The sequence below is a fragment of the Parasteatoda tepidariorum genome, chromosome X1 (genome assembly GCF_043381705.1).
Source record: "Parasteatoda tepidariorum isolate YZ-2023 chromosome X1, CAS_Ptep_4.0, whole genome shotgun sequence".
Taxonomy (NCBI): domain Eukaryota; kingdom Metazoa; phylum Arthropoda; class Arachnida; order Araneae; family Theridiidae; genus Parasteatoda; species Parasteatoda tepidariorum.
The window spans coordinates 50864820-50934870 of record NC_092214.1 but is presented as its reverse complement, the minus strand read 5'-3'; the positions used below and the strand labels follow the sequence as shown (position 1 = coordinate 50934870).

Below are 70051 nucleotides of genomic sequence, written 5' to 3'. Positions count from 1 at the left end.
TAGCAGTCTAAAAGCCATTTTATATATATATATATATATATATATATATATACAGACACATTTAAGATTTTACTAATTTCAATAATATTTCACTTTTTAAGTACATTTTAATAATTTTTAAATTTATTCCATACTTTACATTTAATATCCCAAGACAAGGTGCACATAAATTATAACAGTACAGTTATAGTTAATACATGTTTAAAATACGTTTAATTATCATTGGCTTAATGTAGTTCAGCGTTCGTTTACGTATAGCTCTTAAAGATATCCTCTTTCTTTTTAACCGTTCATGGGAAAATTGGTAAGTGTGGTCCATTCAGTCTGTATTAATATTTGTTGAGAAATAACTGTGATTTCGTTCTAAACATAAAGTATTTGCTAACAGAAGAAAATGCTCCCTTCTTCTAAACATGGTTTAAAATAAATGCACAACCACTTTTAAGACATTGGTAATATCTTGCCAACTTTTTCAATCCAGAAGTTTTTTACAACACACACTCCTGTTTGGTATTTTTTTTTAATTAACAAAACATGATTTTTTACCTTTTTTTTTTAATTCAGGTTGCAAATTTTAAAAGAATAGAAAGCTTCAATTGTAATTAAGACCAACTACAGTCAAGAGAAAAATCTCCAAAAAATTAGAGCGATTCGTTAATGACTGATGGATTGTGAATTAGTTACTCGTATGTCTTAAAAGTTCGGTCTTACGGAGTTAGATCCCTAAAAACTGATTCTTTGACATTTAAAACTATATAAATATAGGGCAAACATATTTTTCTACATTTCCACAAGTTTATGTTTCGTTTAATCCAATTTCTTTACCAACCAGTTAAACTCTATACCATCTATCAAGTCGGGATTCTTGGTATAATTTCCTTTATTTTTTTGAATAAAGATATGTAAATCATTTGTTTTCTTAAAATATCATTATATTTTTAAACATATGGAATTAAAATGTGTTCATAGAAACAATTGCAGTTCTTTTAATTAACTATTTAGTACTTTAAAAACATATTTTAAATTAGGTATTCCGTTCTGTCTTGTCTTTCTCTAAATGTATAAGCTCAAACCTTTTGCATTTCTAAGATATTACTGTTATTGACTCGTTAAAATGAACTTAAAGTGAAAAATTCAATCAGTTACTTTCAGATACATTGTTAAGAAAAGCGACATGGTTTCTGTATTTTTTTAAAGAAAAATTGGCCCCTTTTTAAATGTTTATTGCATTCAGTACTGTAAACCTTTTTTTCCTTTGATATTTTATCCTCATCTGTGTAAAAATAAGTTTCTTTTCTCAAAATCATCTTAAAGATTAATTTGGAACAAAGTAGGTGAGGTTATAATTCTTTTATAAAGATTTTATTTCTAAAATTCTTTTAAATTTTTATCGTTACTTAAATCACATTTTTATTGCATTTTCGTAATATTATATTAAAATTTATTTTTCTCGTTATTTTTATTCTTACTACTTACAGTTTGTCAGTTTCTCTAACAAGCACGATGAAAAGCCTCAATGCCCCGGTAACAAAGTGCACCATTCATTACAGTTATTTATTTCGCTGTTAAAGAATCATATTACCTTTCATTAAAATGAGATGTTACTTCCGAAGGCCTGTTATATAACCCTGGGTAGAAGTTTTAATCCATAACTTCTACCCAGGCCAAATATACCAAAATAAGCGTCAAAAGAAGCTTTGCTTTTGTCACTTTTTACTATTTGTTTTGTTCAATGCCTTTTTTGTACAAATCAATGTTCAGTTTGAGCATTTTGAAAGTGGTACTAAAAGGTGCATTAACTTTGTATTTCAACAATAAGTCCCTGATATTAAATAAATAATCCCGAGAAATTGAAGTGAAAATATACACCGAAGAGCCATTACATTATGACCACCCTGCTAATAACATGTAGGACCACCTTTAGCCCTCAAAACTGCTAGCACCTGCCGTGGCATTGATTCCACAAGGTGCTGATAGGCAATCTGAGGTATCTGGTACCAAGCGCTCACCAACTGGTCCTGCAATTCCCTCACATTGCGAGGGGGTAGCGTGGCAGCACGAATTTGGTTTTCCAAGTAGGACCACAAATGCTCTATTGGATTAAGGTCAGGTGAATTTGGGGGCCAAGACATGACTTGAAAGTCACTGGAATGTTCCTCGAACCAATCCATGACGATTCGACCCTTATGACATGGTGCATTATCCTGTTGGTAAACACCATCCCCCGCAGGAAAAACTGTTGCCATGAATGGGTGAACCTGGTCTGCAATTATGTTCAAATAGCTTATAGACGTCAGGGATTGTTCTATGAGGATTATGGGTCCTAATGTGCCCCATGAAAACATTGTTCCTAAGCGAGAAACCATGAAAGCTTGGGCGAGCCCGTTGTTATAGATGGAGGGTGGTTATAATATAATGGCTCTTCGGTGTATAACTTCATTGCTTTAAAAATGTGTGAAGATGATAGCAAAATTCGTCATGTTTCAAACGCTCAAAAGTGATTTGAAACATAAAACGTGAAATTACGAACGGAAAAGGGGAAAAATAAAGGTGAAAAACAAAACAAGAAAAACGGTAGTAACCGAAAGAGAAACAGAAAAATAGACTAGAATGAAAGAACAAAACAATGCCAGAAAGCTCCTCTTCTTCTAATACTTACAGTGAATTTGTTACTGTACTGTTTTTCTCTTCCGTTTGCAATAATATTGCTAACATTCTATCCCGTTTTAGTTCTAAAGCCATTTTCAAGCTTGGTAACAAAATTAAATTTAAGTCACTTAAAGTTCCTATCAGCACTGAAAATCGTTGGGGCTTTTATCACATACTTCGACTGTGTGACTTTGGGTACATCGAACAACCCAGACGAGCTTTAAAATTTATACTAAAGTAACACGATAGATATGTTCGTTATCAAGAATGCGATAAATCATCAATTGTTGGAATTTTGGCCATAAATTTAATTTCCACAATGTCAAAATTATTTCCATCCCTGTCACATCAGCTCATTTTGAGGCCCTAGAGTTTAGTTTCATTCATACGAATTCCGATTCCTTTGCTTATGACATGAGTTCCATGCCACCTCTTCATAGCTAGTGGGAATGCATTTTGCCCTGATTTGCGTACCTGTCTCGACTACCGCGGTTTTTTATCTTTTTTTTTCACTTTTATTTCCATTTTCCATTAACAAACTTACACTTTCTGTTTAAAATCCCATTTGTGTTCTAAAGCACCATCGTTATATTTTTTGAATCCATTGGAGTTTTTAATCAAGCCTGATTCTGCTTATTGGATCAACCCAGGCCAGTATGTAACAGTCTAATATTGGAACGGTTCAAAATAGTATGCATAACAACCTAGTATACGTCAACGTTGGTAGTAGATCTGTTCCAAGATTATTTGATTCTTGGCAAAAGTATCTGCTATAGTTTTTAAGAGTTCGAATAATACGAAAGAGCATTTGTCAATTCACGCGAGTAATATGCAGGGTGATTCTATAATCATGTGCAAAACTTGAAGGGGATGTTGGGCCCACCATAAGGTTTAAGAATTGCGTAGGAACCCTTGTCCGAAAATGTCATTGTACACCGCTAGAGGTGCTTCCCTACCATGAACTGTTTCTATATGTACTTTTGAACCGGTAATTTATCTATCTAAATTATCTTAATTTACTTAATCTAAATTAATGAAAATTGTATTCCAATAAACGCAGAAATAACTTTTATATAGTAGTTTGACTGTTCAAATCATTAAAATACGATTGAATATCTAATAACGAACCAACTTAAATGCAATTTTCGACAATAATTGTTAGAAAACATAAAATTGAAATAAAATTAGGATAATTTTGATAAATAAAAGTACCTATTCAAAGGCTCATCTAGAAACAGTTCATAACAAAAGAAGCGCCCCCTAGCGGCGTGTAATGATATTTCCAGAATCCTATGCAGCTCTTAATTTTTATGATGTGCCCTACCTCCAGTCCAATATTGTCACACGATTGCAGAATCACCTTGTATAAATGTTTTTTTAGTGTTACGGAGATGCTGATATCAAGAGGAAATATCTAGAACTATATAAGCCTGATACTGTTTAACTATGGAAAATATATTTGCTTGGTGTCCCTGAGCTTTTTTGCAAGTAATTTTTGCTTGTGATTTATTGCTTCTTGTATTGCAACTTTTCGATATTTTTAAACCAACGTAAATGGTTTATACATACTTATTAACATTATAGACATGGTTAAGTACATGCTTAGAGTAAGTTTAAAATTTCTTTAGTTTCGCGTAATTAAACATTTGTTGAGACTTATTTCACATGTCACTTTATTTCTCTTACCTGAATAATTTCTCTTGGGCAGATTGGGGAAGTACCTCATTCAATCAATATTTATATTTGTAATGAAGCAGCAGTGTGACCCTGTGAGAGTCAGTTCCGGCTTTTTACGAAATTTTAATTGCACCGGCATCAAAAAATCGGTTTAACCTATGGTATTCAATGGGAGAGTGGTGCGTAGCAGGGAAATTTCGGTACAATTTCACCCAGGTGCTCAACTGTTGGAGGGTTAAAATGATTGCTGAAAGAAAGGAAATGTTCACATAGTTTAAACACAGTTTCAAATAAATGCACTTGATCTTAAAGAATCACTGTCGAGAAACTGCGAGGAACTATTCTAACTTTAAAAAATTTAACCGTAACTGTGGCGTGAAGAATTCTTTAGAGGGACGGAAAATCAATTTAAGTCTCTAGACATTATAAAGGATAATGATGGTCTCCTAAGGGTTAAAACCAAAGTTTTCATGAGAATAGATGAAGAAGATTTTAGACTTCCACTACTTTTACCATCAAATCATCATGTGGTAGAAAGTCTAAAGCACCAAGAGTTAGGACATGCAGGAGTACCATTTTTAATGACTGCGTTAAGAGAAAATTATTGAATTTTAAAGAGTAGACGAACCATAAAGAAAGCCATAAAGATGAGTGTTGTATGCCAATGGTTCAATTCAAGACCAGCGAGTATTCCTGAGGGATCATTACCGGAAGACCAAGTGAGGGAAGCATCTGTATTTGAGATAATTGGTTTAAATGTGGCTGGTCCTTTGTATCTTAAAGACAAAAGGTGTGGATACTTCGAATAACATGTGTTATCTACTGAGCAGTTCATTTAGAGCTCTTGACTGCTATATCAACTGACAATTTCTTATTGCCTCTAAGAAGGTTCATTTCACGACGCCGAAGACCTTCGAAGGTCTACTCGGATAATGGGACTAACTTCGTCGGATTTGAAAAACAGCTGAGAAATATTGATCTTGAGAGACTGAAAGTTGAAATAGCTCCCATTACTTGGAAATTTATACCACCTTCAGCTCCATAGTGGAGTGATTTCTGGGAACGTTTAGTAGGTCTTATGAAGCAGATTTTGAGAAAAGTTCTGGGAAGAACTTCACTAAATTATGAAGAAATATCTACTGTTTTGTGTGAATGTGAGTGTCTCCTCAATTCAAGACCGCTTACCTATGTTTCTGATGATGTAAATGACTTGAATCCCATTACACCAGCAATGTTTTTGTAAGAAAACAAAAGTAATGATGTTGCTGATCTTGACCAATTTAGCCAAACAGATGGAAAAAGTTTAAATAAACGTTTGGCTTACCGATTAAGAATTTTAAAAGATATACGTTCGAGATTTCGAGTCGAATCACTAGGACAATTACGAGAAAATTACAAAAAGAAAGATGACGTCCGTGTTCCTAAAGAAGGTGATACTATAGTACTTGTATGGAGTGATAGCATCAAGAGAATTAACTGGCCGATGGCAAGAATTTTAGAAACTTATCCCAGTCAAGATTGACTTGTTCGTTTATCAAAACTAAAGACAAAATCTGGTGACTTTATTCACCCTGCCCAAAAACTATGTCCTATGGATCTGAATGGTAGTGATGTTATTGCAAATAATGCTACTCCAAATGATTGTGTCAATCCTAACCCTGAAGGAAAAAACTTAACTGTTCATTCAGTGACTGATGATAACTACAGGAAAACTGATTCTGTGACCACTCGAGCTGGTAGGGTTGTGAGACTGTCTCAACGTTTTGGACAACGATATGTGTTAAGTTTCAGTTAAACTCAAGAGGGGAGTGTCGAGAAACTGTGAGGAACTATTCTAACTATTCTAACTTAACCGTGACTGTGGCGTGACCGCAGTTTTTAATCAGAAGGGGAATGATCGCCTCAGAGTGAAGAGGTTTGAATGTTATGTTCATTTTTAAAAAGTTTGATGTTTCGTTTTAATTATGTTTGTTGTTACGTTTTTTCTTAAGTATTAAATGTTTTCAAAAAATTGTTAGTTCCTTTAATGGCAGACCATGTTATTTTTATCATTGACATCCTTTTATTTTTGCAAGAGTAGCGATCATTTAAAAGCGAAAGAAAAGCTGTCCGTCGTCTCCCCGAGAAATAGAAAGTTGAAGAAAAGTCAACAGAAATTACAGGTAAGATAATTTTACCTTTAATTAAGAAGTATTATTGAATTATTTGAGAACATTTAAAAATTTCTACAATCACCTTTATAGTCAACTGAACTCTAGATAAATATAGAGCTTATTTTTTCTCCATTTTTATTAATTTTAGTGGTATTTACCACACCGTTTTGCATCATATGCGGGGCAGAATGGAGTAATTTGCATAGTTTTCAGTTGTTTTTTAAATCCTTATATTATGATAATACTATATTCTTATTTACATGAAAGTATAATTTGTTTGTAAAAATATTTGCATCTTTTTTAATTGACAATTTAGTATTTTTGAAGCAAACTTTAAACTAGGTACGCTATTCTGTCCCGATTTCAAATTTGTTTCAATCAATCAATGTTTAATGCAAAAGTCTGATTCGTTACATAGTCAATCGCATAATATTAACTGCCTCGCTATCATTTCCTTTTCTTATTTTAATGATGTAATTATTTCTATTCTAATGACATAATTATTTTTATTTTAAAGACGTAATTATTTTTATTTTCATAATATAATAATTTTTTATTTGAATGATATATTTATTTTTATTTTCATCACACATTTACTATGTATTTATTTATTATTATTTTTTTGTTAAAATATAACTCAGGTATGTTCTCAGATTGTAAAAACATATAAACATCCTCCGCTGGAAAAAAAATCCTATTAACACACTTTGTTTTTGTTTTAGAAAAATGAAAATTTCAGAAAATGCCCATATGCATAGTTATATATTATTATATATTTTTCAGAAAATTACATTTAATCGATCGACGCAGGATGAAAATAAGATATTTGTGATAATTTTTACATGATACCTTAGAGCATGGCATGAAAACCATTTATTCGGTTAAATTTACTTTTCAGTTTTGTAATTTTTTATTAAATGTGTGGAAATAAGATCTACAATTTCAAAAACCAACATTTCCGGTAAATCGTACCCATGGGAACGAAAAAATAAACAAATGAATGATATAAATACTGTATAACTTGGTTTCATTAATCAAAATTTATGTTGTTTTTTTATTTACCAGAAATACCATTACCATAGAGTTCGGTAATTTTACCAGAATTTTTTCTCAGCGCACTATTAAATAATTTCAGAAAATATTATGCCGCGAGAAATTTTATGTGAAACCATTTTAATTTGAAAGAGAAGGTGTCACATTTTTTACAAATGTTAGCTACGATTCAACTCATTAAGAAAATAATGGAAATTTCATGTTTATAACACTAAGTTGGTGACTATGTCATGTTGATCTCTTAAATAATCAAGTAGACATTTCAATGATTTATTTTAAGAGGTTTACAACGAGTAATTTTAGTTGCTGTCCTACCTTAGTTATGTACTTGCATGCTAATCACTTGTCAGAGCTGAAGGTTTTTCAGTGATTTTTAGGTAGGTATCTGTACCCTATTTTATCACAGTCTGAGTCATTTTCCACTAAGTGTTCCTGTCTTTAATTTACTGAAAATTATTAACTTTGAAAGGGAAGACGTATAAATTTCTACACTGAGAAAAACATTGTGGTATAAGCCACCAGAATAGGGTAAAATTAACAGTGAAAGAAAGCTAAAAAGTTAGGCAGTTTTTACCGAAGCTCCTTGGTAATGATTTTGGTAAAATGAGCAATAAAATATAATTTTATAACCTGTGATAAATTTTGGTAAAATTTTGTAATTTTATTATACCTTAGAAATGGTTTGAATGGTTTTAGCATGGCATAAAACGAATGAATGGCTTTAGCATGGCATAAAAACCATTCATTCGATTAAATTTACTTTTCAACTTTGTATTTTTTTTAATTTTCACTACATGTATGGTAATAGGAACTGTAATTTTGAAAACCAGAATTACCGGCAAACAATTACCATATAAACGTAAAATGGCCAAATTAGTGGTTTAAATACCGTATAATTTGGGTTTTTTTTGGGCCAGGTTTTTTTTTTTTTCACCAGAAATGTAATTACTATTCAGTAAGGTAATTTCACCAGAATTTTTTCCTCCGTGTATGAACGTTAAGAAACAACATATTCAAATAAGCGAATAATTTATTCGTCCCCTTCCCCTGTTGTATGGGTATTCTGAAAAATTTCTGACTCGCCGCCGTGAAAGGTCACCCCCTCGAGGAGAGGCAAGTTTGCACCGACAGGTGACAGTCCAGCAGCCCGGCGAAGCATCAACATATTGAGATAAATGAAAATTTCCTGATCACTTTACGCAACTGGGGACTATTGTTATATTAAGCTCAAAACAAATCAAGTTGACATTTTAATAATGTCGTAATGTATTTTGCAGATCAATATTTTTCTGGAATCAGTTTTATCTGAAGCAGTTAGACATTTTAGGAGGGATTTCTATTTAATTACCTGAGAAAAAATAGACATGTTTTTGTAGTTACATTTTCTGTTCAAAATAAGCTACTGAAAACTATGATATATTTACACATTGAGTAGACTAATATCTTTTTCTTTTGTATCGTTTGTATCCCAAATATATTTAGGAACTTTGATATTCACTAAGCAAAAACAAATTACAGAATGAAAAATTTTCTGAATAAATTGTCCAACTTGTGATCATGTCGTATGAAGAAAGTAACTAATTAGTCAGACACTTTAATTACTTTTAAAGTATTTTTCAAAAGAAAATTATTGTTGTTAATCAGGCATTCAGGGCATTTTAACAAAAGTTTTAAAATTATAATAATTGATAGAAGACCAAGTAGAAATGATGGAAAATTATTTTTCAAAAAATGTTTTTTTGATTCTCCGCAAAATTTTCGGACAAAAATTCTTAAAATACTGTTTGATATAAAATACTTCAGTGAAAAGGGCCAGAAAAATTATTTAATTTGTCACAATTAATTTCCTGCCATGTTCGTATTTATTTTAAACAATTTATAGTTTTTGTAATTCAGCAAATTTTGTTATATTTTATTCCCATCTTTAAATTAGTTATTTAAATCAAATCAACTAACGTAAAATGAGTCAAGTAAAAACAATAAGCATATTGTACCTTAGATACATTTTATTTTTTATTTAGGCGACTTTTAATACACAAATAAATCAATCTAAAAAAAAAGAATAAAAACATTTATGTGAAACGTTTGCTTATGGGGATGTGATAGTATAAACAGAAAGGGAAATTATTACCTATTTTTATTTTAAGAAGATTATAGAATGTGGGAAATAAACAATTAAATAATAGGGTTATAACAATTTTAATGCGAACTAAATCACACAATGTTTGGAAAATAATCACATTTTTAAAAATTCCTTAAATAAAAAGAGCTTTTAACATTTTAATATGTAAGTAAAATAAAAAAATAATCTTTGCTTTATGTAATCCAGTAATTTTAAGTGAATTTTATTTTGCTAAATGTTTAGTTACACATCCCCTTCAATAAAAAGTAGACATAAATATAAACAAACATTGAAAATATTGTACATTATATGACAATATTTGAAAATATGAGGTAGTGCAATTTAAAAAAAAAGCATTTGCATTTTTATTTCTTACTTATTTTTGCCGTCAATTTGCTGCATGCCAAACCAGTATTACAAATTTGAATGAGATATATACCAAATAAAATAATATTTACTGAAATACTTTCTATTTTTCTCTAAAAAAATTACAGATTTCGGAATTATGAAGGACACTATGTTTTCAAGAAATTAGTTTAACTACAAACTTCTTTATAGCACTAACACTTTCTTGAAATGCAGCTGGTTTCATAATTGAGTTTTTTGCAATATTTTAAAAGCTAATTATTTAAAATGAATATGATAATATTGCACATCTATCTTTTTAATATCTTTTAAACATCGCGAATGCATAATTATGCCACATATATAATAAGCATAAGTGTTACATATGTACAGCAATGTACATTATACTTCAAATAAACAATAAAAATGATACAGGAAATTTCAATAAAACAAATGAGATGTCTTATTGACGCTTAAGAAATCGAAAATAAAGCTATTTTCCCCGTCTTCTGTTGTATTTAGCGTCATTCCTGAGTAATTGATGTAAGTGATGAATTGAGACATCGGCTTGTACTTATCATTTGATTTGGTTCTAGCTGCAACGTCTCGCCAAAGGCACAACGCTGCGTCAATTTCAAGATAAACTTAAAATGAATCATTTCTTTCATAAATATACTGTAAAAAATTCCGGGTCAAATTACAGTAAAAAGTTCTGGCACCCTCAATGCAACATCCGTAAAAGCCATTTTACCGTTAAGTCTATTTTTACCATAAAATTACAGTAATATTTATTTAGTTACAGTAATTCAGTGATTTTACCGTAAATAATACTGTAAAAATTACGATACATCAGATTTTCTGTTCCGTAAATTTTTACAGTAAAAATAAACTTTACGGTAAAAAATACTTGCACACTCAGTGCCCATATTTTTTACCGTAATTTGATCTAGAATTTTTTTTCAGTGTACTAGTTACCATACAATGCTCTGCTGTATAAACATTTTATACACACGTTTTCTGTCTTAGCAAGCAAGCGCAAACAATAGCAGTGTTTTTCACATCAACTGTCTGTGGCAAATGTTTAAACCATTATTAATTTGAAAACACTGAAAATTTCTAAAAATAGACTAATTTTGCTATATAAATTGTATACTATGAAACGCAAAGAACGAAAATTTAAATTGCTTTAAATATGAAAAACAAGTTTAATTTGTCAAGAAAAATGAATTTGATTTCATAGATTTTAATTAAATCGTTATTATTCGCACCTATTTTGATGAATTTTTTTGGTTCAAATGTTTAATTTTACATGACAATTGTAATTTGAAACAATAGAAACTGAATTTATAATCAATCACAATATTCATTCACTTTATATTCATTACATTTTTCACAAACTTTAAGTACTTTTTTCTGGTTGCTCGGAGATATTTGTGATACCCATGTGCACTAGCTCATTTCTAATTCCGGAAACAACTGCAATACTACTAAACCTTGAAACCAGTTTATAAGATTTCTAAGTTTTCAGAAGTTTATTTTAATTTGAGTTTACATTGAAAAAAAATTAAATAAGTTATTATTTTTCAATTTACATGAAGAAATGGAAAAATATTACTTGTAGATAATATAATGTGAGTTGAATGAATGAAAAAATTTGATCGAAATCGATTTCAGTCAAAGAATAATTTAGTTTGAAAAAAATTGAACAGAAAAATTACAACTCATTTACAAAAGTAATATAATTATAAAACTGAAACATAAGTTAACTTGAAAAAAAAAGTCATTTATAAAATTTTAACCCAACATTTCCTTATATTTCGAAACTGAATAAAACAATTTAAAAGTAAACAGTTTTAAAATTCTTGAATCAAATATATGATTATAGTTCAAAAAATTAAAATGTGAAATGAAATGTAAATAAATAATGTTAATTGACATAAGAGATTCTTTAAAATTCATATCGACTAAGTCTACAATGAGAGAAGATGACATAATGTTACTAGATTCTAACAGCCACATTTATACACAGAAGCAATTTTGATTACAATATTTACAATGGTCGAGATATGAAAATATTGGAGAAATCTTTGAACTTTTCTTTGACTTTAAAATGCTCATTTCATGAAGAGGTAATAAATTTCGAAAGTCATTTGGTAGGTAATAGCTGGTCAAGGATAACATTTCGAACCATGAAAAAAATATATGGCATAGTATGTAAAATCTTGCGCTAAAAATGCTTCTATTAATGACTGTACATATGAAGTCTGATCAGCAAACGTTACTTTAATTATTATGAAATGCATTTGACTTGCATTTAAGGGCTTCAAGTCTAACCTTATCACCCAAAAATAAAACACGTTATTTATCTTTAACGATGTTTCAATTTTAATTTCTAATGTCACGTAAGGGAGACTTTGCAGATGGTGTGTATTGCTGCACATGCATGAGAAAAAAATAGTGTAGGTGAACGGATTGCAGCAGAAGAGCACAGACTTGCTCATTAGTCATCGCTTTGAAAACCCTTATACGGATGTTACTGCACTCATTGCTTGTTCTCGGATTTTTCTTTCTCGTATTTCTTCTTGAATATTTATATCAGGTCGACAGAGGGCTTTCATCCGCTAAAAGAATAATTAATTATTATTAGAATTTTATTAAAATACAAGTTAAGCATAAAAAGTCAATTTCTCTCACAATGCAAAGATTCTATATGACTCTGTATGAAAGCTTGATATGTTAAAATGGATGCTATGTTAGAGATAAAAACCAAAGCAGCAATGGCCAACAATAATATGATAGCACACAGTCACCCCACACAGAGAAAAAAAATGGTAATACCAGAATATGGTAAAATTTACAGTGTTTCTGGCTATTGGGGAACAACATTAATATCGGTAATATTTACCGACGTACTTTTGGTAATGATTTTAGTAAGATTAACACTAGAATATGGTTTTAATCATCTGTGATAAAATTTGATAAAAGTGGTAATATTTGGTAATTTTATCAGGATACCCTAGACTCAGAGCATGACATAAAAATCATTTTTTCGGTAAAATTGGCTTTTCGGTTTTGTATTCTTTACTTAATGTGTGGTAATAGGAACAATAATTTTAAAAATCAAAACGGTATATTAACGGATATTAACATATTAACGAAACAATTACCTAACGAATGATTTAAATATCGTATATTTTGGTTTTATAGACTAGAATTATGGTTTACTTTTACCAGAAATGTCATTACCATACAGTGCGGTAATTTTATCAGAATTTTTTCTCTGTGTCTCTTCGAAATGAACTAACTGAAAAACATGCTTTTTTTCACTGTAGTCGAAAAATATAAAAACTTAATAAAGCAGAACTCAACGTATAATATCAAAAAATATAAAACTGTTTTTAAGAAAGACAACAAAATGGTATTCAATATGGCGTTATTTATTGTATTGTTATTCTGAATAAACGTGTATAATATGCAGTGATATAACATTTTATTACTGTATTTTTTGATGCAAAAAGTGACCTGTTAACAGAGTCCAATCTATCTAAGGCAGTACAGAAAGTTTCTATACAAGTGTTAAGCTACTGTATAAGTGTTGATGTAACAATGAAGCACATCATGCTCATTCAATGTAGTACACATTTTTTAAAGTGATAAAAGCATTTGTAAGAAATGTAAAGCTTTGACAACATACCGGGTTTTTTTACCAGGTAAGACAGAACTATAATTACAGTAGAATTATTTTGGGGAATCATATCCTTCTATTATGAAGTTTTAAATCTGTCTACGATAAAAAATATTAAGTTTCGATTTAATTTTACGTTTTTTGGGTAACGATAAGGCGTGTAAACTTATTTAGAAGTACTAAAGAGATAATTGTTAAAAATTTTGAACATAAATAAATAAAATTTCATGCAAATGTGATATACATATAATTCTAGAATTGATAAAAAATAACCACACGCTGAATGATAGGTGTAAACGCTTAAAATGCTTGATTTTAAAATATGTCTTGATCAGCTATACGAATAGAATATTAATTTTATCCAGTAAAGTTTTAAATAAAGTGGTTTTCAATGGGAAAAGGTATTTGACCTCTTTCATGCCAAGCATAAAATTTTATGAAATGTAGTATTATTTTCATTGAATTATGTTTAAATTACATTCATTAAAACACACAAAAAAATTTTGTGCATGAAAAATAATATTTTATGTTAGAAATAAAATGGTGCATACATGCACCATTAACCAAATCAATAGGCAAATCATTTAGCATATTTTAAGTTAAGGAGAACTATTAACTATTAAAGAGCAGTACTATTAAGGAGTATTTATTTAGTACTATTTTAAGTTAACTAACGCAATTAAAAAAGTTCTCAACAGAAAGTGTTTACTCTAATTGAATTACTAACATTTTATAGATGTTTTCGTAACGCTTGACAATAGCAGAAAAATAAAATTAGTGAAAAATATACGTCACAGCTTTAATAAAAATCATTTATTGCAATGGTGCGTTTACCCACATTTGGCCGAAAGTGGAGCTTACCGCTGTTGTTATATGTTCTATAGATCTTTCCAATTTTACAAAAAGGTCACCTTTTTGCCAACTTACCAATTACATATTAAATTTCAGATTTTAACTATATTTTAAATACTAAAATTTTAATTAAGTGCATACATAAAGAAATAGATGATTACCAACTTTTCAGCGACAGTAAAATAATTACCTCTCTGAATGTGCCAGTCACAGTACAGTACTTGTAAATAGCATAAGCAGGTATACATAGCATGGAAGATAATCCCAGCAACCATCCAATAGCTTCGCCCCACCATGGATATTCATAAGATATATACTTTAGAGGTTTGTACTGCACTATACTGAACAGAAATACTCCCTGTGAAATTAAACATTAATATTTAAATGCAAGCAAAATTTATTTTCTTGATTACTCTCACAATAAATTGAAATGCAATCCCAGGTTAAAAGTAAAGAATTATTAAGATTTTTAAAATGTCTTGAAGCAATGAAACTATTATTATAAGTTATAAATTTAACTTAAAAATTTACTTTAGTGCCAAGTTTTAAAGTTTTAATTTACTGACTAATTGTAAGTTTATTTTAATAGCTATCTGACTATATAATGTTTAACTTATTATATTTAAACTTATATGTATTTATTTATATGTAATCCCACAAAGTCTTTTATAAGCCTATTATTGGCTTGGCTTATTAAATTATGAAAATAAAAAGTGAGTTTTAAAATAAGTATTTGAGTATCTATAAGTAAACGCGCATTTCAAGCTATGATCATTTTTAGGCTAGCATTTTGACTCATTGTTTAAAATAAAAAACTTATGGAAAATCTTTTTTTTTCTTAGTTTTTATAAGCATTAAAAGCTCATCCTTTTACCAAAAAAAGAAAAAAGGAAAAAATTTCAATTAACGTCTTCTTTTAGCGTGGAAATTTTTTTTTTAAAATCTCGAATGCATCGACTTTAAATCTCCATAATATTAACAGAATTTAAAATAATGTATAAACTTACCCCACAGACGCAAGGTGTGAAAAACACCCAACACAGTTTCCACCAGAAGCAAGGATAATAGCCTAACATATCACGAAGATTATCATAATAACGGTTGACGCCTAAGAAAAAATATTATAATTTGTTTAAAAGACCAAAGCATATAACACTACACTATAAAAAAAATATCTGTTAAATTTGCAGAAAAAAAAAACTGTCTGTTTATGTGTCAGTATAAAACCATTTATTTCAGAGAAAATAAAGAGCTTTTTAAAAACGGAAGCTTCTTTTGTGAGCAGATTAGTACTGTTATTTCAAAAAACAGAAATCTGCTATTTTAACAAACAAACTTCGTTATTTTAGCAAACAAACTTTGTAATTTTAACAAACAAACTTTGTTATTTTAACACACAAACTTTGTTATTTTAACACACAAACTTTGTTATTTTAACAAACAAACTTTGCAATTTCAACTGTTATTTTTTTAAAAAAAAACTCGATGTAATAACTATGTCAAAATTGTGGTCCGTGCAAGCTCAGAGCAAAATTCTCATGACCACTCAACTCCAAGACTCGAGCTCGGGTCATCATGCGAGCACTCTGTCCCCTGAGCCACGTTTGCTCTAGTGCTTGATTATTTCATTTTAAGTCGTGGAACAGCCGACCCAATTTTTGGGTTTACGACTAATAATGTTCAACTCCGTGGCCTTGTAATTTTGAACGCAGTCCAGAAGATAAAGGAGCTCCTGGATCAAGTATCGAACGAATATCTCATTTGCCTTCGTGGAGGACTTTTCGATGGAACTAACCCGCATTTGCGTTACATATAGGGGGAAACCTCCCACTGTTAGCTTAACGTCAAGAGGACTCTAACTCATGATCCGTCTACCACTGAGGATATTTTACGTCAGCACTGTGGTCGGTGCGAGCCGGGGGCGGAATTCGTACCAGCTAGCCGTCGCTGGGATTCGAATCCGGTTCACCTCATTGAACGGCGAGTGCTCTATCCCCTGAGCCACCACGGCTCTTAGTGCTTGGTTATGAAGAAAAGTCTTAAACTGTCTTTATTTTAAAAGTCTTACTTATTGAAATTACTTTTACGTGTAAAAACGTTTAAAACTACATTGGCCCACCCTTATAAAAATGTCTGGCAATTTAAACCAAATTCAATTCCGGCAATTCAACCGAAAAGCTATATTTAAAAATAAATAATTATCAGGTAGAGTATCAATTCGGCAATGAAGTCGAATCAGAATTATATTTATATGATGTTCAGAACCATAGAATAATTTCCGAAAAAAAGTTAGATTAAGTATAGAAAATTTGAAGAATTTGAAAATTTAAATAGATTTGAAAAAAAGGTAAAGTTATCTTACGATAAGCAAAACTGCATGGCTTAAACAAGAATTTGAATTGAAAGTTTTAATCCGTTTATGATTAGGATGAAAAATTACATCCAAGTTTCAAATCGTATTTAGACATTTAACAAAATATAATTAAATTTGCATGCATTCCAAATTTACTTTTTAAGGGAATTTTCATGTCACCGATATAGCGACGTCCCGCTTTTTACGACGTTTTTGTCCTGTCTGACAAATGTTGTTAAATCGAGGCTCTATTGTATAATTTTTTATCCTATAATAAAATATTATATTATTTACCATATGACCAAGAGATGGAGGTTACTTCGAAAAATATTAAGAAAAGTAGTGAGATCCCGCTCGCAGCATAGTAATCAAATAACTGGAACACATACATTCCACCCTAAAATGATATAATTAAGGAAAAATTACTAAAAAGAACTAAAAATAAAAGAGAAATTTAAGATCACACTTACAAAGGAAGTACATCTGTGGTAAATCCTTACCCCATCTCAAGCTTTTGACCATGCTCTATAATTTAATTTCATTTCAATAGGATTTTTACAAATATGTACTTCCCTTGTTAGCGTATTTACATACACAGTTTGCTTCAAAATGACCTCCTTTAATGCTTATTTTTAGAAACCGTATTTCAAATAAAGTCCAAAAAAGTATACTCAATAGAAGTAACAAATTGATATTAAAAAGAGGAAAAAACAAATACGGTATCAAAATGTAGCAAAGCATTATTGAGGAAGACGGGATTGAAAAAATCTAGTTCAGCTTGGTTGTCAAAGAAATCAGAGAGCAAGTTGAAAGGCTATTGTTAGAAATACCTTCAACTTTCTTCCGACAATCAAACTGGTTTTAATTTTTTTCACCATGCGTGTTTCATTTGTTAATTTGGCAGGCATTGATGGCGTATTTGTTTCTTTATTAATTAAAAATTTGTTTGGTACCACAAATTGTGCGTAATGTATAGACAAGGATTTTAAAAACTCACTACAGTGATTACTAAACACCTTATGTCCACTAACTAGAGAATTCAAAATCACGAGTTAATTCTCATGCGCTACTACGAGTATTCTTACAACATAACTCAAATATTTCTAATTTACGAGGTTTCGATAACTTTTGCCAAATAGTTTGTAAACAATGAATATTGATTGGAACATAAGCTTCATACATTGCTGGCTGGAGTATTACTGGTTCAGCAGTAGCTATAATGAGCATAGTATTTTTCAAGAGCACATTCAATATTTATATCAGCAATGGGCGTTTTGTATGAGCAGTTTACTCTGAGCACAATCAATAATTGTAAAAGAGACTAAAATACTGAATAATTTTAAATCTTTTAATGATAAAATCCCATAGAATTACGCACATATTGTTTGAATCTTCTATCCGAATCCCTACGCAAGATATTTGTATTTTTGGATGCTTTTAAACTTGTTAAATGAATCAAACAACTTGAAATTTAAGTTATTAAACCTATCCCTTAAACGTATAAACACCAATAGTTTTAATGTGTTTAGTGTACGAAAAATTCAAAAAAAGTGCATAAAATTTATTTTTAAAAAAATATTTTCTATCTTTTTTAATTTATGCGTCTGAAATAGAAATATTTTTTCACATTTGAAAAAATGAGAATGAAGAATAGAAAGAATGAATATCTTTTTTTATTTCATTTACACATTCACTAGCTTATATTTTTTATGCATATATTAGTAGATATTATGTCAAACATTCTAAACGAAAATTTGAATTTTGAACAAAAATTGGCATTTTCATCACCATCTTTAAAATCTATACTTTTTTTAAAAAGAGATCTCTTTTTTATTTTATGAGTAATGTGTTTTAATAGTTCAAAAATAAATATTTAGTTCTACAATCCTATGAGAAACCTAGTGATTATAATTAGGCCCTTTTCTCTTTATACTTAGGAAGGCTTTTGCTTCTAATAGTATATTCTAAATGAATAAACAATGCGACTCCCCCCCCCCCCCAAAAAAANTTTTTTTTTTTTTTTTTTTTTTTTTTTTTTTTTTTTTTTTTTTTTTTTTTTTTTTTTTTTTTTTGAAATTTCAAAGTAAACTTAACCAGAAAAATTAGTTGGAAACATGTAAAATTAATTTAGCAAGATTTGTAACATCCATCTGGGAGTGAGAACATATTTAGTATAATATATCGCAATATTGTTGCAGGAATTTTTTGAAGTGCTCTAATAGTTATTTAAAATTTTTCAGTCCATAAAGGCAGAAAAAACTATTTCACTCCAGTTAACCATTTTAAAAATCGCGTCAAATACGAAGTAGAAAAAAAATCACATGTTAGAAATCTCAACTCAATATTTAAGCGAGGGAAAAATAAAAACTTTTCCGGAATCCAGGGAATCACTATGGAGAGAAGAGGGTTTAAATACTTGAAAATCTGTATAACAGGAAGAAAAAAGAGGAGTTAGAAGGTTGTTATTAAAAACATCTTAAAGTTTATTCCGTTAATCAAACTAGTTTTGATGTTCTTAATCTCACCTTCTTTAATAAACGACTCGTCAGATTTTGATATTGTCTTTTTATTCTCGCTTAAATATTAAATTGAAAATATAAGGGTACATAACTTTATATCAGGGATTTTAAAAATACATCCTAAATTTTATGCGTTATGGAGCATTCCGTTTATAACATTGGTTGATAAATAAAACCACAAAAGTAACAGTTCGAAATAATTTATATAATTCTTACTTGCGTAACAAAACAAAGTCCCATGATGTAGGATACAACGCAAACAAAAGCTATGAACAGTTCTTTATGAGGTCTTAATTGTCTTGGCCACTCATCAACAACTGCAGTAATAAAACCTTCCATCGTACAAAACTGCAATAAGAAAAAATTTTAGTCTAAATCTTTTCTTAAATAAAAGCATTGATTTGCTTTCCAAATCCAACTAAAAATAAAATATTTAGATTTTATGCTTCGTAGTCTTAAAAATATCAATTTATAAATGATTTATTAATTAGTTTATAGTTACATTAAAATTATATTTTTTGATCATTTTTTATAAAAGTTTTGTAGGAAAAAATCATATTTTTGACGTATAAAAAATTTTTATTTAAAGAAATAATTTTTTTAAATGCTTTTAAATTTTTTTCCAGTAAAGAAAATGAAGGATGCGTTTTCTTTTTAAATGAATTAAACTATTATTTCCTTTAATTAGTAAATTCCTATTTAATGTTAAAAATTATTTAATCTGAAGCCTTTTCTATGCATTAAAATTTATTATTTGAAAAAAAAATACATACCTTTTGAAAGACAATTTTCCCAGTGGTGTATGAGTCTGACTTACCTTTTTTTATCCAATGAATTATTTAATTAGAACATATACCAGCATGAAATACATAATCAATATCTTGAAATTAATTTTAAAAATGCTTGTTTTTTTATATTTTTTAATTTCAGAAAAAAAAGAAGAGGCCTTTCATAAACAATTTATCAAAACTAATAATTTATTGAACCTGAGCTTTAAAACTTATAAATGAACATTCGTTTTTGCAATTTATTCTAATCTTCAAGGATTTATTTAAATAAAATACTTTCCAAGGGCAGTTAATTTTTTATCTTTGAATAATATTCATTTTATTTCATTTATAAGAGTAGAAAAATAATCTTGTTTATACCTGACTGTCAAGACCCAGCATTAATATCATTAAGAAAAAGAGCACAGCCCATAATGGTGATATTGGTAATTTCAAAACAGCAGAAGGATATGCTAAGAATGCTAAACCAGGACCTAAGGAAAGAAAAATAGTTATAAAATTATGTCACTATTTCATAATTATTTGTCACTATTTGTATATTTCAACTAAGAAAAAAACCTCAGGAGACATTTTTATGAATTTAAATATTTTACAATTTGTCAGTTATATCTCAGAGGGGAAAAAATGAAGGAAAATGCATTTAGAGGCAGTAAAATACATCTGGTACGTTTGGGATGTACATCATTTTATGTTGCGTCAAAGCAGTACGTGTCTCCAAGCGTTTGGTCAAACTTTTGAGCATCTCCTGCTATAGTCTTGGTCATAAATGTGTAAAATCTGTGGAAATAAAGTAAAATTAAGATGAAATTGAGTGACGTTTGTTGATTGTCCTGGCTTTGAAATTCCCCATATTATACATCCACTGATAAATAGATCAAGTTCTGAATATCTAACCATTAACTTCTACGGAACCACAATTACGCGATTCTCCCTTCATGGCTCACGGTATGAGGTGAGCCTTTCTGACTCTAACAGCCCAAGATCATACGAACATGATCTCAATTCGGCACTCTTGTATCATATGTTGTATTAGTACTTATACGTGCTCTTTAGTACGTATAAACTCGGAGCGTGCGGAATTAGGAAAGTGATTCTTTCTCCTTATGTGGTCTTAAAACAGCTAAACTCTCTTATTTCCGAAAAGAAGAATCTGAAAACAAAATATCGGATGTAACTCACTAGTAATGTAACTCACTTTTGGAGTGATAAAGGTGTCAAATGGGCATCGATAAATGCCCTTATATTAGTAATTTTTATCCAAATAGTTTCTTGAAATTGTATCAATGATGTACCAAATTGGCACACCAAATAATTTGTTGCATAAATTACTCTGGGAGGTACTTGACAATTCACCTTATAGTTTCGATCTTGCTCTCCGTGATTTCCTCGTATTTCGGGGCATACCACTGTTTCAGTTTTGATATAAAAGTATTCTGTATCATATTTATGTAGTCATAAAAAATCTTAATTTTGGGAAAATATTAACAATTTCAAGTATCTATTTGAAATGAATATTCCATACAGAGAGGATTATTTGATCAACATTTCTTTGTTTTTTTTCCCAAATACAGTAGATTAAATTTAATAAAGTTGGCTCTCATAACTTCATCACTAAAGAAATTGTAAAAGTTGCATTTTTAGCAGTATAAAATTATTCCACACAATTTGAATATTTATCACGAATTTAAAGCTCATAATTTCAAAAAATAACTTCAAATAAATATTTATTTTATTATATTTCAATTTAACAACTATAAAGTCGAGCAGTAACCGGTAAATTGCTTAAATCATTAGCGGTAAATAACAATTGAAAAAAATATTTTATAGCAACTATTCTTCGAGAAAGCAGCAATCACAAAGAAACGGAATAAGAGATTGTTATAGGAAAATGTTAAAATTATAAAATTTAAAAAATAAAAATATACCAATATTTTAAATAATTCACAGACATTATATTCAGATTCTTTTCCTCCTTGGCTTATTTTAATATCATACACATATTAATGGATATCATTTATTTAACTGGATTTATTTTGAGAAAACTACTGGGCTTTCAGAGTAAAATATTTTTCAGTAATTTCTAGGAAAAGGAAAAATATTTGACTAAAGTTTTCGCTCTTAAAAGGAAAAAAATCCTTTTGACTTGCATTTAACCAAATGAAGCGTATATAATTTTTGTGTAATTTGTAAAGACTTGTTTTCAATATTTTATCATCATTTTGGGGAAAATGTGAATTCATGTTGTCTCTCGAGTTTTAAAGGAAATATTCTGATGTTCACTGTGGAATTAAGCAATATATTATTGCTGCGCTTTGTTACTTATGAATGCCAGTTATGTATTATTGCGTCTTATTTACCTGAAGCAGCTACCTCACTGACAGGTTTGTTTTGTTCGTGTGCCATGAATCCAACTACAGAGAAAATGACAAAACCAGCAAACATTGATGTACCACTGTTAATGCAGGATACTATCAAAGAATCCCTTTAAGACAAAACATGAATTATATTAATAAATTGATTTTAACAAAGAGCCGAATAAATAATTATATACAGGGTGTTCTGTAAAAACCCAACATAATATATAATTTTATAATTCTTATAAAAATAATAACATAATAGTATTTACTTTAAGGGTTACAAATTAACATATCGAGGAAAATAAAACCAAAAATATTTCATAGAAGTTTTTTACAGAAAAATTGTCCATTTCAAATAATATTTCGTTCAATGTAAATTAAAAATACAAATAAATGTATGTACAAAATATCCATTCATTTCTAATTTTTGGGATCATTTTTATCTTACGTGTTTGATGAGTGTTGATATCGAATTCAAAATAAACTATCTATCGGTAAACCCATTACAAATAGTTTGGCACTGCCATCTGGAGTGTATATTGAGAAATAAGCATGATTCTGGACAAAAGAAATAGATTGTCTTAATTTTCTTAGCGCTTTATTTTTGAACACTCTAGCCCAGAAATATCATGGGTACGAGGAATAACGGGTGAAACTTCACCCCGTCTTTATAGTGGGAGCGAGATAGGGTGTTAAATGGCTTATTTGAGTTAACGGATGGTGAATTATTTCTTTTCTTATTGTATTTCTCACTTATAACAAGTGGAAAATACACATGAATGATGATTTCTTATGTCTAATTCAAGTGCTTTATAGACTCAAATATATCAAACTGTGGTGACTCTTTTATCTTTCTTTTATGAAAGTAGAGGGATATATTTATTTATTTGCATACATATAAGGGTTTCTTTTTAAAAACGAAGAATGGTTTAAAAACTTTTCAATTCATAATTTTGAAAAAGATGGTAAATATGTACAGTGTACTTAAAAAAATAATTACATGAATATATTTATAATATTTTTAACATATTTATAATATTAAATGAAATATTAATGATACAAAAAAATTTGTTCTTTTCTTAAAAGCTGGGAAATATTGTTCATGATTAAGATAATGTTACACGAGGCAAAAAAGAGATTTTTAAAAAAAATGATGCATGCACAGTTCAATATCAGATTGAAATCCAAGCATATTTTATTGAAATACTAGAATTATTAATAGGTTTCAAAGTAAAATCACGAAATCCTAAATTAACATGGAAACTAAAAATGCCTCTCTGCATCATCTAGAATAAAAATTGTTTTTTTCAATTTACAATAAAAAGAAAGTTATTCATTGTATCAAAAATTCAAAAATGCTAAAAATTAAATTTATTCATAAAATTTTTAATCGGGAAAAAATATTGTGTGACATATACTGTCAACCGGGGTAACTTTAATCACTTTTTCGTGTTTTTACTTACATATTAATTAATGAAAAATTAATAAATGAACTTTCAACGTTCAAATTGAGTTTCAAACAGTTAATAAAACCTAAGGAAGTAAACTGTTCAATTTTTTTTTTAAAAAATAATTCCTTTATTTATATTTTTTACTATTTTTTGAAATTTTTTATCCAAAGTAACCTTTGTTCAAAGTTTCGTTTCTGACCACTCACTTTCAGAAATTGAGTACTATTCCCATCTTAGACCATTGCAACCCCTTGCGCAAGACTGCTAATCAAATGACGCGAAAAATTGACAAGAACTTAGTTTACAGATTTAAACATTAAAAAAAACTATGTTTGAAAAGCATGAGAAAATGCCTATTTTTATTCTTATGACTTTCACATGCTAAATTTTTCATTCTAACTCGTTATCAGCTATCTCAGGGCCCTTGAAGTATTCTCATCTCATTAACTTGAGGGTATTTTTCATTTTTTGAGGTCAGCCCACTCGTAAATAGGATTATCTTTTCAATGGGCTTGATTTTATAGGTTATATTAATGAAAACTTTAAAATGTTACGTCAAAGCAAAAAAATAAAGAAAAGCAATTATTGGTAACATTGATAACAGGTCACCAAAGGTAACATTTTATTGCCTTCCTTTTTTTTTATCCCGTAACTGGATTCGTCTGCAATGGAAAGTTTGAATATAAACAGTTTACTTATCAAAACAAATGCTTCACAATAACTAAAGTGTCACCAATGACAAAATTTTTAATTACCCAAAACTATTAAAATACTCTTGTATATAAGGTATCAACTGTTTTTAAGCCTAAAACTGCCCTTAGGTCTTATTTCATTTGTTCAGTACAAAAATTAACGCATTTTTTTTTGTTTCGGACCAAAGTTGCCGCGGTTGACGGTACTAAACAGTATGTAGTTTCTTATTCATATTCTTAAAAAAATATTCATCAAAATTCTGAAAAAATTAAAATTTTAATTTTAAAGTGAAAATTCACATGAAGAAGAACACCACTATGGATTTAAAGGAAATAAAAAATTTATTAAAATGATGCTATTAATTCGACTTCTATGGGAATATTTGAGATTATATTTCTAAAAAAGCTGAAACTCACAAACCAGAATGTTATGACGCCTTCTGGATAAGGATGGAACAGGATTTCGTAAACTTTATGAAATATTTTCTCTTAACAACTTTTTCGAGGTTAACTTATTCATTATATTATTAACGTATACATTGCTTAATAATTAAATTTAAAAACTTTTAATCACATACTAATGTTTTTTCCGTTTCATGCTGAACCATGCCGAGAACTCTTGAAGAAGATGAAATTAAAAATGATGGCGAAATTAAATTTGAAGGTATTTCTTATAACTCCAGTGTTACCAACTACAAAATTTTCAAATTACCCAAAACTATTAAAATACTCTTGTAGTTGAGGTCCTTGCACCTTTTTACGATATCCTCATGCACGGAGTTGAACATTGGCAGTGGTAAACTCAATATTAGGTCCACTGTTCAACGATGGTTATTAAATAAGACATAAAATATCCCAGTCAATCAAGCAATTTAGTTTTTAGTGTTTTAAATCTCGCTTTTCTTGTTGATATTGTTCCGTGTTTCAATAACGTTTTTGCTTTCACCTCGCTTAAATGTTAAACCTTCGGAGCTGAATGGTTAATATTTCTTACTTCATTTTTAAAATAATTCTAAAAATATATATTAAAGGCGATGATTAAGGTCCACCCTATATGTAGTTCAAATCAATGGACGATCGTGTAGCTGGCTTTACAAATTGATACTAATTTTAATTTTAAATATTTAAGTTTTTTCATACCATGATCCAACCAAGAACTGTTATTTAGGTGTCTACAGCATTTGAAATAAGTCTCATCTGATTTTAGTAGTTGCTCATTCTAAAATATATTCTTCGAGAACGTAATTTTACGCTAAAAGATACTATTTAATTTAAAATATAATTCAATATATCTTTAATATATGTTTAAAAATATTTCGTTAATGCGTATGACTTCAGGTGATAAGATTCTGCGATGCTTTTAAATATATTTTTTTCTCTTTTCCTTTACTTATTTAAACTAAAATTATTTCTGTTATCCTTTCAATTTAAAGTAAATTTTTATTTCGAAGTAAAGATTAAACTTATTTGACACTTCTTTAACTGAAGAAAAATTGTTGTATTAAGTTCCTTTTCAAATTAAATAACTCACGTCATGATAAAAATTACCTACTAATTATATTACTACTTATTAAAAATTTAAATAATTCTTAAGGGAATATGCATTTTTACTATCTTGAGAATTTACGTCTCCATCAAAAATACCATCTTAAAAAGTAGGACAATTTTAAAAGTAATTAGTTGAAGTAAACATTTACCTTTTCTCTAATTTAATTTTTACCTGTAAACGTTATTAGAATACTTATTGTAGCTGCCTAATGCAATTAGAGATCCCAATCCAAGACCATAAGAGAAGAAAATTTGTGTTGCTGCATCAATCCATACCTAAGATTAAAATAATAATGAAACTCCATTTTCTTTCTATATATAATAAAAAATAATAATTTCGTCCCAAAGAAAACTTTTGCTTATTGCTTTGTGTATAGCTTTTGCTCATAATTAATTCAAGTACTAAGAAATTTGATTAATTAAAAGCTAAAAATTTAATTGATTCGCCACTTTTAGATGATTTAAAAACCCTTTATCTTCTTTTCACCCAAACAAAAGTGGAAAAACATTACATATTTTGTTTGGGTCAAAAATAACGCAAAGAATATAGTATTTATTTATTTATTTATTTAGGAATTTTTCTTCTATTTTTTCCCATTTCCTTCTTTTTTTTTACCCCATTTAAAAAAAATTGATTTGGATAGAAAATGTTTCCTATTTTTGTTCATAAGTATAACAAAGCTGATCCAACCACAAAATTATAATATAAAAAAACCTACCTAACAGGAAACCTAAAATATGATTTGATTGAAAAACCAATTAAATGAAGTTATGCATAATATAGTTAAGTGACATAAAAAGTTTTTAATTTTATTTGTTAACTTTTAATAATGATATAACGATAAAAATTTGGCTATTTTGGCTGAAAAGAAATGAAACATTTATTTAGCTTAATTAAATTGATAATTTTTGAAGCCAAAATATATTAACGGATTATCAAAAATTTCTAAATGAAATACATAGAAAATATTTATGACCTGTTCTATTATATTTTTTTTCAAATAAGAACAGTAGTAAAAGTCAACCAAAAAGCATTATGTTTGTTTTTTTTTTAAAAGTTAACAAGGATCTTTTTTGAAAAGATAGTTAATGTAAATATACAAGAAATGATTTGTTATTTTACTCAAAAAATCTTATATTGTTTATGCTTCAGTTTTCATTTTTTATCAATTATGTGGATGGGTAGTTAGTAAAAATATCTATAGATGGCGCTAGTAACTATCATTAAACCAAATGACTTCAATATGATTTATAAAAGAAGATAGAGCTTTAATTACTGCGAGACTAATGTTACAACTACGGATGACTGATTGAATTATACTTAAATTGAGCACTTCCTCACATCGAGGTCATAACTCAATGAGTTGATCGAGACCAAGTATTACAGGCATGCAATTTTAAACTCAGAAAATAAGGTGTCGAGAATGGAATATATTACTATCGTTTAATTACTCAGCTATTAAAATAGAAACAAATTTAAATAAGTGTAAATATTTTTCTTATAAACGCTTATCTTATTTTTGAAATCACATCTTTTAAGTTAGATTCAATACTTCTTTAGAAATGATCAGCATCAATTACTCAATAAACTAGTGAAAATAAGGTAATTTATTTAAAATATATCAACTTAAATTCTTTATAAATTATATCTAGAACTTTATTTAAAGTTGAAATTATGAAATGCCAAGTTAGTTCAGAAATATTGAGTCACTAATTTTCCGAAATCTTAATGAGCAAAAAACAATAATATATTGAAATTTAACTAATTTTAAATTATCTTTAAGGATTTCATAATATAAATATATTTTTAAAGTTCTAATTCTTTTTTAGCTGAAAATTAGTTCATAAACTAAGAACGCTCACTAACAATTAAATATTAAAAGCAGTAATTGGAAAACATTAAATCGATTATTATTCACATTAAATCGATTGCTATTTTGTTAAGTTCTTGTTAATTTCATAATAAGTGTTAAAGATGAATTCATAACCATATTTCAAAAAAAGAAAATAGTATTTTTAATATAAAATTATCTTGCAACATCTGAAAGGTGATAAAGTAGAGCAAAACTTATTTCATAGCTTACATATTAATTAAATAGCTAAGAATAATTAGGAAATATTGACAGAATTACTGAAATACATTATGAAAACGGAGATTGAAATCGTAATTTCCGTAATAAAAATAACTGAAATTTTATCTTTTGAATTTTAGACATGCTTTTTTCGACGTCATGTTTTAAAATTTAAGACAGGTAAAACTGGAATGCGGTTATAAAAAAATAAACTAAAAACAATTCCTTAAAAAAATATAGTTCCACATAAAATGTTTCTTGTGAGAACTTTTTTTAAAGAAAAATTCATTTTTAAAGCGAAAAATACGGTATAGCAAACTCTGATCCCGTACTCTCTCTCTTTTTCTTTGAAAAAGTAAAAAAAGCATTTAAAAAAAACTGCCAGCCATAAACCGTTTTCTATAAAAGGTTTTAGAAAATATAGATATTAAAAATATCAACAGATTTGAATCTTACTTGTTACTGATTTTGATATGATTTCTAGAAAAGGACGTTTACTAGTCATAAAACAAATAGTAATCATCTTTACACTATTTTATTTAATAATACATATATTTATAAGTGTTTGAAATTTTTTCTAAATTCATTTTACGTGAATATTGTAGTCGCATTAAACTTTCAAAAAAGTAAAAAATATTTTTTTTTCTGAAACGTACTGAAGTTTCTGAGTTAATTTTTTTTAAATTTTTAAGTGCATTTTTTAATTAATTATTAAGTAATTACAATACTTATAAAAACAAAACTTAGCACTTTTAAGTTTATTCCTACTTAAAACTAAATTCTCTAAAACTGTATTATTATGAAAAGTACGAAAAGTATGACTTATATAAACTATAGTAACATAAAACTATCAGAATATCTAATTAAAACTCTAATATTTCATATATTATCTAATTTCAAAAATATCTATTTTTTTAAACTATGATATTGCATTGAAGCTATAAAATCAAAATTAAAAAAATGTTGGAAAAACTACCAATATCATAAAATATTGCCTTTATTAATCAAATGCATGATGATCTGGATTTTATCCAGTACATTGATGACAATTCGTAATTTATCTATTAAATTAACAGTAAATCATAACAATTTTATATATTGTAAATGTTTGTTGAGCTCAAATTAAGGGATTGAAATCGCTTCAGATAATTATTTTGCTCATATTAATTAACAATCAACATACAATACCTGAGAATCCTTCAATTTCTCCATATTAGGCATAATGTAAAACCAAATACCAGCCCCAGCACCAGGGAGAGTTAACCCTCTGATGAGTAAAATGAAAAGCAATAAGTATGGAAATAGGGCAGTGAAGTAAACAACCTAAAAAAAGAAATATGTGAAATTTATAAACTCTATGGTTCTAGGAAAAATGTCAATTATTCCATTTTAAGTAAAATAAAATTTGTTCATAAACAAGAATAAACTAAAACAGGATCAAATGAGAAAAATTAGTGATACTGAAAACAAAAATAGAGCTAAAAATTGCATTATTATTTACATAAAATGTGAAATAGACTTATGATTTATGTTAACATAGATTATTATTTATATGTTGTAATTATAAAAAAATATCTAAAAAATTATTATGCTAGTTAAAACTATTTAGTGCAGTTTTTTCTTTAAAATTCTATCAATTCGTTTTATCACAGAAATAAAAATTCTATGTTAATGATAAATACAGATTCCCCTAACTTCATGCTATTTGATATCTGATAATTTTAGTTCATTATAATTCGAAATATGTGAGTTCACTGCATATTTTTTATCATTCTTGAAATGCCATTTTTGAAAAATGAGGATGAATTAGTTAATTTTTATCTTTAAAATAGAGAGAAGAATTGAATAAACTTAATTTTTTTTTCATTCATTTACCTTCTAAAAGACAAAACTGTAATTGTCCAATTATCGATTTTTTTTGTATACTGTAAGCCTATCTTACTTAAACTATACTGGGAAATAAATTTTTTGTTGCATTTATACAAATACTTAATATTGCCTAATTCCGGTGTGAGGATTTTAAACCAAAAATTACTTCTGCTCCTAAACCTACAGTTATTTTTATTCCGTTTTTTGTCGAAATGTACAAGTTTCAGAACGTTATAAATAAGAGGAGGTCGAGCAAATGTTGCGATAAACTTCTGGGCAAGTTTAGGGACATCATCAAGATTAAAATTGCTTGGGAATCCATTCCTTTAAATGTTATCATACGCCGTAAGAGGCGCTTCCTTATTATGACGTATTCAAAAGCACACGAAGAAACAGTTTATAGTAGGGAAGCTCTCCTAGCTGCGTATGACGACCCCTAGAAGTATGTCGCAACATTTACGAGACTATCTGCTATGTTTAGCATTTTTAAACTTGTACATTTTGACACTTAAAGTCATTTAAAGAAACTGTAACCTTAAGAGAGAAACCGGTTTCAGATTTAAAATCAGCCTTACGTAAGTATTTTAGATCTGTTAAAAAATATCATGCAACAGGCAAAAAAATTTCCATTACTATTGATCCTATTTTGAAATAAAACATGTATTGGTTTTCGTTTCTAATATTATTTATGTAATATTATAAATAGAAGGTCTGTGAATTTAACGACTGTGTATCTGACTACAATATGCGGAAAAACCTTCCAACCTTTATGCTAAGCTAATACTATAACTTTCTTAGGTTTCATTTTATTTATCTTAATATTTAATAGAATGTATGTTATTTTGTATCTTAAGTTGAACGCAGGGACAATGTAAAAAAAAAGTTAACGAAATAAATTGCTGCAAAATACTGAATAAAATAAATTTGTTAAAATTCCAGAAAAACTTCATTATTATTAAAAAAATGTGAAAACAAGAAAAAAATCTGCAACTTATATATTAATTATCAGTAATTAATCAAAAATATTAGTTTTAATTAGTTATGCTGTTTTAATATACATGACTTTTTCTCAAAATTACCTTTTTAAAACTTAAGTCGATAAAATATTAGACAAATATCACGTATAAGCAGATTTAGACCTTTAAAGAATTTATTCTTAAGTCAGGAGGACAAATTACGTTATTTTAAGATTAATATAGTACCCATTATATAATACCTATAATATAATATAATCCATTCTGTAATTAATTAATTTCAAATATATAATCTCATTTGATTTAAGCTTCCAGGAAAATTAATAATGTTAAAGAAAGTTATTTTTTACACAGTTTAAAATTAAACATTTGCTAAAATCTATTTAGCTATTATTTCTGGGGGGGGGGGTATAAGCAACATTTAATATGTATACCTTTCCAGTCCATTTTACTCCCTTCCAAATGCAGAAGTAGCAAAGAACCCATGCTAATGCTAACGTTCCTGCTAACGGCCACCTTACTTCACCTGCTTCGCCTAATCCACTGGTAATCTGAAGTACATTTCGCCTAAAAAAAATATGGCATTCAGAAGTGCTTTATATTGAAAAGAGGAAAAGCGAACAATCGAAAAGCTGTATTCTTCGAAAACATCAATATTTCGTGATTTATCAAAATTTTAGCTTATTTACATTATGTTTCAGCAAATATTTTCTATGTTACATAAAATTCATTAATATTTACAAGTGACCATATTCGATAATCATCATTATCGATAATATTATTGATATTATGATAATCAAAATTTATTATGGTTGATAATGATTCTTGTATTCAAAAACTACGGATGATATTCCCTTATTATCAATTTGATATTTATTATTGTCTATAATGATCGAGATTGTTATAGTAATTATCGATAATTATCGTATATTCGATAATTGCAGTAATAATGCATTTAAAACATTGTATTTAGAAATACCGATATTTCACAACTTATCGATATATTGTTCATTTTTTTATTCAATAACTTCAATTTAATTGTTTTTTAAATTATTTATTCTGTTTTAATAATTATTTGATAATGGTTGTAATATTATTGTATTCGAAAACTATCTCTAATGATGATATTCCATGACTATCGATTTGATGTTTACTGTTGTCAATGATGATCGTGATAATTCCAATGTCGATAGTCATAGCATATTCAATAATTATCAAAGGTATTCGCGAAAATAAATTGTAAAACATAGTTATAGAGGTACTTTAAATTACCGATACTTAACGATCTATCAATATATGAGTAATGATCTACCAATATATATATTCAGTTCTTTTATTCAAAAACTTGAATTTAAATATTTTTCAAGTTCTTTTAACCTTTCGATAATTTATTAATCATTCGATAATCATTCTTTAATTTAAATTATTAATCATTCGATAATTATTCTNTATGTAAGTATTTCTATTAAAAAATATCATGCAACAGGAAAAAAAAATTTTCCACTACTATTGATCATATTTTGAAATAAAACATGTATAGGTTTTCGTTTCTAATATTATTTATGTAATATTATAAATAGAAGGTCTGTGAATTTAACGACTGTGTATCTGACTACAATATATGGAAAGACCTTCCAACGAAAGAATATATCAGATTTTTTATGCTAAGCTAATACTATAACTTTCTTAAGTTTCATTTTAGTTATCTTAATATTTAACAGAATGTATATTAACTTTGTATCGTAAGTTGTAAGCAGTTACAATGTTAAAAAAAAGGCAAATGAAATAAATTGCTACAAAATACTGAATAAAATAAATTTACTAAAAATTCCAGAAAAACTTCATTATTATTTTTAAAAAAAATGTGAAAACAAGAAAAAATCTGCAACTTATATATTAATTATCAGTAATTAATCAAAAATATTAGTTTTTATTAGTTATGTTGTTTTAATATACGTGACTTTTTCTCAAAATTACCTTTTTAAAACTTAAGTCGATAAAATATTAGACAAATATCACGTATAAGCAGATTTAGAATTTTAAAGAATTTATTCTTAAACCAGAAGGACAAATTACGTTATTTTAAAATTAATATAGTACCCATTAGATAATACCTATAATATAATATAATCCATTCTATAATTAATTAGTTTCAAATATATAATCATATTTGATTTAAGCTTCGAGGAAAATTAAAAATGTTAAAGAAAGTTATTTTTTACAGAGTTTTAAATTAAACATTATCTGAAATCTACTTTGGTATTATTTCTGGGAGGGATATAAACAACATTTAATATGTATACCTTTCCAGTCCATTTTACTCCCTTCCAAATGCAGAAGTAGCAAAGAACCCATGCTAATGCTAACGTTCCTGCTAATGGCCACCTTACTTCACCTGCTTCGCCTAATCCGCTGGTAATCTGAAGTACATTTCGCCTAAAAAAAATTAAGCATTCAGTAGTGCTTTATATTGAAAAGCGGAAAAGCGAACAATCGAAAAGCTGTATCCTTAGAAACTATCAACATTTCGTGATTTATCAAAATTTTAGATGTTAGCTTATTTACATTATGTTTCAGAAAATATTTTCTATGTTAAATAAAATTTATCAATATTTGCAATATGACCATATTCGATAATCATCATTATCGATAATATTATTGATATTATGACAAACAAAATTTATCATGGTTGATAATGATTCTTGTATTCAAAAACTATCGTTATTGATGATATTCCGTTATTATTGATTTGATATTTATTATTGTCAATAATGATCGAGATTGTTATAATAATTATCTATAATTATAGTACATTCGATAATTACAGAGATAATGCATTTAAAACCTTGTATTTAGAAATACCGATATTTCACAACTTACCGATATATTGCTCATTTTTTTTATTCAATAATTTGAATTCAATTGTTTTTTAAATTATTTAATCTGTTTTAATAATTATTTGATAATGGCTGCAATATTATTGTATTCGAAAACTACCTCTAATGATGATATTCCATGATTATCCATTTGATGTTTATTGTTGTCAATGATGATCGTGATAATTCCAATGTCAATAGTCATAGCATATTCAATAATTATCGAAGGTATTCACGAGAATAAATTACAAAACATAGTTACAGAAGTATTTAAAAATACCGATACTTAACGATCTATCAATATTTCAGTAATGATCTATCAATATATATATTTAGTTCTTTTATTCAGAAATTTGAATTCAAATATTTTTCAAGTTTTTTTAACCATTCGATAATTTATTAATCATTCGATAATCATTCTTTAATTCGATTTATTAATCATTCGATAATGATCACGATAATATTGTATTTGGAAGCATTAGATATTCCGAAAGTATCGCATTTAATCTGTATTTTTGTCTATAACGATCTCGATATTATAATTCTTGATAGTTATGGTGTATTCGATAATTATTGCATACTGGTATTTACCATATATCGTGAGAAAACATTATTAAAAATCGTGAGAATACGATTACAAACTTTATTCATAATCAATAGCTGGTAGAGCCTCCACGAGAGACAATTACAACGTGAACCCTCCGAAGCATACTTTCCAGTCCTAAGCTAAGTCCTTGTGTGACGGCTAGTGGTAGTTTCTTCCACTTGGCTTGTAGAAGACATGTAAGTTCCCTCACCGATTTCGGACGGGTAGTACACCCCTTAATTCGGCGATCCATCTCGTCCCAGAGGTTCTCGATAGTGTTCAGATCTGGGATCTGGGCAGGCCAGTGCATTCGATTTACCTCAATGGCACCATACCAGGCCATGGTGACCCTCGCAACATGAAAGCTGGCACTGTCGTCCTGGAAGTAGCAGGGGTCCACCCCGCAAAACTGCCACAACGTAGGAAGCACATTGTCATCATAGGTAGTGCATTAGGCATCGGCGTTGAGCTTACCATGAATGGGGACCAAGGGTCCCAATCTATATCAGGAGAAACGCCCCCAGCCCATAATTCCACCTTCGCCGAACTTGACTGTTGGCACAATGCATTCTGGCAGGAGACGTTCTCCAGACAAACGCCAGACCCAGACCCTGCCATCCAGGCAGAGGGTGAACCTTGATTCGTTGCTCCAAAGAACTGCTTTATACTGATCTACGGTCTAATTTCGATGTGCTTTGCACCACATTAACCGAGCAGTGCGGTTGGACTTTGTGATCAAAGGCTTATGAGTCGCAACACGACCATGAAAACCACGCAGATGTGCTTCCTTACGGATGGTTTCATTGTAACAACACTCCCGGATGCCTGTTGAAACTCCTGGAGTGTGTGGGTCATCGGCTGGGTGCGGTTCTTCCGAATTTCTCTGAACAACACCCGTCGGTCTCTATCTCTCAGTTACGTTGGTCTTCCGACTCGGGGCACATTCCGACACTCACCGCTCACCCCCAACTTCTTAATCACATCATTTTGGGTAATCACATCATTTTTCATCACTGTCGATTTTGGGTAATTCAGCTCGCTAGATATGTCCCTTAAGGATTGACCATTTTTGTGATACCCGACAATTATACCTTTAACGGAATCAGAAAGCTCCGAGCTGTGTGGCATCTTGCATGGGACTAATGCTGATGTTGTTCCCTACACGATATATAACGGAGGAGGGCATGACGTATCTCAGGAACCCAGATATACTCGTTTGCATAGGTGTCCAAATACTTATTGGTAGACAGTATATATATATATATATAAAGAGAGAGAGAGAGAGAGGGAGAGAGAATATATATATGTGTGTGTATCGAGGGCCTTAATTTATTTTAAAAAACATAGGTTTTTCTAATGTTATTTTGAATTTGTGAGTAATTGTTTAAAAAAATCATAAAACTTATGAAATTAATCTTTAACTGTTCATAATTTAACGAAAAGACAAGAGTAATTGATTTTGGGAACTATTCATACAGCTGATGTGTAACAACTGAATACTTATTCCATGAATATTTATTCCATCCACACATTATATCCATACTGATAATCTATTACAAAATACGGCAAAGTATTTTCATACTGACTTTTCAAGCTGAATCGTAGGATAAAATATTTAGTACAAAACAATATAACAACAGTTTTAAAATATTTAAAACTACATGTTTCCCATGCACTGTAAACTATTTCAGATGCCAGTACTTTTTACCGTAAAATCCATTTTTAAAGGAACATGTTACAGAATAAAAACTCTGATAAACCCAAAATTTACAGAAATAATTGTAATAAAATAATTGAATTGCTCTAATTAAAAAAATATAACTGTAAAAATTATGATATAACATTTTACGGTAAAAATGGATATTACGATAAAATGACTTTTACGAATGAGGTAACCAAAGCTCCGGTATTTTATACTGTAGTTTGATCCTATATTATTTACAATGCGTACGTAAAGATAAGAAAATACTGTATGTCTTATCAAGAAATATTTTATTTTAGAACTAAAAAGTAACACTTTCTTTGATTTAGAAGCACTTGTTCAAGTTGATTCAATTTGCCATATAAGACTTAAATAAAACGAAGGCAATGAATTTTTCCTATAAAAGTTTTAAAAAATTATAACATTGCACTATTTTAGAATGTACTAATAGTATCTTGTAATTTAGAAAAGAAAAAGTAATAAGAATCATTCATCAGAATTATTTAAAGTTGCTTTCATATGATTTCAAGCCTTGATTATTCAAGTCTTTCATGAAATCAAAGCTAATTTCGAAGGTTGAGTGAAACAATATTTTCGTTGAAGAAAAATGAAAGTATGACAGGGTTAATATTGATATATCCCTGAATCATTTTCACTTTCCTTCTTTTTAAAATTATTAACATTAGGCAGTCGCGATGACTTAGTGGTTACAGGAACTGAACTACCGTTGAGAAAAACTGGGGTTCAATCCTCAGTGGTGTCTTGAAACCGTTTATATCGAAAGAATCCAGTTTATCTGGGAAATAAGGATGGAATTGTGCGCAATGTTGACTACATTGGCCCAGCCTTAACATTCATGATTTCCTTGGCCTACTACAGGCTGTTGCAGGAATGCTTTGCTTACTTTTTATATAATTTTTAAAATTTATTAACAACATTTATCTATTTTCATATCAGTTTTTCTTATCTTCTTCGTAGAAAATATTGTCTGTGAAAATTATATGAAATGCTATTTTTTTCCCCTCTTTTAAAGCAATGTAATTTATCAAGTGTCAATTTAAGAAATTATTAATGTAATGTAATGTAAAAGAGTTAGAAATCAGTACAGGCACCAACTGTTTACCAGAGATTATCCAAAATTTAGCAGCCTAAATTACATTTTATTATTAAAAAAATGTTGCAGTGGCACCGTAAAAAATTTTTGTGCATAGTTGCAACCATCTTTGGCGTTGGGAAAAACTATTTATTTTTTCAATGCATATAGTTACATTTTTTATTTGCTTTTTCACTGTTAGAGTTTTACTTATTTATTCATGCATTTTTTGTTTGTTTACTTACTTACTGATAGCACATATTTTCATGCGCATTCGAATAAATTTTTGGCTTCATTGCAAAAACGTTTCATTTTAGAAACAAACACATTTTTAGCAATATTTTGACATTTATTCTCTTAAACAATTATTATTTCTTCAATAAAAAAATAAAAGTAATAAAAATGATAAAAAAATAAAGGTAATAAAAACTTAAAAAGCATAAAGTGAACAAATAAAATGCAAAAAAAATTATGTATACATATATATATGGAATGTATGAATGTGTGTAATTCAGTTACAGAATAAAACAAAGAAAGTTAGGATTTCGATCAATAATCTAAATATCCCAACTTCTTTCAAAAATAACAAATAATGGCCCTTAAAAACCTCAAAAAATTCCTTAAAATAAAGAAATTTCATCTGATTTCACTATCTTTTGCGGGATAAATTCTTTAGTATATAAGTTTGTGCTGATGATATTTTAATTAAACGACCATTTCAATCTGAGACATTATTTCTTACCAAAACTTATAGATAATCTATAATTGCTTTACGCAAGTACAAAAAATAAAAAACGTCACACCCTAATAACTTAAAATCCAGTTCTGAGATATTCAGGAAATAGGTACAATGCCTTTATTCTAATCGTTCGAGTGTTTTTAAGACGATTTTTAAAGTTTCAAAATCAGGCACAAAAAGGTATTTACACTGAATAAATATACCTTTTTCTCGATTTATTTGCACTATTGAAAGTCAATATATTGGGAAAGGCTTGCCACAATGTAGAAATTATAATGTTAAAAGTTTATTCAAGATAGTGGTCAAAATTCTTGTCCCCTTAATCTTAATTTCACTAGATTTTTGAAACTACTAAAAAAAATTGTACAAATTGTGAAACTCTTGCTAAACCAAAGATAATTGCATCTAAAAAATAAATTTTATAGAAATTGATTATTTTTTAATATTTTATTTAATAATCGCCAAAAGCTTTTTAAATTGCTAAGCATACCAATTTTTATATAGATCTAAACAATATTTTAAAATTGCAAAATCCAAAATTCAAATGGAATCTTTCAAATATTTTTTGAGAGATGAAAATTTAAAAAGTAACAAACATAAAAAAGAACATTAAAAAACAAGAAGAAAAAGTAAGATAATAAATACTTAAGGATGGGGTCTCCAAACTAACCATCCCAAGAACATTTCCAATCCGGTAACAGACCTGATACGCCGTGAATCTACCTCCAATGTTTATTTTGATTGGAGTTAAAAATTTAAAATGTAAGTAAATCTTGCAAATAATATTCATAAAAACACAACTATTGATGAGCATACTGAAGTGAAACAATTCAATTTTTATAATTTATTTTCGCATATATATATATATATATATATAGTTATANGAGAGAGAGAGAGAGAGAGAGAGAGAGAGAGAGAGAGAGAGAGAGAGAGAGAGAGAGAGAGAGAGAGAGAGAGAGAGAGAGAGAGAGAGAGAGAGAGAGAGAGAGAGAGAGAGAGAGAGAGAGAGAGAGAGAGAGAGAGAGAGAGAGAGAGAGAGAGAGAGAGAGAGAGAGAGAGAGAGAGAGAGAGAGAGAGAGAGAGAGAGAGAGAGAGAGAGAGAGAGAGAGAGAGAGAGAGAGAGAGAGAGAGAGAGAGAGAGAGAGAGAGAGAGAGAGAGAGAGAGAGAGAGAGAGAGAGAGAGAGAGAGAGAGAGAGAGAGAGAGAGAGAGAGAGAGAGAGAGAGAGAGAGAGAGAGAGAGAGAGAGAGAGAGAGAGAGAGAGAGAGAGAGAGAGAGAGAGAGAGAGAGAGAGAGAGAGAGAGAGAGAGAGAGAGAGAGAGAGAGAGAGAGAGAGAGAGAGAGAGAGAGAGAGAGAGAGAGAGAGAGAGAGAGAGAGAGAGAGAGAGAGAGAGAGAGAGAGAGAGAGAGAGAGAGAGAGAGAGAGAGAGAGAGAGAGAGAGAGAGAGAGAGAGAGAGAGAGAGAGAGAGAGAGAGAGAGAGAGAGAGAGAGAGAGAGAGAGAGAGAGAGAGAGAGAGAGAGAGAGAGAGAGAGAGAGAGAGAGAGAGAGAGAGAGAGAGAGAGAGAGAGAGAGAGAGAGAGAGAGAGAGAGAGAGAGAGAGAGAGAGAGAGAGAGAGAGAGAGAGAGAGAGAGAGAGAGAGAGAGAGAGAGAGAGAGAGAGAGAGAGAGAGAGAGAGAGAGAGAGAGAGAGAGAGAGAGAGAGAGAGAGAGAGAGAGAGAGAGAGAGAGAGAGAGAGAGAGAGAGAGAGAGAGAGAGAGAGAGAGAGAGAGAGAGAGAGAGAGAGAGAGAGAGAGAGAGAGAGAGAGAGAGAGAGAGAGAGAGAGAGAGAGAGAGAGAGAGAGAGAGAGAGAGAGAGAGAGAGAGAGAGAGAGAGAGAGAGAGAGAGAGAGAGAGAGAGAGAGAGAGAGAGAGAGAGAGAGAGAGAGAGAGAGAGAGAGAGAGAGAGAGAGAGAGAGAGAGAGAGAGAGAGAGAGAGAGAGAGAGAGAGAGAGAGAGAGAGAGAGAGAGAGAGAGAGAGAGAGAGAGAGAGAGAGAGAGAGAGAGAGAGAGAGAGAGAGAGAGAGAGAGAGAGAGAGAGAGAGAGAGAGAGAGAGAGAGAGAGAGAGAGAGAGAGAGAGAGAGAGAGAGAGAGAGAGAGAGAGAGAGAGAGAGAGAGAGAGAGAGAGAGAGAGAGAGAGAGAGAGAGAGAGAGAGAGAGAGAGAGAGAGAGAGAGAGAGAGAGAGAGAGAGAGAGAGAGAGAGAGAGAGAGAGAGAGAGAGAGAGAGAGAGAGAGAGAGAGAGAGAGAGAGAGAGAGAGAGAGAGAGAGAGAGAGAGAGAGAGAGAGAGAGAGAGAGAGAGAGAGAGAGAGAGAGAGAGAGAGAGAGAGAGAGAGAGAGAGAGAGAGAGAGAGAGAGAGAGAGAGAGAGAGAGAGAGAGAGAGAGAGAGAGAGAGAGAGAGAGAGAGAGAGAGAGAGAGAGAGAGAGAGAGAGAGAGAGAGAGAGAGAGAGAGAGAGAGAGAGAGAGAGAGAGAGAGAGAGAGAGAGAGAGAGAGAGAGAGAGAGAGAGAGAGAGAGAGAGAGAGAGAGAGAGAGAGAGAGAGAGAGAGAGAGAGAGAGAGAGAGAGAGAGAGAGAGAGAGAGAGAGAGAGAGAGAGAGAGAGAGAGAGAGAGAGAGAGAGAGAGAGAGAGAGAGAGAGAGAGAGAGAGAGAGAGAGAGAGAGAGAGAGAGAGAGAGAGAGAGAGAGAGAGAGAGAGAGAGAGAGAGAGAGAGAGAGAGAGAGAGAGAGAGAGAGAGAGAGAGAGAGAGAGAGAGAGAGAGAGAGAGAGAGAGAGAGAGAGAGAGAGAGAGAGAGAGAGAGAGAGAGAGAGAGAGAGAGAGAGAGAGAGAGAGAGAGAGAGAGAGAGAGAGAGAGAGAGAGAGAGAGAGAGAGAGAGAGAGAGAGAGAGAGAGAGAGAGAGAGAGAGAGAGAGAGAGAGAGAGAGAGAGAGAGAGAGAGAGAGAGAGAGAGAGAGAGAGAGAGAGAGAGAGAGAGAGAGAGAGAGAGAGAGAGAGAGAGAGAGAGAGAGAGAGAGAGAGAGAGAGAGAGAGAGAGAGAGAGAATTTTTTATAAATAAAATATCTAATTAATTTTGTCAAAATTCTAAAAGTGTACAATTCTTGCTGTAAAATGTATCAAGTTTGATTATTGTGTCAATTTTTAGAAAATACTCCTTAAATATGACGCTGTTTAACATTACGGAAATAATGATTCAGCTGCATGAAGGTATAATGATTCAGCTCTCAAAACTTAGACAAAACGATGTATTAATCAGACCTTTCCGTAGAGTTAGCTGCAGGAAATTTTAAAGATCATAAACTACTTTTTTTAATAGCAAACGAGTTATCATTATTAAAAAAGAGGCGATTTTAACTATTTTTAAATTTTTGTTATCTATGAACCAAAGTATAACGATTTTCGTTGATCTACTAGTCCTTAATCATAGCAACATTCTGAGGTCATTCAAATTTATGATAAAACAATTCAAAATGAAATATAATAAGATACAATCAATTAAAAATTGGTCCAATATTTTTCTTAAGAAAAGGAGAAGTATTCGATTTATATTAGATTATTATAATTATACTAAAAGATCTTATTATGACCATTCTGAAAAAAAAATTCATAATTCATTATAATTTTATCCTAAATGTATTATATTGCACTTTAGCTTGAATATGAAAAAAAAGAGTGTTAGTTTTTTAGGTTGCCAATTGAATTATTAAATTTTGAATTTTTTTAGCAGTAAAAAATAAAGGGAATTATTTCTGTTGTTGGTAAATGATGTGTTTTTGTGGTGGCTGTGCAAAAAATATAGTAGATAGTGTAATATTTAACTAAGTAAACATATAACTGTGCCTTCTGTTGTTCTAGAAAAGCGAAAACAGTATTAGTAAATATGAGATATAATGAAATCGCAATAGTTTTTTCTCTTTTCTCATAATTAAAAAAACATTTTTATTTATCAAGACAACGCGCAATAATTATAATTTCGAGGCTACTTTAATCGAAGTAGAAATTGTGGCAAATTAGATCTCTAGATTGATGCAATAGGATTAACAATTTTATTTTATGGTCTAAATGATTTTAATAATTAAACCATTTTCTAAACAACAGCAGACACCACATTAATTTTTAACATCAATAGTTTTTTTTTAAAAAAATTTTAAAAAAAAGGAAAAAAATATTAAAGAAACATTCTCACTAATCAGGAATTAGCTTATACTTTGACCCAAGCTCTCCAAATTGTTGCAATATATCCTAACAGCCCAACCTATTTTTATGTTTAGACACGTTGCTATATAATGAGGGATGCTATTTACTAATGCCTTACTGTTAATATACCAAGCAAAAATAATTTTAAAGAAGATGATTTGTTCATTATCTAGGCATCTACTACAATTAGTTAATAAGGAAAGTTCAACTGAAAAAGAGCCAGGTCCAACAGTCCACTGTATGACTAAGAACAGAAACTAAGAGAGTAACTTTAAAAAAAAAAAGACTAGTTGCAAGATTTTGTTGACGTCAAACAAAAAACTAAGCTTTCCTGAATGCTTAGTTAAAAAGTGCATTTTTCTGATGCGTAAATACTAAAAAAATTAGAATTTTAAAGAAAGTCTTACTTTTAAAATTTGATTTCTCATGAACTATTCGACCGATTACTCTAAAATTTTGTATCTTGCCATCCAAACTTGATTTCTTTAGGATGATTTAAAAAATTGTTTACCTTACAATTTAAAATTTTTTCGAGTATTATTAACTAAAATAATAAAAAATAATAAATATTAACTAAAATTCCTTTTTTGCATGGAATTATCTTTGGATATAATTGTGTGTATATTTTATAATTGTGTGCAAACATTTTTCAATTCGCTTAAAAAGTTCTCGAGTTATGGCGGATTGCACAGAAAATAAAATTAACACTATGAGGTCCAAACTATGGACAGTACTGCTTTGGGACTGCTTTAGTCAGGTTTTAATTATGAAATAAAAAAATTACATAAAATGTAGGAAAATTTTGTCGAAATTTTTTGAAACATGAATATAAATATAAGTTCTTTAACTACATCGTTGTCACATTCGCGTGAACTAAGAAAGGTAAAAATATGAAAATGACAGTTATATAAAATAAGAAACGTTTTTTTTTTTTTTGGTTGCGAATTATGTAAATTAAGTTATTGTATGCTAATATGATTATTTGGAAAAAAAAATATAATATAATATTTTCCCCCTGATATCAGCACAGTATTGCTGCTTTTTCCTTGCAGCTTCAACTTTGCATTTAATCCAGTTTAATCTATGTTATAATCAAATAGCTAATACAGACAATATTTAATATTTGCCTTTAAGCATCTATTAGCAATTATAAAATTTATGTAAATTTTTTTAAGAAACAAATAATTTCGAATTATATATAAATATTTCTCTCGATCACTAAATAGTATTTTATTGAAAAAATATATTTGTAATAAATGAGTTAAGTTAGAGAGCTGGATTTAACGGGACATCAGATGAAACTTTTATTTCAAATTCTAATTCTATTTTAATTTTCTGCACATAAATAGCTGTACAAATTATGCTTTACAACAAACAAAGAATCAATATTTTTTCATCGGCAATTTTCAAATATTTTTAAAGTAAGTTTTAAAAAAATTTTTTCGAATTTTTTAAGTTTTATGTAAAATTTTACACTATCTAGAATTCCCTAATGCTCAAATTTAGGAAATTTTTTTTTGGTTAATGGCGGGCACTTCGCTCTATTTCCCATTGGCCTCAGAATTGCCAGAATTGCTACTCTCTTATCGTTACCCAGTGAGCACCACGGCGGTGAAGTAGCGTCTCCCACGTCATGCAACCGCAAACCTGTTTAAAGGGCGGGTCACATTCTCACAGAAGAAAGGAGATAGAACACAGAGAGAGAGAACGAAACATCCATGCCCTGAGCGGGATTCGAACACGCAACCATCGGCTCCGCAGTCAGGCGCGCTAACCATTCGGTCACCTGGTCGGCTATTTTAGGAACATTTAATTCNGGATTCGAACCCGCAACCATCGGCTCCGCAGTCAGGCGCGCTAACCACTCGGTCACCTGGTCGGCTAATTTAGGAACATTTAATTCATTTTATTAAACTTATTTAATATTTAATTCAACGCACAATTATTCCTATTGATTAGAATATTTAAAAATGAAAGTATTTTTGAATTACTTTAAAACATTTTTAAACAGAGATAACATCGCTCATGGGCTGCAATAGCGGCACTACTCAAAAAATCATGATTTGAGATAAGTGGGTTTAAAGTTTTCATTGCTTAGAAAAATGCATAAGAAATGCTTTCGCTTGCTTAAATGAAGATTGCCTTCAAGTTAAATTATGAGTTGTGCTAGTATTGCTGCTGAAAGAATGTGTATTTTCATATTTACACCTGTTCTTAGTCCAAAACGCGTGTTTTTTGAGTTGTGCCACTATTACAGCCCACGAGCAACATGTAGAATTAAAGTATTGAAGAAATTACAAAAAAATTAAATAAAATTTTCTTTTTCAAGAATTTTCACGAAACATAATTCCGTATTATTCATAGAAATTGAAAAGGAAAATATATTCGTAAGTATAGCATTCAGTTGATGTTACAAAAGCAGTTATAAAAGACGTATAAATTTAGTAGAAGCATGTATTTTATATTTAGTATATATTATATATTTAATATGTATTTTTTCAAGGTTCATTAGCTTAATGACCATATGTAAATGAGCACATTTATATTTATTAGTTGTAAAAATACTTAATTCAAAATGCGAAACATTTCTAATAAGCAATATTTAATTAAAGTAAAAAGTTAAAAAGGACTTGTGATATTTATTACTTCTTCATTGCGTATCCTTTGAAATTTGTTATAGCAAAATTTGCAGTAACAAAACAGTAAAATTATAAATTAAATTCTAGCAGCAACACTTGCGTTTTTGTCGTGTTTGCCAACAGAATGCTGAGAATGGCTCTGTCATTGAATCACATAATGCTCAATTTTTTTATTTATTTTAAGTGAGTTTTTTCCTCTCTTAAGAGGAATGTTTATCTACGGGCATATTGAAAAGACCAATTTTTAAATACCTTTATAGGATTAAATGACAAAAAAATATTTGATAAATAAAAGTTATTCCTGAAATATTATAAATGACAAAACATTTTTCGATGTATAAGAAATACAAAACATTTAAGTGGGGTCTTCACGGAACGCACTTTATATACTACATAGTATAAACCACTAACCCATGGCCAAGCACATAAGTCTCTTTTTCAAGTCTCCACCTCTTTAATGGCCGTTGTAGGAATGCCTCATAATATTGGCCCAGTCTCAGACAAAGCGGAAAACGCCTGAGCCTTCCAACCAAACTTCCATGTTCGACAATTTATACGTAATACATTTACGTATACGTATAATAGCATAATTGAGTAAAAAAAGTACTTTTTTTCAGCCAAAATATTTTTTTATTGCATTTCGTAAAACCCATATAAAAAGTTCAGGATTCTTTCAGTTATATATTTAAAGTAACCATATAAGAATTTTTTTTCTTATTTTATAGACGAAAATTTTTGTATATCGAGTCAAAAAAACGAATAGTAGTAAACGAGTTTTTAAATTGTTCACAAAATTTACTTACCTTTGAAAAGTGGACATATTTTCCATACCCCTAGCCCTCCAATGCTTAAAAATTGGCCTAATGATGTTTCTAATAAAAATGTAGGAATACCAGCTAGAAAAAGTGTAAGTAGATATGGTATTAGGAAGGCACCTGCAAATAAAAAATAGAAAGCATTGTAAGGCTTGAAAAGTAAACATAGGATTATAAAATAAATTATCCAAATTTTAATTTGAGCTAAAGAAGTCATGCATTTTACAAATGTGTAAATGTAAATGTGCATTACACAGGTAGTTTGATAGTGACTGCAGTTGCCGTATATCTTTATAATCCTTGCATACAGTGAAATACCAAAAGTATACACATTAGTGATTGCAAATTAATACTTAAGTAGGGAAGAAGCAAAAACTATTTACAGATCTAACTATTCACCACTGATAAAATTATGACTAAAAACATCAAAACATGTTTCATTGCCTAACAAAACTTAGAGGGGTTCTTAATAATTACCTTCAAACTACTCTATGTTTCTCCCCGCAAGCAAACGGGTATTGATATTTTTAGTCCAATCTTTCCCTTCGTTACATTTCGAATCAATTTTTTTTAATTCATTACCACGTGTTATATATGAGATAAGTGGGTTTAAAGTTTTCNATCAGCTACGAAAAGGGAATGCAATGCAAGTGAACTATTAATTGCACTGTGTAACGCGCAGAGATATTGGCAAAAAATGTGACTTACTAAGTTTGAATGTGGAATGATTGTAGGCGCTCAAGGCGTCGAAACCAGTATCACCAAAACAACTGCTCTTGTGAAGTATTCGAGAGCAGCAGTTATTAATGTGTACAGAAAGTGGACTACCAAGCAGAAAACCATATCTCAACGTCAGGCTTGTAGTTGTCATAAGCTACTGAATGCGCTAGCTGAAAGGAGACTTGCCAGAGTTGTCCAGTGCAGCAAAAGAGCAACAGTACGTCAAATAGCGGAGAATCTTAATGAATGTGAAACTGCAAACATTTCTGAATGAACCGTGCACCGCACATTACACCGCATATGCTATGAGAGCCAACGATCTGTCTGAAAGCCTCTGCTGCCAGCCTTCAACTAGAGCAGAAGTCTCCAGTTTGCAAAGGAGCATAAGGATTGGACAGTAGATGACTGAACAGGAGTCAAGTGGTCTGACGAATCGCGTTTTCAATTACACCATGTAAATGACAGGGTTCAGATATGACAGCACGAAAGCATGGAACCCAACTTCATCGCCACAACACTTCAAGCTGGCGGAGGCAGTATTATGGTTTGGGGGATGTTTTCTTGGAATTGCATGGATTCTTTGATTTCTGAAGAACAACATCTGAATGCCCAAGGGTATTTAAGTGTTATCGCAAATCAGGTACATCCTGTTATGTAAATGGTTTACACTGCAGGAATGGATACTTACAGCAAGGCAATGCTCCTTGACATACAGCTCGTATTGTCATTACATATATGTTGTATATGAATATTTCGTATTTGAATATTATGTTACTCTATATAGGAAACAAGAGATAATTTAGCGTATGCGAGTGATTCTTTAAGAAATGTGATATTCAAGAGTGTAAAACAAGATTCATGAAGTACTAGTTTTGAAATTGGTAGTACTCAGTATTGGTTATAATGAAACATATTTTTGTAACACTCTTTAATGTTACTTTTATTCACAATATTTTGTGAAGCAACTAATTTTTATGCTTATAAGAAAAAGAATATTTATATCATTTAAAGGAAACAGTAGTAATAGGTACAAAAAAAATAACTTGAAAAATAAATTGCCTAAATCTGCTAAATTGCCTCGTCGCATGTGCTTTTCAATGTTTCTCTTGAAAAAGTATTAGCTTTAAATTATAAACTAATTTATTAAAATAAAGTAACATACAGAAGGGGTACAATAGTGACCACAAATGAAAATATTTTTATTTTTAAACTGATTTCTATGCAAAATTATTTAGCTTTTAAAATAAATATTTACCATATGTCACTTGTGCTGAAAAGAAAAGGAATAGTACAAATTATTTTCTATTTCAGTTAATGCGGGATCGTCTTGTGGTCAATTTAATAATATTTATATACAGTAAAAAAAGTTTCCCAACAATGAGCAAAAACTTGTTAGAATAACTCCAAAACAAATAACAGTTGAATTTGAAAACCCTATGTTTTAAAAAAACAAACAGCATATACTCATTTTTTAACCAAAATGCATAGTCTCAAAAATGATGTGAACTGAAAAATATCTGAGAGAGATAATCGTTGACTGTCGGCAAGATTCAAATAGAGGACCTCCGGGTATGTAGTAGGATGCTCTAGCCACCATAGTTGTACACCGCAGTACTTGGAAAGTTAGGAAGCTATATATAATCCATTCTCTTGAAATTTTTCAAGTTATAGCAAAATAAGCAAAAAGTGAGATTAAAATTAAAGATCTCCTGATTAAGCTATTTGAACCATATTTTGCAAATTGTAACTTGTATCATTGAAATTGGAAATTAGTATATCATTATGCGTCATTGCTGTGGCAATATATTTTATATCTGTAACTTACTAACGCTTCCAGGACTGAGTTGAGCAGATATGGTAATAACAATATCTTACTGCAAGCCCGGAGAAATTCTGCCGGTCGTCAACGAACATTTCTCTCACAAATTCCCCACATCAGTTTTTAAACTATGCATTTTGGTCAAAAATGAGTATATGCTGTTTCAATTTTGAATGCATGGGGTTTTAAAATTCGACTTCCTCTTTTTTTTTAGCTATTTTAACACATTTTCGCTCAATTTTAAGAAACTCTTCTTTGTATTGTAGTTAGGGATAGTAGTGACAAGCAATTTAAGCGACAGCATTTTTCAGATGAATTTTATGAAAAGGCTAATGGAAATAAACTATACAATTCTAATAAACTCAACATTTAGCAACAAAATATTACAATGATTTTTTAACATAGTTTTTTTTAATTACTTTGAAAGTTTATTTAAGATGAACGGAGGACAGACATGCCATTTTAGAAAATCAAATTGTACTGTTAATCATATTTAAGGAAAAAATTTTATGCACTTTAAAATTGTCATTTGAAAGCTTCAATAGTGTTTTTTGAAAAAAGAAAAATGTTCATTAAAAAATTAAATAGAGTAAAGACAAATCACACAAATATCACCCTTTCTGGAGAATAGCTCATATGTTTCTGTAAAAGTTCAGAAATTATATTCTTTACAAATTAAATGACTAACTCTTTCTCACCTAGTTGTTTCTAAGTAGTAGGAGAAAAGTTTCTAATTTGAGACATTCTTTTAAAAATTAAGATTAGAACATAAAGCTTATTTTGATGTCCCTTATTACTACATATAACGTATATATGATCAGTGTAAAACATCGGGAAAATGTCGAATTTGCATAACTTAAAGGCAGTGCAGTTTTATCCAGATCTATTAAATCGGATTAAATGTTTGACTCCGACTCTGGACTTTCCTTACAGCTCGAGTCCGACTATAGTTAATTAAACTTACACTGAATCCCAGGAAAATGATTACTAAATAAATATTAATTTCAAAATCTATATTTTTATTTCCTTATGTTTGATTAGAAAAAAAGGTACTTTATTTGAAGTTACATTTTAATAACATAACCTAACAGTTAATATTTCAAACAGTTTTAATGCACCAACTGAATGAATTTTAAAAAATATATTTGCAAAAGTATTTTAATTTTGCAAATTAATTGAGCAAACTCGCACAAATATAAACGTTATATGATAAAGAAATTTAGTGAACATCCTTGAACTAGGAAACTATTAAACTGGTATACTAAATTAATTCTTATATTTGTTTTATTATCTAAATAAGTAAAGCGAAATAAAAATGGGTTTTGAAATTTAGGAAGTGAAAGATATCTTATTAATATTACATTTATTGATATCTTTGTTTCAATCCCTTCTACAGCCTACTGTTTTCTTTTTCAGTAGCTCAGTCAAACATAGGCTAAAAGACGTTCAAATGCGCTTAATTAAGTTTCTGATGAGTTATAATTTAATAACTGTCACAATACTCATTCGAGGGATACTTTTTAAATAATTTGCTGAAATAATATTTTTCATATCAAAAATGAATTTTTTTATCTTTTAATCCTCTGACACAGAATTTTTATTAAATAAATTTTTACTTTTTTTCATTTCGTTTGTATTAAATTAGGTCAAAATAAGTGAAAAATATTATCTTTAGAATTTTAATAATTTATGGTTATGAAATACAGCACCGGTGTCTTTTTCGGCTTTAAAGGTAAAATTTTCCAAACGTGGTTCACTTCCAAACAATAAATTTTCACTTAGTTGCAGTTATTTGGATCTAAAAAAAAATTATTCATCATTGAAATTTCTTTGATTTACAAAATCAATGATTAATGAATTTTGAATATGAATGAAAAGATAAATGTTAAACTACTTTTTTGGATTTTATATTTTAGTACAAATATAATTCCGATAATCTAACAATTCTTTTAGTGGCAATTAGACTGCTCTTTATAATTAAAAAATACTCGAATTTATTTTTTGTTCGTAATTAGAGAGTCAGAAAAAGTATATACGTATATATTAAAGGGATACCAGGGTCTCATCTGCGTCAAAAGGTTAACCCATGGATCTAGCTCCATGGGTTAACCTACCGGAACAAACTAGCGGGAGTCAATGCCGACGCCTGCAAAATTTTATTCAACTTCGATCTCTCAATTCCAATTCTACAGTCCTGGTATTTTCTTAAAAATTAAAATATTTTAACAAACCTTCAAAATCTAGAAAGGGTGTCCTAATGTGAGATAAAGTTAAATTTCTTAATTTGAGAGTTAAATTTCTTTTTTCCGGCTTTGAAACCGTTTACAACTAGTACATAAATGCAAAACTATACGATTTTTTTCTATTTATAACTAGCATGGTTTCAAAACTAGAAAAAGAAATTTAACTGGACATAGGAGCTAGGCTTTTCGTTAGGTAATGGTCATTGGAGATTGTAGGACATAAATTGGGGACTGCAGGACACTGGAAACATTTCATGAGCTGAAGGGAATGTGGTGTCAAAGCCGGGACTCGACCCCCAGTTTTGTCGGTTATGAGGCAGTCAGATTAACTCTCTCGGCCATAATATGTACCCAACTTCAGAGGATTACGTGGCTTCGTTAGGTGGGTTTAGTTGGTGGGATAAAAGTTTTGTTGTTTAACCGTATTAGGTGAAAGTAGTTACTAAACGGTTTTTTTCACTGTTAACAGTTTGATTACCATTTTATTTATGGTTATTTGAATGTTTTGTTTGAATATTGTAATTTAATAGTATTAATTTGTTAATGCAATTAAAATTGAATGAGCAATCAAAATTAAATAAATTGTTAATTAAATAAATTGTTAATTGACCATTTTTTCGAGGAATTTCTAACAGTGCAGCCAGCCAATTGAATAATTCTATCACTCAACCTTCACATGCGCTTAGATTGTTTTGGGTTAAGGTTTCCATTTCTTTTGTCTACAGTTGGGAGGACGAAAATTAGAAAATTATAGCATACAAAGTGCCTTTCCTCTATAATTTGGATGAACTCTCGTAATTTTTCTCTTCGTTTTGAAAAAGATTTTGTTTTAAAAAGTTTCGTGTATTTTTTACTTTAAATTTCAGTTTAGGCAATTTATTTTAATATACGAGAGCAAAAATTGCAAAAGTAGAAAATCGTATTAATTTGAGTGGTTTCTTAAGTAAAAAAGGAAACGGAAAAAGTGAAATGCAGTAAAAAACTGTAATGGAAATATTTTTGCCTAACAGTTAAATAAGTAAAATAAAGGAACAAATAATAAATTGAATTGAAAAAATTTTATTTTTAAAAGCAAGGTAGATGAAGAAAAATAAATAACACAGTTAAAATTTATACAATAAAACATCTATTTCCCTTTTCTTACATGGAGCAGAAATTAGAATAAAACAGAAAGATTTCAGGAACTGTTCAAAAGAAAAGAAATTAAAAAGGAAAAAAAAAGAAAAAGTCACGGTGGCCTTCGTGCAAAAATAAAAATTGCTCTTCCTGCACCAAATGCTGAGATTAATTGACTCAGCCTTTGGCAAGCAAAAATGAAGTTAATAGCCAAAATTGTTTCCTTTACATTAAATATTTAAAGACTATTTCTAGGCTGAGCATGAAATGAAACAGGTGATTCATTAAAATGAAAATATTTTCTTATGAGTAATTAAAACGAAGTAACTTACTTTAAAATGGAAAAAAATTAAAATTATGCAGTATTGTTTCTTAGATAGAAATTTTTCTTACTATAAAGAACTCATTATTAGAATTAGGATTTTGAAAAACAAAAAATTCCCTATAGATGGCTTCTAAAAAAACAATAAATGTTTTTTAAAACACCAAAGCAACCTTTGAAAAATATAAACACTTCATTATATATATCAAAGTATTTCAATTTGAAACATTTATTTTTTCTAATTTCTTCATATAATTGTATTAAAATACGTTTATTAAGAGAAATCGAGATGCAATTAAAATAAATGTTTAGAATAAATGTTTAAAATAAATGTTTAAGAGGACGCTACATTATATGAGAAACTTTTCATCACAAATTCTTTTTTACCTCCATAAATAACTTATAATTTAAAGTATAAACAAAGTGATTTCTGGCAAACTTAGAGCGAGCCATGAAGTTTCAAATACTTCAAACTATCAAAATCAAAACAAATTGGGAAAGGATAACTTATTACTCAGTGGAAAAATTCTTTTACAACAATTTGTTTGCATTTTGAACTTTTTTTCAAGGTTCAATTAAAGGCTGGGGGCATTTTATAAAAGGTAAAGTAATTTTAAAAAAATTCTTTAGAAAATATTACCCAATGCCAGTAAGAAAAATAATATTCCAGAATGTAAAAAGATATTGCTCAGAGAAAATGGCTTAAAATGAAAACAAAAATTAAAAAACCATGAAATCTCAAAAAAAGTTCCAATATACATATTGCATATTACTATCATATGATTACATGACTTATAAAATTTAGTTATATTATATAAATAAATATTAGTTAGATAACACTGTATTTAATGCAAAATTCGTATAATGATTGATATCCATTAAGAGTAAAGTAAGAGAAGAACATTGTTAAGGGAAAAAATTTTATTACGTACAATTTTGTTCCGTTATCACATGTCTAATAATTTAATTTTGTATGTAATTATTTGATTTAAAAAAAAGTGTCATATTTAAGCAAATTGTGAGACCAGTTTGGCATTAAATAAACCAATTAATTGGGAATTTCTATATGTTCTATATTAAATAGGAATTTTTTTGTTCGTTTGATATTTGAAAACATTTTTGTTCACTTTAAAAAATTGCTAATGTCAACTTTTTTTACATTTCTGAGATTATTATTGCTGGTTAGACAGTTCTTTTTTCATTTCGGATTCTTATGGTTGGTTCTTATGGTTTTCCGAATTTTTTTTATAAACGGATATGTTTATTCAGAAAAAAGTCAATTATTGTATTGAATTTTATAATTAATATAATTCAATTCTTAGCACAACTATGGTGGAGATATTAACTATGAAAACTGCAATATGTGTGAAATTTATCATTAATTAATTAGTTGTGATACAATTGATCTATATTATGTTGTAATATGCTTTTTTTTCGTTGCTGATTATAATAAAATTAGGTAAAACAGAGAATAAGGTAATAGCGAAAGAGGGAGAGAAAAAAAAATTTATTTGAGAAAATTTGATGATTCACTTTCTTAACTCTGTAACTTGTGCTCATTTTGTGACTGGTAGATTTTTTCTTTCATACATATTAGTGCTGCAGCGTAATAGTTTTATTGAAAGATCATTGGAGCTACAGGATCATGAGCATCGGTTAAAATTTTGGTAATTTCGGCTGAAAGGACGGTAGAATTTTTATCCTAAAATTATTGTATAATAACCGGCAGCACTCTGTCCATCCGATTAACCTTATCGTTTACGGTAAAGAACATTTTTTTACCAATTTTGCAGCAATCTTAAAATTTTTCTGCAATCTTAATAAAATGATAAATTGAATCAAGTAACCATTCAAGTTGAACTACACTATTAAAATATACTTAAAAAAATTGTTAAAAAACAATTTATTTAATTGTTATTTTACCATATAGTTTTTACCATATACCACAAAACAGTCAATAAGATGGTGTTCAAATTGTTAATTGAAAGAAAAACCGTTTATTAAACTACTTTCACCTAATCAGGATAAACAACCAGAGTTTTATCACACCAATTAGGTCCACCTAACGAAGCCACTTAGTTCCTCGCTGCTAGGTACATAATATAGCTGAAAGGGCTAATCCGCCTATCTCGTGACTGACAGAAACGGGATTTGAGTCCCAGCGTTGCACCAAAATATTTCCTCCATTCTCTTCAACACATAAAGAGTTTCCAGTGCCCAATTTTCGATCCTGGACTGTCTAACTTCAATGCCCATTACCTTACAGAAAGCCTAGCCTCAATGTCCAGTAACATTTCCTGATTTACTTTTTTGAAACCATGCTAGCTGCAAAGGGCTAAAAAAAAACATATAATTTTGCATTCGTGGTTTTTTTAACCATACTAGTTGTAAACTGTTTCAAACCAGTAGAGGAAAAAATGTACTTTGCCGTTAACTTGAAGGTTAATTGGATGGACAAATTTACCGTAATTTTAGAATGAAAATTCTAACAGTGCATATATATTGAGTAATCAAGTCTTAGAAGTACGATAATATAGCTCAACGTAGTACCTTATTAAGTTTGCAGCAAATAAGAACGATATCATGTTTCAAGACAATTCAAAATCTCTAACAGAGTAACTATTAAAAACTACTATTAAAAAGGCATAAATACCAATAATATTAGAAATGTTAAGGTTTCAATTTGAATTATGACTATTTTACACCTTCCACCGAGAATGGAACGTCTTCTTCTCAAGTTAAGAAATAAATTATGTTGTTAACACAATTTAATTTATATGCTAAAGAGCATTTCTCTTAGCATACTTTAAACGCGAAAGTTACTTTGCTTCAACTTCATATTACAAAAAGCAAAATAAATATGTTTCACAGAAGCGTGTTAAGAGACTTTTAACATAATAGTAAATTATTTATTAAATTCTAAGCAAATCTCGCACTTCAGTTCTGACGCACTAATTTAGCTTAATGAAATTATTTAAAAATGTAAAATAAATAAACCAAGTTAACTTGTTTTTACATTATTTATTAAATTCTAAGCAAATCTCGTACTTCAGTTCTGACGCACTAATTTAGCTTAATGAAGGAAATTGTTTGAAAATGTAAAATAAATAAACTAAGTTAACTTGTTTTTATACACAGTAATTTCAATAATAATGCAATCAAATGTTCTGTTGCAAAGTATCAAGAAAAATTAATCTTGATTACTTATTTTTACTAAACTTATTTTTACTGCTTTGTTTTTGCATAATTACAAAAATAATCCAATTAAATATACTGTTATGAATTATTATATTGTACTTAGTACTTTCATTTCGCAAAAAAAAAGAATTATTTTTTACCCTGTGTAATTTTTACTTCTCAAGAGTAATTACTTATTGTTTATCCCCAAGCGATGAGTTATTAAAGGAACTACTGGCATTTCAATTATCAATCTTGTTTTCCACCCCAACATACGATAAGAACTTTTTTCAGATGGAAGCATATTTTTTTTAAATTGGATAGATTCCAAAATGGAGAATGCCAGCTTTAAACTGAATGCGCTTTTAATAGACAAAATGAAAAGATTAAATGAGACAACCTAACTGTAAAATGTAACAACTAGGTTTGACAACTAAATAATAAAACTAGTAAATTATTTTATCAGCGAGAAGGTTCATTAAGTTGTTTATATAAAGCTCACTTTTGTGATCAGTCATAGATCATTAAATATCTTTAAAGTGTTTAAAAATTAATGGTAAACTTTACAGTCATTAACTACTTACTACTTGAAGTAGAAATAGACTTTCAGTATCTTATTTTATTTGTTTATTTATTGAACTTAAGTCAATTAATGTTTAAAATTAGTAATAAAAATATATTGAAGGAGAGTACCTTGACTGAAAATTACAGGAAAACCTAGTCATTATATTATAAGCATTAAAAATGTTTGTTTCAACTATAATACATATACGACTTTATCGAGTCGTGTATGTATTTGTTCTCTAAGAAAAGAACCTTGAGGTTTAAATACAAAGTGCTTGAGTATAATTGAGTAAATTAAAGAAAAGGGTTTTAAGAATAAAATAGCATAACAATGTAGGTACCACAAGATGAGAAAAATTCTGATAAAATTACCACACTTGTAAAGACATTTATGTTTTTTTTCGGTACTTTGGTAACTGAGAATTCGATAGTTGCATTCGGTAATGCATTCGCAAAAATTTAGTAATAACATTTAAAGGAAAAATGTGCATGTTTCGTAACGTTTTACACGTTTTTTTCGAAACCAAATCCAACTCGATTGTTGGTTTTGCGGCTTCATTTAGATATTTATGATTTAAACGTACAATTTTGAATGAAGTTCATTGCTAGAAATTTTAAAGCATGTTGAACGATAGAATCATTCTAAATTTTCTGTAATCTTAATGTAATGTTAAATTGAAGCACAATATCATTTAAATTTGCTGCAAACTTAATATGGTACTTAATTAAACCATATTAGCGTAATTCATACACCATATTATACTTCACCTTGAACTGATACTCAGCTCTATTTAACACTTTTTAAGTGGTAGCAAGTTTTCATCGTATTACGATTCATGCATGGAAAAAATATCCTGGTAAAATTACCGTACTGCATGGTAATAACATTTCTGGTAAAAAAAAGTCATAATTCTGGTGAATAAAACCAAAGTATACTGTATTTAAACCATTCATTTAGTAATTCTTCCTTTCATATAGTAACGGTATATCGGAAATTCTGGTTTTCAGAATTAAAGTTCTTATTACCACACATTAAGTAAAAAATACAAAACTGAAAAGTAAATTTAACACAATAATTGTTTTTTATGCCGTGCTCTAAGGTATCATGATAAAATTATCAAAAATATTCTTGAGAACTATCATTTATTTGGTAATTTTAACCATTTGAGATGTCTATGCCTTTTATCAATTAGAATAGCAAAAACATGTTTACACTTCTGTCGTTAATTTAAAATTGTGGTTTATTTAAATGATGGTTTATTTAAATAGTGGTTTATTTAAATTTTGGAGAGAAGTTAATTAGTTGACGGTTAATTATTTATTTTCCTATTTATCGATCATAACTAAGAGAAAATGGGCTTGCGATGCCGTCTGCCGTTTTACAATTATTACACTCAAATAGATCAAGCTCTGATGCCTGTTGTATGCATCTTTACTGGGGGTAGTGGGACTTACTCACTCACATTTGTTTGTTTCCTTGAGAATACAACTAATAGCTTAAAAACACATTTCAGTTTTAAAAACAGCACCAGTTTGAGAAAGACAAAAAGAATATAAATTCAATGTTATAGCATTTTGCGTCTTCTCAAATTCTACCAGAACTATCAAGATAACCAACGTTTTTGGTAAAATTTACAAATCTTACCACATTTATTACCAAATAGCATGGCAATAAAACCATATTTTATTGTTAACTTTAACAAAAGTCACTACTAAGGAACTACGGTAAAATTTAACGTACTCTTTGGTGATACCATAGAGCCAGAAACACGGTACATTTTACCCTATTCGAGTAGCTTTAATCATATTTTTTTCTCAGTGCATCAACAGTGCCGAAATACATTCGTTATTTTGGTACTGATGATAGTTGGGTCCTACTTATAGTATCAAAACTATCTCTATTTTATGTCTAGTCTATTGTATCAACTCTATTTTTCGATTTTACTAATTTATGCTTCCTATGTTGCCTCAACGTTATCTTTAAAGTAGAACAAAAAGATACCTAAAAAGTTCCTAGAATATTCTTGAACGGACTTCTCTCTGTGGTCAACAGCCTCAAGTATTTGGGACTTGTCCTGGATCCTGAGATTTCCAGCTGTAAACACGTTGACCATATCGTGAGGAAGGGCAGGAAACACCAGAACATTTTAATGTACCTCTGGGCGCGACTGAGGTGCCGACTCTACTACTCTTCGTAATACTTATTTGGCGCTTATTAGACCAATCCTGGAATAAGGTAACCTGGTCTACTGCTGTTTATCTAAGACTAAACTCCAAGAACTAGATTGAATCCAGCTTAGTGCTGATCGGATTATTACAGGTCTATGTAACAACTGCCCTAATGACATTTTTCTTTTAGAGGCCGATTTGCAAACACTCTGCTCTCGAAGAAACTCAAATCTGGAAAAATATTTTGACAAACTACTCAGCTTTGGATCCAACAATTAAACATCTGCTTTTCTTCAGAGTTGGTGTAACAATCAAAGACTCATAAAAAGTAATCCCATTAGCCAGTTGGTGGTTGAGATTTCAAGTAGAGCCAAGTGAAATTTGATTTCAAGTTGGTGAGAATTTGATCAAGTAGAGAAATACTCCTTGAATTTCCTTATTGATCCATCTGAAGGTCTTCCCAGTGTGTTCTCCATTCAAACCTTCCTACGCATGTCAACAAATCGCCAGTCCTCTCAGCACATCCGAAGCAAATTCTTCTTGAATTAATCAATAGTATTCCAAAGGAGGCTACTTTTATTAATACAAATAGTAGCAGAAATGAAAATACTTGTTCTGGTAGGGGAGTAAATATTAGATTCAATAACACCTCTCACCATATCAAATTGAGAAATCCTGACGGCTGCTCAGTCTTTCGCAGTGAATTAATTGCTATAGAAGCTGGACTCAATAGAGTACTTACACTTCCTAGTTTGAAAGACATGTGGATTTTGATTGATAGTCGATAACTTTCCCATATCGACATTGCTGACAATGAGTCTGCAGACTCCCTTGCTAATAGTGGCTCAGCTCTGCCCTTGTTTTCTCAGGCATCCCCGACTTTTTCAGAAGTGTATTACCGCTTTATCAATCTACGCGATGCCACTATCCCTCCCGCTCACAACTGCTATCAGAATAATCGCCCTGGTGGTTCCTGTCCCTCCAGCGACGTAGACAACAATAGACTGTTATTTCTCATTTTTGCAGTGGTCATCTGAAATCTATGATATACGAAAGCAAAGTGAAGGTTTTCCCTACATTTTCTAAGTGCACTTCCTGTCTGGCTACAACCGACCAAATCTTCGACTGCCTTGATCTTTCTAGAGGAGATTTCTTTGTGAATCCGCTTTACATACTTGATATACTCAGAGTTGCTGGTGCCATGGACTTTATTTACTTTGCTAACCATTGAGAGCTAGCAACAACAACAACAGAACAAAAAGAACCCTACTTCTTTTTTGAACATTAAAGTTATATCACATTTGTCTAAAAAAAAATTCCCTTTAAGAAAAAAACATGTTGATTTATTTTTTGCTATATTTAGGTTAAATTTACATTATATTATTACATTTGAACTAAAATTATAAACAAAAGGGAGCGTGTGCGTTTGAGGTCGTGAGACTATTCACTGGAAATATCTACGAACAACTGTCCTTGTAACTCCTTTAATTGCCATCTCGTTGATTTAAAAATATAATAGCCTGAACATTATTAATATAACTTCCGTTGCGTGTAAGAGATTTTTGAAAAAATAAAATTCCGCATAAAATGGTTCGCCTCGTGCAAAAGATTAATATAAGAACAATAAACGAAACAAAAATTCTCGCATGTAACAAAAACTACGTTAATAATACAGATTCCAATAAGTAGACTGGATGAAAATTGAGGAAAATAAGAAGCTTGGGAGAAGAAGAAAAAAAAACAGTGATTCGAAAAAAAAACTATTTAAAAGATGCGAAAACTTATTTCAGTTATGTGTACATCTTTGTAGCATGTGGTGTATTTTTGAATGATGACGTTGCATCTTTGAAATTATTGTATTATGCAAGTTTCCACTTATTCTTCTAAGTAAAATGTTTGAAATGAGCATACTAACAAGGATTAAGAAATAAAAACAAATAAATAAATAAAAAATTCCTAGAGATCCATCTAAGAATTTTCATATCTTAAGGGGACACACTAGTTAGATTAACTTGTACCTTCAAGTATGGAGAAAAAATTGACGAAATAAAAATGCGAGAGAGGGCTTTGAAATTTGAAATCAATGCAAACAAATAAAATAAATACAGAGTTGGCAAAAAAAATAATGACTACTTTACTAAATCATCTAAACATCCAATTCCTTGCACCTCTTCCAATTAGTTTTAGGAACTACTCAATTGAACATGTTATATCAGGGCTAAAATTAGTATCATTTTTATGATTTTTATAAGAAAGCTTTGAAAGTTTCAAAAGTTCCAGCTGTTTCATAAAATTAGATGAGATTTTCAACAAAAAAATTGGCAGTGAAGTAATATTTAAATAATATGTCAAGCAACTCAATATTTTATCATTCTTTTCGCAGACATTTCAAGTAACAAAAACCCTTTTCAAAAGCAAACTTTACCCACCATAAAGATTCATTTCTTGTAAAAGTTAAATAATTTTTTTTTAATTTTCCATCTAGACAAAATTAAACATTAATCAATATGTTAACCATGAGGTTTTTTCATTATTTTAGTTAAAACTATTAACAATGAATATTCAATTTATACTTTTAAGTCTAATATCAATATTTAAGAGAAAATGATTGTATTGAATGTTCGTATTTCACGCAAATTCAGTTATCTAAAACATGCTCAATTCTGATAACTGACTGTTTAAGAGAAAACAACAGTTTACCAAGTTCGTGACAAATATATTTTTAAATATTTCAAAATCTTTTGTATATGCATTCAAGATTATTCTTTAAAAGAATAAACTAAAAATCTTGTGAATAAAAAATATATATCACTCATTCTAACGATAAGCATATTATTGGAATTAGTTTAAGTAGATTTAATAGTATTTGTCTAGAAACAAGATTTTAAATTGTTTATGACAATTTTTCTGTCAAGTTGAATTGAAATACTTCTTTTTCTGGATAAATATAGCTGAAATTTATCGTAGGCTTATTTCTGCTTCAGTATTTCACATTTTTCAGCCATTCACAATATGTTCATCATTGCTTTCATTTTACAATTTTTTTAATGTCTATGATGAAATAAATAAACATTGTTGGAAATAAAAATGAAATTTTGTAACAAACAATTAAATAATTTAGCCACGAAAAAAAGGTATATCATAGACAATTTGTAATAAACTTAGTTTAAAATTTGTAAATAATATCCACGAGAAAAAAAATTTCATTTAAAGCAACTTTTAAATATTGCTAATTGCCTAATTTTTCGTACAAGTTTAGCTTTTAAAGGTTTAAAATTTTTGATACTTCTTATTTTGCTAAAATCGCAAATATTTAACAAACAAAAAAGTTAACAAAAGCAACTAAAAATATTAGCTGGGTGATTAAACTGAGAATGATATAAATATTTAAAAAAATGCTTCTTGGGTCTATTGTAGCCAATTGCTGTGTTTCATGGGCATTATACTCGCGTGACAAGATTGGAGTTTTTTACACTGTATATAATAGATACTCAAATTTCACGAAATTTTCTTCATTTTTGATGAAATCGTTTCTTGGTATATGTTCCGAGCAAACATTTCAGTACTTTGTCTAAGTGACGAAATTACTATCGTCACTTCTTCAAGGAAACAAATTTCATCACTAGTAATGAAATATTCCGTCCATCTATTTTTTTCCAAAGAAAAAAAAAGAGGAAAAAGTAATAGAAGAAAGACAAATAGAATAGAAAAATAATTAAGACTCATGACTGAAGCAGGATTCGAATTTGGGATATTCCTGGTACGGATACCAACTTCTTGACCCCCATTCACCGCCGACATATTTCGACACTTTATTTTCGATCGTCTAGTTTCCATGATAGCATTGCCATTCTAGTTAAATACGTCCCACAATGCACTGCGATGGGGTTTTGAGTTGAGAAAACATTTTCTTAATATATTTGAGAGTTTCTATTACCTCACAAAACACACAATTTCGTGAAGGAATAATTCTCAAAACTAACGAAATATAGCTCAAGGATTGCTAAATCATCAAAAGTGAGAGTTTTTTTTTTGTTGAGAGTGTGTTATTGTTATTACACCTGATAATTTTTCAGCTAATTTGCAAGCAGTACAAGTAGTAAGATGCGAAAATCCAAAAGAATAAGAAATATATACACTGAAGAGCCGTTGCATTATGACCACCCTTCTAATAACATGTAGGACCACCTTTAGCCCTCAAAACTGCTAGCACCCGCCGTGGCATTGATTCCACAAGGTGCTCATAGGTAGTCTGAGGTGTCTGGTACCAAGCGCTCACCAACTGGTCCTGCAATTCCCTCACATTGCGAGGGGGTAGCGTGGCAGCACGAATTTGGTTTTCCAAGTAGGACCACAAATGCTCTATTGGATTAAGGTCAGGTGAATTTGGGGGCCAAGACATGACTTGAAAGTCACTGGAATGTTCCTCGACGATTCGACCCTTATGACATGGTGCATTATCCTGTTGGTAAACACCATCCCCCGCAGGAAAAACTGTTGCCATGAATGGGTGAACCTGGTCTGCAACTATGTTCAAGTAGCTTACAGACGTCAGGGATTGTTCTATGAGGATTATGGGTCCTAATGTGCCCCATGAAAACATTGTTCCTGGGCGAGAAACCATGAAAACCTGGGCGAGCCCATTGTTATAGATGGAGGGTGGTCATAATGTAATGGCTCTTCGGTGTATATAGTATATTATTAATATAGTCTTTTATTAATTTCGTAGGCGAGAATTAGATTGAGAATGATATACATAGAAGCGGAGATGCGAGCGCGAGATACAGCAGGCATAGAGTTATATAAATACTAAAAAAAATATTTAAAAAAATAGGTTACAGAATATAAATTGGTCCTTTATGATGAAGGTTACAAGTTTGAAATTTAAGTTGCTCCTTCATGACCTTACCATGTGTTTGAAATTCAAGTATACAATTATTGTAATTGTATGTATTATTAAACCCGTTTCCAGTTTTTTTTTTTAAGTGTTGTATCTCACTAGAATTGCCGTAACTTTTGAGAAATAACACTCCCAGTCATTTTACACGCGAGGAATGATTTTATATCATGGTTGAAAGTAATCATCTCTAAATACGCACATGTGATATAGACTGTCACTAAGTTCATTCATGGTGGGGCTATTAATGAGTTTAGTAGGAATGTCTTTTATATATCAGTTACAGTAACGTAAAAGTGCTTTTCACAGAGATACGACGTTTAATGAAACTTAAGAAGCGCTTCTTAAGATCTCAATTAATTGTCATTTTTCCACTTACTCCTTATGACAAGCCATGAATCGTCTTGCTCCGTCAAGAAGCTGGACAGAAGCCAAAGCTTACAAAAGCATTCAAACTTCACAATGCTGCTCCTGAACTTCCTTTTTTTTCTATGAGACATTTTTCTATGAAACATTTTGAAACAGTATATTCATTTTGAAACATTGTATTCATTTTGAAATAGAAAGTGAGGGGAAGAATGTGTGTCTTTTTATATGTGTCATAATGGAATTTTTTAACTGTTAAGAAGATCTATCAAATTGTTGGCTTAAAAACTCAGTGTCTGAGATTCACGAACCTATGATCTATATTTAAATTTTAAGAAACTGGAGATTGAAAAGACGCATCTTCATTAAAATAATTATGTTATGGGTTAAGTGATATCATAATTGATACGAATCACGAAACTGAATTGTAAAATTAATGTGCTAAAAAATTTCTTTTTTATAGAAGCTAAGCACAGTCGTGAATAATAAATAAGTTATATTAAATTTCTTAGGGACTGTTTTCTATCTGAAATTTTGGTGCAAATTTTGAGTGGGTTTCATTATAATTGTCTTCGCTAAGGGAGTTAAAGAAGGTAACAAATGGTACACGAGAGAAATTCTAGTAAAATAACCGTTCTGAATGGTAATGACAAAAATTATAATTCTGGTTAAGGAAACAAAAATATGCGGTTTTAAATAATTTATTTGGTAATATTTCCGTTCATATGGTAACGGTTTACCCGAAATTCTGGTTTTCAAAATTATAGTTTCTTTTTACCACAAATTTAGTTAAAATACAAAACTGAAAAATAAATTTAACAGAATAAATGGTTTTTATGTCGTATTCTAAGGCATTATTTAAAAAATTACTAAATTTTACCTAATTTACCAAATTTTGTCAGAAATTATAAGGCCATATTTTATTGTTAACTTTAACAAAATCATCACCAAAGCGCTTCGGTAAAAATTACCGAGCTTTTTGGTGTTCCCATAGAGCAAATAAGGTTTTTGGTGTTCCCATTAAGCGATAAGTTTTTCTGGTAGCTTTTACCATATTCCGGTAGCTTTGATCTCATTTTTTTAATGTAAGAAGGCTGTTGTTAAGTGAATTTTAACTACACGTCTGATTTCGCCAGAAATTTAATTTAAGTGAAAAAAAATTAAAGATAGGAAAGCAAGGAAAAAGATGCATATTTTTGAGATAAATTGATCAGTTTTGTTAACTAAAGAAAGAAACATTAGTCTGATCTTAGTATTCAATAAGACTTAGCTTGACATTTGTTACAAAATTGCTTTATTAGTTTACTGGAATATAACGATATCTCCATTGCATGGTTAATCGATATAGAGAGCTTGAAGCCATTACTAAAAATTAAAAGAAAATTTCTTTAGAAAAATTCAATTCTTCTCAATATTACCGATTTCCTTTTACTAATTTTTATTTATTTTTGCTTTCTCATTTATTTATAAAAAAAGTTTATATTGATTACATAAAAAAGTTTCAAGCCAACTGAACATTAGTCGTTCTTATTAGTTAAATGAGAATATATCCCATTAACCATTCTAAATGAATATGACGAATATGTAGGTACTTTTAAAAAATTTTATCTGTATGACAAGAAAATATAAATTTATGAATCTATAATATAATATTGCAGGAAATAATAAGTCAATATCGCAAGACAAGTATAAGAATATATTGTAGAATACTAAAAAAAATTTCGGGATTCAATAATGCATTTATTTTTAAAATTGTATTTACTAAAGTATTTGCTGAATTCAAATAATGAAATAAACTAACTTTTTTAATTTGAAATTGCAATACCCGGCTTTAGAGTTGGACTGGAAATTTAAAAAAGCTTCATTAATCACCAAATTTTTGCTAATCATTAACGGATTGAACTACAAAAGATTATTTTTAGGGGCAAAGAAACGAATTTTAATGCCAATTTCGTTATAATTGGCTTGATCTTAATTTTTTTAATGAACTGTTTGCGATTGTTTATTGTATTTATAATCTAAGATGCCAAATAATAAAATTTTGCTTTATCCAAAGCTACTCCACTAATACTTCATTACAATTCCATCTGTAAAAACCAAGCAAAATTTTAGATTGGTAATTTTAAAATGAACATTTTTGTACTTACCTTTCGTAAATCTTTTTTCTTAGCGGAGATATTAATATGTTTTAACAATTTCACAGAAAGATTACTTTTATGTGTTTAACAAAATTATTTCCTCAAGGCATTTTAATTATTTAAATATTAAAATATATTAATATAAAATATATTAAATGGATATAAAAATATTAAAATATATTAATCGAATAATAATTTTAATAAAGCTACTGCCACTTATTGTATTTTAGGAAAAGGAAAAATTATTCAATAAAAATAATAACGATAATTATGATATAAATGCTTTTATAATGTATGAAACTTAGCATTAAATTTTGATTCTTAGGAAGAACTATCTTTAGAATAAATATTAAAAGCAATGAAACGTTTAAAAATTTAAAACAATAAAATTATGAACTTAAAAAATCGTTTGCAGAAAATGTTTTTAAACTACAAACGAAAATCGTTTGCAATTTAAAAACATTTTCTAATATCACGAATTCAATAAAAATTTTAACTTTGGAATACGTTAGTTCAAATGTTATAATTGTTTTTAATTAATCTTATTTATTATTTTTGAAAAATCTGCATAATAAATTATCAGCTTCAAATATTTGTATTTTTGACGCATAACCCAAAAGTAAGTATTTAAGAACTGTCTTTGAATGTAATTTATGATTAATTATCAGTCATTAGCTATTATTACATGAAAAGAAATTCAATTCATGAAAGTGTTATTAAAAAGGTTAAACATTTTTACTTTTATAATAGTTATGTTTTAATGGCATAATTATCATTTATCCGATTTATGGAGCATTGATTAAAAGTAGGCAGAACGCGTGGTTGAAGCACACAATGCTAGCAAAAGGCAATTCTAGTTTTTAAGAAGAATAGAAAAAGTAGGGGAATAATAGTTAAAAGTGAGGATTTATGACAAATTTAACCGAGGCAAGTAGAGAGTGTCTTATTGATAAAACTATGTAAGAAGTTCCTTAATGATTGCCCTTAATACACATTTTTAGACTCCTTGTCAGAGAGGAATTCAGAAAAATATACATATAAATGTTAAAGCATACTTATAATGTAATGCCGTAAACGAAGACAAAAGAAATCACTATAGATATTTGACGAATTACTACTGAAGATGGCTGGACTAAAATCATTTAAACATGTTTGATTGACAAGAAATAGAGATGATCGGAGAGAAAATTATAAGGATAATATCCAAGTATCATCAACCAATCAAACTGCTTTCTTACATTTAAATGATACGACATATTGATAGCACTTTTGCTTTTTCATCGTTTAAATACTAATTTTCAATCCCTGTTATACATAGATTTTCCTAAGGATACTAAATATATATGTCAAGGGTGGTGATTACGAAATACTCCGTATTAAAAAAATTATGCAGCCATGATTTTGCTTTTTTTTTAGAAAGAAAATTTCATTAGTGATTTAAAGTTTGTATGCTGTACTTTTTTTATCCTTTAATGTGTATAAGATTGAATTAAAATATTTTTTAATTATTAGCACAGTCGAAAGCATGAATTATTCATAAACATGAGTTTTAATTATAATACTGAAATCATGACAAATATAGTTGCCATCCTCTCTCTTGGTTTTCTAAGAACAAATTACTTGCAGAATTTCAATTTACATAGCTATATCGCGAAAAACTTTAAGAAGTTCTCATTCAAACACTTTCATATCCATATTTTGCAGAAAATTTCCCTTGTTTGTTATGTTGCTTGTTTGTTTGCTTCCCTTGTTTGTTATGTAAGAGAACGGTGGCAGAAACCAATAAAAACCAACTGTATATCTTAAATTGAGTGGTAGTTGTATATTATACGAATTGAATTAAGTAGAAATTACTCAAAAACTGTATAATAAAATAAAATGTCGCTGTTATCTTTAGAAATTATATATATAGGCAAACATCAAGAAGTAATCATAATAAAGAAAAGATAATACATTCATAGATTTTTTTCTTCTTCTATAAATGTAACAATATTTATCATTTATGGATTTTGGAGAGGTGAAGCGTGTCCTAATAATATTTAACCCTAAATCTTAAACTACAACTTTTAATTTATTTTCGAAGTTGAATGAAGAAAAAAATTTTAAATAAAATTTCACTACTATCTTTAAGAAAAGACAAAGAGCCATGCTTTGAATATAAGATTCGGCTGTTAACTACTTGCATCGAAAAAAGATTTTCCCTTTTTAAATCAAAAGCATTTTATAGAAATAGTACAAATCATCAATAAATCATCCATGTATGTGAGAAGTGAAAGTCTGAGTAAAAACAGCAGGGCGTTCTTGTTTACTCATGTTTATATTCACTCTATGAGATAAAATCAAAATGAAAATTGAACATGAATCGCATAATTAATCAAAATAGCACTATGTTTTCCTTTGTTGAAGGACATTTCCTACAATCGTATATGAACCGGACGTTAACGCCAAAAATAAATTAGATAAAGTTTGTTATTGCTACAATATTAATAGATTCTCACAAGGAAATGATAATGTGTCAACAAAGCTTTTGTAAACCATAGCAATCAATCGACTTAAAATTTGACTTAAACTATTAAATAGATAAAAATGCATCTTGAAATGACTGAATATTACTTAGGTAAAGTACAACTTGAATAACATTAGCATATTTAAAACCGATACTTAATATCACAAAGCTATGGTCTTTGATACGTATTTTTACAAACATATTTAATAAATTTCTGAGTAATTTTTGCGGTTAATTGTTTATTATTATTTCCAAATGCGATTGAATATCTTTTATTGTAATATATAGTATATCACATGAATAATTAAATAGCTTTAAATATTTCATGAAGAACATGAATAATACAAGAAAGTTTGATTTTAAGTAACTATAAAAAGATAATGGTAAATATTTTTAATTCCTAAAAATACCTCATTCTTTGAAAAGAAATTAGAAATTTTACGGAAATCTTTCATTTAAAAATGACAAGATATTTCTCTTTCAACGCTGACATATTTATGATTTGTTAGTGGGGCTTAATGTATAACGTATTAAAGTATTCTTCTTTATTTTTTTAAATACATTCTCAAAAAATTGGTTAAATGTGGTACCTTAATAATGAAACTACACTGAGAAAAAAGTGTAGTCAAATCTACCAGAAGATGGTGAAATTTACCGTGTTTCTGGCTCTATAGGAACACCAAAAAGCTCGGTAATTTTTACTGAAGCTCTTTGGAAATGATTTTGATAAAATTTACAATATGTTATAAAATTTGATTAATCTGACAAATTGATAATTGATAATTTATGAGAATGCCTTATAGCATGGCATAAAAACCAGTTATTCGGTTCAATTGATTTTTCTGCTTTGTAATTTTTACTAAATGTGCGTAATAAGAACTATGATTTTGAAAACCAGAATTTCTAGTAATCCTCTACCATATGAACGAAAAAATTACCAAATGAATGTTTTGAATACCGTATAGTTTAGTTTTATTAACCAAATTATATCTTTTCCACATGTGTCATTACCATGCTGTACGATAATTTTACCAGGTTTTTTTTCGGGTTTGAATTTGCTGTTTTTAAAAAGTGTCAAATTCAAATGAGTTTCGGTCAAAGTTGAACTATAATATAGTTTATGAATTTCATTAATGTGGTTTAATTATGAACCATATTAAGTTTGAAGCAAATTTGAACGATTTTATCGTTCTATATACTCCAAAATTTCTAACAATAAACTTCATTCAACATTGCACATTTAAATTACAAATATCTAAATGAAAAAGCAAAACCAACCAATGTGTTCTATGAAGTTTGGAAAAAAAAGGTTAGATGAGATGTGAAATATACACATTTTTCTCATAATTGCTAAAAAATGGGGCAATACATTTTAGGAATTACATTTTATACTTTTCAAACATTTATAAAATTCACAGTAAATTTATGCTTTTTCAGTAAAATATAGGTTGATGAATGGTTTTATTTTATTTTCAGATTTCTAATAATTTTTATTTTTTAAAAATGAAAATTCATGTATTTATGCTACAACTACACACTCAAACATTTCGATTCTCGTTGAATCATTATATCCTGCAAATGTATTGCAACCTTACTTTAATGTTAGTTGATAAAGTATTAAGTTCGTGCTCATTAAAGGATCGTAAACTTGATTACAGGGTACTATGGTTCAACTTAAATTGTGCATGTTTCAATTTAGTACCATATTAAGGTTGTAGCAAACTCGTGTGAAATTATGATTCTAGGTACTAATATTATGGTTTAAGGTAAGAAAATTATATTTCAGCGATAAAGCAATTATTTTTTAGAGAGTGCACAAAAATTCCCAAGTCTTTCCTTCCCTCTATCTCCTTTCTATCTCCTTTCTATCACATCCCTTTTATCTCCTTCCTTTTATCTCCTTCCCTCTATCTCCTTAATTCTATCTTCTTCCCTCTATCTCTTTATCTCTCTGTGGGTAAAGCTTAACGCTTTCTCTTAAAATTTATAAACACAAAAAATTTATTAAACGTAGAATTATTAAAATGCTGATAAAGCAAAATTTTTACACTTGTAGTTCCATTGACGAAGTCAATATTTTTTTGTCGCACTTGTATACCTTTGAAAATACCTCACGTAACATTAGTTCCTGATCGTTTCTGGGGTCAATTTTAAAAATAATTTAAATTA

General features: G+C 29.4%; 1 protein-coding gene across 1 annotated transcript; it reads right to left on the bottom strand.

The window, feature by feature from the left end:
• Positions 1 to 9520: 9520 nt before the first annotated feature.
• On the bottom strand, positions 9521 to 31839 carry LOC107443763 (sodium- and chloride-dependent GABA transporter 1). Its single transcript, XM_043044660.2, has 10 exons — positions 31594 to 31839; positions 29505 to 29639; positions 26417 to 26520; positions 22554 to 22678; positions 20557 to 20669; positions 19625 to 19756; positions 17184 to 17286; positions 15544 to 15644; positions 14727 to 14894; positions 9521 to 12620 (listed from the first exon to the last, which is right to left on the bottom strand). Exons 2-10 carry the CDS (start codon positions 29535 to 29537, stop codon positions 12522 to 12524), a joined length of 978 nt encoding a protein of 325 aa, XP_042900594.1. The 5' UTR covers positions 29538 to 29639; positions 31594 to 31839; the 3' UTR covers positions 9521 to 12521.
• Between the last annotated feature and the right edge of the window lie 38212 nt (positions 31840 to 70051).

Coding starts and splice junctions, on each gene's coding strand:
- LOC107443763 (XM_043044660.2), bottom strand. CDS start 29,537: ATGCCTAATATGGAGAAATTGAAGGATTCTCAG. Junction 17,287..19,624: donor GACTTTGTTTTGTTACGCAA/GTAAGAATTATA, acceptor ATATCATTTTAG/GGTGGAATGTATGTGTTCCA. Junction 12,621..14,726: donor TGACTGGCACATTCAGAGAG/GTAATTATTTTA, acceptor TTATTCTTTTAG/CGGATGAAAGCCCTCTGTCG.